The following is a 60,948-nucleotide window of genomic DNA, read 5'->3' as shown; positions in this document are numbered from 1 at the left end:
GCAGACGCTCCCTATATCATACCTGTCAACAGGCACGCACACCAGAGAGCCTCAGACTCGCCGAGTTTCGGCAAGGGAAGAGCGCGTAACATGAGAATGGAGGAAAACAGGACTGTCTCAGGCAGAGACAAAAGCTCTTAAGCTTGCAGCAGGCTCTGTAACCGGCCTGGGGGGTGATGGGCAAACCCGTATCAGTGTCACACTCATAAAGGGCAGTATTAAATTGAACTGCTCTTTTGGTCAAAAGTAGCCATTAATCAGCATCACATTGCAACGGCAGTTAGAACTTGCTTGGATTCAGGTGTCTGACTGCACTGACTGCCTAACTTTTAACTTTTAGGGGAGAATAAATGTTAATCGTTCTGCATATTAAATTTACATGGTGACTTTAAACAAGGAATATGCAAGAAAGAGGTAGACTACAAGGTAACCTTCCAAACTTAGTCATATTTTGTGTTCTCTGTGCTGATGGTCGGTTAAAAATATGTAGAGACAAATGTGTCCCCAAAATTGGATCAGTTGGCACATATTTCAACTTTCACAGCAGCACAAAAATATCGCAAATTCCATCACAAATTAAATGCAAAATAAGTAAAAACAATGCACCACTACATGTTCTGAGATACAAATATTATATATCGGCATATCTTACTCTAACTTTGGCCAACTTTGCTGAATAGGATTCAATATTAAAATGCATTCATTCCTTCTTTAGAAAAGGCTTTTTGAATAAGATGAGCTTTACGGTAATGAGTGAAACCTGTACCACAGCAATGGTGACATCACTATGTTTAATCCAGTAATAGCAAATTCTGACGTAATGGGAATATCTGTATTAAACATTTAATAAGTATTATACTTAATGAAAAATGAATTAATCTACATGAAACACAAATCAATAAATCTGCATACAGTCACATCTCATAAACCAGGCATATGTCAGGCAATCACAGACATCTTAATATTTTGTTTGTTTCTTCCCCCTGAACCGTGTTCCGACAGCGACCTCTAGAGGAAATAGATGCATTTCCTTTTTGCACAGAGCTTATCCTCAAAGTGTATTATTATGGAATATCAGACACATGAAAGCTTCACTTATTCTTCACTTATTAGTTTACTTTTTTAACCAAGCCACCCGCTCATACACATATGTGTGTGTCTTAACTAATTCTTTTGCACAGAGCTGCCATGTTCAAGTAACTGAATTAAGTATTAAAAATCGTAAATAAAAGTAAAAAATCTCGGGTTGTGGAATTTTTTTTTTGTGGGGCTGATAACAAAACTGCATACGCTCATATGGTCTTTTTTGTTTTTCAGACCTAAAAAAGTACTTATCCTCAAAGTGTATTATTGTAGAATAGCAGATACATGAAATTATTCTTCACTTATTAGTTTACTTATTTTTACCAAGCCACCCACTCACACACATATGTGTGTCTTAACTACATGTATTTTTTAAAACAGATACTCAGACTCCAGGATTCATTCATTTTGTAGAAATGTAAGTGTTTAACTGGCTTTTATACCACTCTTTATTATGTCCTAAAACATTGCTTATCTTCTTCCATAAAGTCAACACTGTGTTGTGCAAACTGATTTGGGATTACGTGTGTGGTTTCACAAGCATCTGTCTACACATCTGCCAATGACTTGAAGATATTCCAAAATGGGTGGTTTACAATGGATGATGTGTGTAGTTTTAAACTGTTCAGACATTTATTTTTGCAAACATTTCTAGAACTTCCAAGTTTGTTCGTTGAATGTAAAAGTGCAGATTATATTTTGGCTATTAATGCAGTTGAGATTAATACCTGTCTAATTCGCTTTAAAAATGCATGACACATTATAAGTAATTTATACTAAGCATTGTGGAACAGGTTTGGCTAAAACCTTCCGGTTTTACCCAGACTTGTTTTACCACATTTCAGCAGTTGCTTTGAAACACTGACAAACTGATTTAAAATGCCAAGGTGGACAGTCGTCTTGTTGGACTTTTTTCTCATCTGAAAGAACAAGATCTTCAATCTAGATTTTTTTTTCATCATTGTCTTCAGGACATTAGACAGCTTCATTATGTCTGTGAATTTGAGCAAAAATGGCAAGGAGCTTGCTGCTGCCTACTCAGAGGTCGTTGATGGTAGAACAAGTACAAACTGGTAAGAGACAGGGAAGCTTCTAAACTGTAATTACTATTGTCTAGGATGTCTCTTAACACTTTTACATGCTTCAGTAACCTAATATGTTCTACAAAATTAACATTAATTATATTTTCTTCTCAACATTATATGATTTCAACCAGAGAGAATTTGTCAGACATAATGAATATAATACAACAAATGTATTATTTCCGATAAATAATACTTTTACAGCATTTATCAGACGCCCTCATAGAGAGTGACTTACAATCAGTAGTTACAGGGACAGTCCCCCACTAGATATATTATATATTTTTTGTTTGTTTTTTTAATATAGGGCCCTGTTCACATATGAAGGAAACACCAATGACATTCAGGTGGCTGGGAAAGGAGGTGAGTCCTTGACCTGTAAGGATTTTCAATAATGTGCATTATAGTATCGCAGGCTCCACCCGTTTTACGGACAATCACTCATCTAAAATTCAGATGGAGGATTGGAGGAAATGGTGGATGAACTCAGCAGTGGGAAGGTGATGTATGCCTTCTGCAAAATTCAGGATCCCAGCTCAGGCGTGCAAAAATATGTCCTAATCAACTGGGTGAGTCCTTTATTTCCTGGTGTGAACGTTTTTTAAATCCTTCAGATATCAGGCGGACATTGATGTGTTTCATTATGGCTGATCATTTTTACCCAAGACAGGTGAGAGTGTCAAGGAAGTTCGAAAAGGCACATGTGCCAATCACGTTCATGCAATGGCCAATTTTCTAAGGGTGAGGCTTAATGGCTGAATGCTGAAATGAATCATTTGCAGAAACAACATTCCATCGGATTTGTCAGGTCTGCCATCTGTATTCACTTTCAGGGCGCTCATGTGACCATAAATGCACGTTCAGAGGACGATGTTGACCCAGAGGCCATCATGCAGAAGGTTTCCAAGGGTGCTGGTGTGAACTACAACTTCCATCAAGAATCTAACAACCAATTCATTGACACTAGCCCACAAGGTCCAGTGGTAAGATGTAGTTAAACAAAACAAAGACAGAGGAAATATGGATCTGATGAACATAAGATGATCGATTAAAGACAAAAACTGAGAGAAACTATAGTCCATGTATAATATTGTCAGAAACACATAGTCACGAACTGTTCAATCAGCAGTGTGCTGAAATCCTTCTTCTTCACAGCAATCAGTTTACCAAAAGACCAGTGCCATAGATGAAATAAAAAATACCAAGAAGGATCATTTCTGGGCACAAGCAGAGGTGAGAGCATCCTGTCCAATTGTTTGAATTTTGTAACAAAGCCTCTTCCTGTCACCATGGTTCTTTTATCTTGTTCTTGTGTTGTGCACCTGCATTAGCAAGATGAGAAGAAACGCAGACAAGAGGAGCGCAGGAAAATCCATGAAGAACAACAGCGACTGGAGATAGAGAGGAAGGAGCAGGACTTAAAGGAGGCAAATGACAGGGAGAGGCAGCAGAAGAAAAGATCAAGTCAGATTGATGAACAAAGGTACAAAGACTCAGTTGTAATAAAAATAAAAGTACAGGAGATTGCTTGCATTTACTGTATTCTGAAAAATGCATTAAACCGATCACTGTGATCTGCAGACTTTTTCAAAAGAAACAGGAAACTGAAGCCAGAGCTCAGGAGCAGCAACAACAGGTGATTAGGACTTCTCACTCACGTTAAATTTATTTCTGACAACGTTTGGCCTCCGAGTTTCATTGATGTAATGAGAGGTCTGTGTGGCAAACAGTGAATGACCATAAATATTTCAATTCGGTGGGGCTTTCATCTTAATTGACAAATCTTGAGGTTTCAGTTCCAAAATTCTCATTGAATCTGTTACACATAATTGAGAGTATACTGCAGTTAGTATACTCTATATGGGGGATTTATTGAAACCAGTCTGAATGGTAAAGTTTGTTTAATTGTTCTTAGGAGAAGCAAAAACAGGAGGTCCAAGGCACCCCGAAAGCAGGAATAGGCAGATCTGCATCAGTTCAGAAAGCTCATGTGAGTCAAGTAGAGAACTGATAATGAGACAGACATAAGGGATGCTCATGGACCATGGGTTAATCATAATTTCTTTGTTTAGGAAGCAGCCTCCATTATTTCCCAGCGTTCTGTCAACCCCTTCGATATTTTCAAACAGAAAGAGAAGAGTTCAGCAGTCAGTAATGGAGGCTCAGGAACAGCCTCCCGGCCTGGTGAGTTCAGTGCAGCTGATTTCATTCATACATTATGTTCACAACAGGGGTGTAACAAACCACAAATAGAGTGGACATGAAATAAAATGTTCTAGAAAAAATAGACCACAATAAATCATTTTTAAACTTTTTAATACCTATAATGAGACCTATAACTAACATTTGATCTAATTACAATCTTTTTGAGTTCACACCAATAATTAATTGAAGACACTCTGATTAACAGAAAATAAAGATAAACTGCCCTAGTAGGATCATCCTGACATTCACATAATTTCAGTTTTAAGAGCTGATTCTTGTATAGTTTGGCTCTGCATTGTGAAAAGAAAATTGATTCTTGGAATCATTTCTGTAGAAGCTTTCATTTCTTTTTCAGAAGAGAAAATGAAAAATCTGCAATAGTCTGCAATAGTCTCTGTGACCACAGTGCGACCTGCATGGTGGCACACCGGCCTATCACACATACACCTCCATGCCTGAGTGCCACTGAGAGCATGTAATCAGGTGGAAATGCGTCAACATCTGAGCCGTGTAAAGATTTAAAGAGGCTTTACTAAGACGGCTTTTTTATATCACTGAAGCAGTGCAAACTGCTCAAACTAAGGCAAATATCGATTCTTCCTTTATTCTTTTATATCACCCCATTGGCAGGGGTGAGTTGCCTATAACCCCCTTTGCAAGACAATGAGTCCCCAAAGCAGGACTTGAAATACTCTGTCTTGTTCATTAATTCGTTTTTTCTTGTTTAGGGCGTTTGCACAGCCTATTCCTTCCAGACCAGCACAGTGGGAGCAAACTCATAAAAGAGCCTCTTAACCCACAGTCTCCAAAAACAGCCACCCCAGCCGCGTATGTCCAACACACAGGTATGGTGACATCAACATTTTCTAGAATGATGCAGCGGTCTAGCAGTAGCCCGGGATGCACTTTCCTTTCAGAATGAAGTTTGTTACACAACTGCAAAAAAACTAGGAGTCTAGGAAGACCCATTTTCTAGTAACTAATTTCTAGTCACTCATTCTCTGATCAATCAATGAATGTGCATCAATCAAGTAATTTTAACTCATTTTAAACTGATGAAATGTTTGTTAATTTGTACTTTTTCAGAGCCACCTACTCAGGATCAATTTGGATCTAATGAGGTGGAAGAATCAGATGATGAATGGCAAGGTATTTTCTTAAATTAAATCTAAAAATGTCTAGCAATGTCTTTGTAAATAACTAAAACAAAGATAACATAGTATTGCTTTGCAGATTCTGAATCAGAGGGTGAAGCAGACCTGTACAATGTCAGCAACCAGACAAGTGGAGAAGTGCTTTATGAAACTGTAAGTTTCAGGACCGAATGGAGTGGTTCTATAAAATCAATTTAACTGGAGATATTTATGTGTTAATCTGAGAAGACTTTTGCCATCCAAAGTAACACTGCACATTCTATTAAATGCACAAATGATTGATGTGAATAAGCTTTGAATTATTCTCTTTTATCAGGTAGAAGACATACAGTCGCATTTTGAAGAGGAACCTGCTGCTAACATCTGTGCCAGGGCCCTGTATGACTACCAGGCATGTGAGTGAGAATCGTTTTTTTTTTGCTTCATTTGCTATTCCTTTTCATCCAGTGACAAAAAAACGTTCACTGAACACTGTGTATAGGGGCAGTGGTGGCCTAATGGTTAAGGAAGCGGCCCCCGTAATCACACTGCTCCCTGGGTGCCTGTCATGGCTGCCCACTGCTCAACAAGGGTGATGGTTAAAAGCAGAGGACACATTTTGTTTAGTCACCGTGTGCTGTGCTGCAGTGTTTCAAAATGACAATCACTTCACTTTCACTTTTATTTATCTTTCTGGCATCTGTGAAGGTTTTGTTTCTTCTTTCCTGACAGCGGATGATACCGAGATCACCTTTGATCCTGGCGATATCATAACTGGTGTTGAAATGACTGACGAAGGCTGGTGGCGAGGATTTGGCCCAGATGGACATTATGGAATGTTTCCAGCCAATTATGTAGAGTTAGTGTAAAACAACTATGCTTTTACATTGATTCCTTTCACTTGCTGGAGTGTCTTTGTGTGCCAATGGGAATATTTAAAATGTACATTATAATAACATAAAAGATTTGAAACAGACATGTGCCTTCTTTTTAACTACTACTTGACCATTTACATTTCTCAGACGCCCTTATCCAGAGCCACTTACAATCAGTAGTTACAGGGACAGTCCCCCCCCTGGAGCAATTTAGGGTTAAGTGTCTTGCTCAGGGACACAATGGTAGTAAGTGGGATTCGAACCTGGTGTTCTGGTTCATAGACCAGTGTATTACCCACTAGGCTACTACCACACCTAGTACTTTGTTGACTTTTCATAAACAAGTCAGTCAATTTTATTAAAATAAAATTTGGTCATGGCACTGATGACGGCTGTGTGGTGAGTGGTCGGCCAGAGACATTTCAAAGGAATTGGGCGACGTGGGCCACGTGACGTCACATTCCTGGGACGGCCGGGCGATATATTGACGTCATCGAGCGGCACGCTCCATACGTTGAGGCGGAAGACATGGCTGCAAGGTTACTTCTCAAGGCTGCTGCGCGGGCCGCGACGACATGCCGGGCGTCCCCTGCCGTCGCCCTGAGCCGAGGCATGGCGGCCGGAGGTAAGGCGACTCGTTCCGGCCGCGGCGTGTGCTCCGCGAAGCGGCTGGCATCTTCTCGGGCATCGGCTTTGAACTCTTGCCAAGGGCAGTCAATGGCATTCCGTCGAGCGAGCTCCACTGTGATGCTAACGACGCTAGCCTCACGGTGGAATACATCGCGGCCTTATTTCCCTTCTTTTTCGTGATTTCACTTCACGTCACCGCAATAACGTGTTAAGCGTGTGTTTAAAATCTGTTTTTTAAAAAAAGGGAATACATCGCCTCGGAAGGTCGTTCGCTGAAATTGTTAGGCTAAGTCGCTTCTGTCGGTATTTTATTATATATATATATATACCGATTCTAAGTGAAGTTCTGGTCCGAAATCTTTGTAGCGAATTAATTCTTTGTTTTTTGTTTGTTTTAGGCATTCCAACCGATGAGGAACAGGCCACGGGTCTTGAGAAAAAAATAATGAAAGCAGTGAATGAAGGCGCGGTACGTTTTAACAACCGGTGTTTACTTAGCTTGAACGCTTTATGCATTTTCATATATATATTTTTTTACGTAATTTTAATATTTGACAAGTGCCATATGTTGACTGTGTTACGGCCACTGCAAAGACTTCTGTTCTTTTCATTTAAATTTTTTGTATTTATAGCTCTAGTTTTGCAATTTTTTTTTTTTATTAATTTTTTTCCCCCAGGATCCCTACAGCATGTTTAAACCCAAAGAATATGCTGGTTCAAAACAAGATCCCCATCTTGTCCCATCTATCACAAATAAGAGGATTGTTGGTTGCGTCTGTGAGTGATTTAAAAAATTTTGTTTATAATAATGTGAATTTTGGTCAATTTTTAATTTATTGATATATATATATTTTTTTTTATAGGTGAGGAAGACAACACTGCAGTCGTATGGTTTTGGCTTCATCAGGGTGAAGCCCAGCGCTGTCCATCTTGTGGTGCCCACTACAAGCTGGTTCCCCACGAGCTCCCCCATTAAATCAGGCTTCAGTGTGTTAACTTATTTGGTTTGCCTTATGGACTGAGGCTCTCATGACTGTCCACATGCACTGGGATGCAATAAGAAGCTGGCACTGTGGGTGCATAAATGTGTGGTCTTGATTCTCCATAAAATTAAAATATTTTAAAGCGTTTATGAGTACTGAATTATTTGTATTTTTAATATATATATATATATATTTTCTTGATAAGTTAAATAATTTCCAAGTTTAAGATGCTGCTGCATCCAGCCAGTAGAGGTCAGTCTTTTAAAACATTAGAATATATAGACCCCTGTACACTGCAAAACGCTGTTCATAAATCATTTAAAGATTTTCCATTTTAATCTAAAGGTTGTACAAACCAGGTATTTTTCATGTTGGTATAGTGTTTTTTTTTTTTTTTTCCCTGTCGTTCAAGTGCATGCAAATGTGGTGCTTTGGTGGCTTGAGTTGTCCCCAGGTGTAAGGGAACAGTGCAGGGCTGCATTTCTGGGGTACTGACATGGGTGCAAAATATCAGGTTCTCTCGGTGACTTGACGCTCGATCTGAAAGGTACAGTTTTTACTCTCAACCAATAAGCAATCAGAAAAAGCAGGAGCCGTCCTTGGAGCAATAACTAGAGTAGGAATTGTCCTTATTAATTTTTTCAATTACTGAACCCGGAATAGCCTGGTGAGGAGGGAAGTGTATGTTCCTTAGCCAATCTGTCAGTAATCCACATTACTTCTGGGTTCACGAACGTATCACCGCATAATCACAATACCAGACCATGGAATTACATGTATGCAAAATGATGCAGTACATATTTACATTTACCAGACGCCCTTATCCAGAGCGACTTACAATCAGTAGTTACAGGGACAGTCCCCCTGGAGCAACTTAGGGTTAAGTGTCTTGCTCAGGGACACAATGGTAGTAAGTGGGATTCGAACCCGGGTCTTCTGGTTCCTAGGCGAGTGTGTTACCCACTAGGCTACTACCACCCTATATATTATGTGTACTTGGACTGAAGCGGCAATATGTCATTCTCTTGAAGTTTACCAACTGACTAAACTGACACCGGCTGCTCAGTCTGGAGTCAGGAACTCAGGGTAGAGATTAATTGATTTCTATCATTTCAGTCGGGTCAATGTCTCGCAGTAAATAAGCGGCCTTTAGTAACTATCCTTTCCATATCATTCAATGCTTGTACATTTGTAAATAAATGTATTAAATGTTAATTTGATTTGGAAATCTCGGCCACGTTGTCAGGTGATTGTATCCCATATATAAAACTCCTGTTCTTACGTGGCAGGTGGCGAGTAAAATAGATACAGGGTATTTATTATTGCAGGTGGTTTATTACTTTTCACATGGTTTTACCCAAACACCACAGCTCATTTTTCGTTTTCCGTTCAAGGCCACACCCACCACATTAAAGCATCCCGCACATTCATATGTGTGACATCACAATGACAGCCCAGGTGGAAATGGCTATGGTGTCAGGTGATCAATGAAATAAGAAACTGAAAGGATTGCAGTCGCCGCTTTGTGGCTTGCTGCAGTACAGATAATAATAGTCTGTTAACATTGACAAAGGCTAAAAAAATAACAGATATTTGGAAATAAAGTTAATAATATCATTTAAGATAAAGCACGATAAAATATCATTCAGATTATCAATAATGATGATCAGGGTTATACTAAAGAAGTTATGTGTTAAAAGTGTTGCATACATATTTATTTTACTTGCTTAAAATACAGGCGTTATATGAGAATTTTATATTAAAACTTATAATACCCAGTGAGCTAGGGATCCACCTTCATTGAATTTAGTCTATCACTAATGATTCAAGCAAATGTCCAGATAACATTTTTTATATCCCTTCACTTCAGGCAACAGTTTGACTAGCCAAAATGTAAACTTGTAAACTTCAAAAGTACTATATTTACTCCAACACCTATTCATGGCATTGTTCTTTTAATATAGAACATCAGAACATTGTTTATTTAAAATCTTGAATTCCACATATTGTTCTTGTCCTTTACGTAATGATATGTCTTTGGAATTCCCTGCCTTAAGCTGACATGTGAATGTCCCCATTGGATTGGACAGACTACAGTTACCTTTGCTCCATTGAATACTTTACATTTACATCAGGCACTGGATTAAATAATGCTTTCAGTTTCCCCCTTTTACAATATTCTTCTGCGAAATGTATTGTCAGTATGTCTGAAATCCATTTTTATTAGCAATACTGAAGCCAGAAACAAACTGAAGGACCATGCTGCACAGTGTGTATGCATGTCCCATAATGCAGATACTGAATGTAAATGACTTGTTCTCTAAAGCAAAGAGTGAGAAGGGAGAAGCATTGTACTTTTAATTATGGCTAGATTTAGTTTTGCCAGCCGCAGGCAAAAACAATTTTTCTCCTGAAACGGAAATGATTTTTTTTCCACATATTTTAGTTTTATCAGCAGGATATTACATTTTATTTGTACAAAGTGCATACAATACCTGATGCATTCAAGCATTTTCAGATTTTGTCATGTCAAACATGAACTACAAACTCCAATAAATAAAAAAGGCATGGAATATCCTGTTATTTCAAAAGCACTAACATCGGGTGGTAGTAGCCTAGTGGGTTGCATATGATAAATGCTATAAATGTTAATGTAATGCATCACCCCAGACTTGCATTCAGATTTATTGGGGGTTCATGGTTTTCTGTGCTGTGATCGCACTAATCTCCATTGTCAGACATGGCGTTAGAATTGTAAAGTATTGAGTCACATATGCAGAGGATTCAAGATATTATTGCAGCATAATGAATTTGACCTGTGAGGTGTAATATCAACATTTCTGAGTTGTTTAGAATTTTGATTCTTGGTTACTAATTATTAGACATCTTGTGCATTCCACTGATTTAGAGGGTAACACATTTTTATGCTGCTTCTGTCTTAAACCAACCTGGGGTCTAAATAATCTTGAAATATATTTCAAGCACCTTATCAGCAATTGGGTCTGTCTTCAACGTCTGTCCTCTCTTCAGTTAACATGACCATTTATTAATGTGCCAGTTGCTCAGGTCTTGTGTCCATGACGAGCAGTAAAAAGTAAGAGGGTGGAGTAATAGTGTCGAGATTTGTCATGGCTTTTACATGGCAATCCACATTTGATCTCCATGTATATCTAAGGCAAAAGAAATAATGGTTTAGAAGTTGGTCCCCAAGCCTGTCTATGGTCCTGCAGTGGCTAGAAGTGTAAAGAGTGTTTTGGCCATTCTGGAATGTTGCCCGTTATGTTGTCATAAGGTTACCTCCCATTTCTCATGCTTTGCCCACCCAGAGAATGCCCGCTCACTGCTATAAGCCACTCTCCTCCTTGTCCCGCCTCTCTCATCCTCATTAGCATTTAATGGTACAGATGCAAAATTTTGGAAAGAGACTTCAAATACAGTATTCGGTGACCACTAAGACCTACATAAAAGCAGAACAAAATTTTGTATCATGGGACCTTTAAGACGTAAGTGTTGGTGATGTCAATTTCACCAACTAAACGCTTTCAAATCTATTTCCATGTATCAAGATGATTTCAAATATCATTACTTGTTGCCCCTTAAGTCCTTAAGAATAGCTTCAGAAGTCGCAGTTCTCCTTCTACAGTGTTTTACAGACACAGAGATAATGATGCAATCTAACCCACTTCTGCTGATGCTCTATCCCTAACTGTACTAGTGTGAAGAAGGAACATTTTATTGCTTCTTTAATTGGTGTAACTTTCTTCAGTTGTATTAAGATCATTAGTTTTTCTAATAATCAATGAAACTTTGAAAGTGACACACTTGGGTTAATGAACACAGCATTCCATTGGAACTCAAGACTTTTCAATCAGATATTGTCGGTTACAGCCATTTTCAGCTACCAGAGTCATTTACAACATGAATAATGTCTTAGTGCATTGTTTATAACATTGATTACCTGTTTACAGTGTGTAAGAATCAGGACGAGATGAGAGTGACTTTGACGAGGGGTGTGATGCCAGATCATTGGTCAGAGCCTCTCTTCAATGGTCTTGTATGGCATATAAAGTATATACATGTGTAGTATAGATAATGTCATTAATTCTATCTCAAAATGTATTTCTTGTTTATTACTGTGTTAATGTGAATATTTACAGTAACTATCTAGCCAGTTTTAGCCTTCTTAATGAACCAAGGTGCTTAAGCACAGATGTACTAAGATAAATAAATTACTGTTGCCTTATTTCTTTATAAAGGGTAACACAATACAACAGGGAACAATGCTGTATGATTATCACACATCTTATCGACTGCCACTACCACCATTATGGAGCAGCAGGGACTTGGTCTCCATGACAACCAGTCTACCCCAACTCCAGACCACAGTTGTGTTTGAAATTCACAGGGATTTTTCGTTCACTACTCTGCAGCACCAGACCAAGAGAGGGCATGGTGCAGACTATGTATGTGATCGAGTGATGTATTGATCTGAGGCAAAAGTTTGTAAGTGAAATCCTCATTTTGCAAGATCATTTAGTTGTCAAGGTAACACCTGGGGATCTCTAACTGATGTATAAGAGACATTTCCTTTTTGGCTCACAAATACTTGAGCACATGGGTTTATATATGTTATGTCAAAGGATTTACAAAGAGCTGTCAAAACTCAGCACAGTGAACCTGCATGTGGCTGAATCAACACTAATTTAATGCGAGGAAGGAAAAATTCACAGCCCACCTCTCCTCACTGATGCTGCGCCGCGGTCTTGAACAGGTTCGAGGAAAGGCTGGGACTGCAAGCATTAAGATGAAAAGGTACGATCACAGAGGGAGATAAGACCCAGGAGAGTTAGAGTCTAAGAATAAATGTTGGTTAATTCCCGTTTTTGTTAGACACAAAGGAAAGAGCAAAAGATGAAAACATTTACCAAGCAAGCGTTGCACCAAAAAGAGAGAAAAATGTTTGATCTCAGCATGAATGCAAGTCATTTGAGATTCAGCTGAGTACTCCCTGTTTCAATTATCGGACAGTATATGCATCCTGTATTTAGTTATCTTTTTTTATTCTCAGGGGCTTTTCAAAGAAAACACTTTCTTAATGAAATAGAAACTCTCCATTGTGGCAATTTAAGGTGTGTGGACAGATGGTATTTTATATTATGATGTAACATATAAGTATTAAATATATAAAATATGTAAGTATTATATGTCATGTATTGAGTAGAAGAAATGTATTTGTCGAAAAAAAAATAAAACTGAGTGTGGCTTGGTGCAGCCCTTAAGTAACCTGGTGATGTGACATCACCACCTGGCATCTGGTAGAGTATGGCCTGGATGATGCTTTCATTGAGCTCTTTCTGAAGCTGCGGATGAGACCACCGGAGACGGATACCCTCCCACTCCTCTGGCAACCTGCTCTCCATCATTTCTAGCCATCTGGTCATTGATTAGAGCAGAGCAGTTATTCTTTTTTATTGCATTGCCTTTGCAATAATTTCGTTTTTTTTTTTTCTCTAGATTGCTTCAGATCATTTTTTAGGGTTAGACTGGATCAGGGCTGTTTTATAATGCTGACATTATAAAACTATTATAAAATACATTATGTCATTAGAATATAAACTGGTAACATTTCTTAATAAAAATTGGTGGACTGAAATCTTGGCTCTAGGTTTTCGTATTCCCAGTAACTGCTCAGAATGTTTGATGGTTGTAATTCCTTTGCTAAGGAAACAAAAAAGAAATACTTTCATCTTCTCTGAGGCCAATTTCTCTTTATCTACTTCTGTTTACCTCAGTTTAAGTGATAGCTGCAATTCAGTGTGTATAAAATTGTATGAGTGAAAATAGACAGCAATTTTACCTTGGGCAGACATTTAAAAAACTGTGCACCACACAGTACACAAAAGAACATGAAATTTAATTTTCTGAAGAAGGAATACATGCAGGGGAGACTGATTCCAACATGAAATTTGGTTTACTACAGATTATGCCAAAAGGAAAACAATGCATTTCATACAGTGAATAATCCTCAGTAGTATTAAAGGAAAGACAACTTAAGAAAATCCCTGATTCAAAATGATTAATCAGAGCATTGCAAAGGGTGCTGCATGAACAGTATTTCATGGAAAGAGAGATGAAGTACCCTTATGGTATCATCAAAAAATTATAAGCAGGCTGCAGTGGGTGGGAAGACTGAGCAGGTCTCTAATTTTTTTGTAGTTGTTTTATTCTCTTAGCCCTTGCACAGCCCTGTCCTCATATGTTGCTGTATTGCAAAATACATGAGTAAGTGAAACCTAGTACACACTTTTAGGCATAATGAAAATAGATGAATGGAACGGGTGATGGATAAATTCTACTGCAGAAACAATTTATCCCTGCAATGTGAACAAGGAATTAAAGATTTGGTTTCTGTACAGAAGGTGAAATAAGAACACTTTCAGGTCAAACCAAGGTTGCGGCTTTAAGTCTCTTCAATCATTGGGCTGTGCGGTGCTGCCAGTGCTCTCCATTTCTCCAAGGTGAGTTCAAGAGATCAAGCTCACAAATACCCCCCAGACTGAGTTTGTGACTGATTGAAAACTGAATGAAAAAGTGCCTGCTGTGTGTATACCCAAGGAATAATAGAAAATTCACGATAACAACAGCTCGAATGCAGAAACATGTGATTCAGACCAGACATCTCGGTACACACAGGGGCCTTAAAACGCATGATGATGATCCTTGCCATCTGTCTTTGAGTGCTTTAGGGGCAAGACATAAATTATTAACGTTAAGGTCTTAGTTTGTAATCTGCTTGGATAAAAGGGAGGTAGAGAGTAGAGTGCGGATCTTAAATGTCCCAAAAACAAGAGTTTGGGTGCTGAGGACATTTTGCCTCATTTGATCCTCTATATTTAACATTTACAGCATTTGGCAGATACTATTATACACAGCAACTTACCTAAAAATATCTAGCAATTAAATCCCTCATTTGCTTCACTAGGACGTAAGAGTATGTAAGAGTTTTTTTTAGTCCAAATATTTTTTAAACAGGAAGGTTTTTAGATTCTGCTTGAAGATATTTATTGACTTGACTGTTCAGACATCTAGTGGATGTTCATTCCACCACCTCGGAGCCAAGACAGAGAAGAGTTTAGATAAATACTAATACTTTGAGAGATGGTGGTACCAGTCAAGCAGTGGTGTAGGATCAGAGAGATCAAGGTCAGAGTGATGAGAGATCTTTCCTTGGCATAGTAGGCAAGCATTGCTATTTTGAATCTGTTACGGGCAGCTACAGGACGCCTGTGCAGATAATCAGTATCAGTGGAGGGGAGTGTAAATGTAGCAGTGGAGTGTTGGAGAATTTGGGAAGGTTGACAAACAGTCACGCTGCAGTGTTCTGGATCAGCTGGAGAGGTAGAGTAGAGTGCTGGGAGGAAGACCAGCCAGGAGTGAGTTACAGTTTGGAGCTGACAACTGGAGACTAGTTGGTCTAGTTTGGAGATGACAAGAGATTGAACCAGTATCTGGGTAGCCCGTGTTAATATAAAAAGACAAATCTTTCTAATGTTGTAGTGAAGGAAGAGCGAGAGAGATTGGAAATATCAGACGATTACAAGATGGCTACCCCAAGGTTGAATTCAGTGATGAAAGGGGAGATTGGAGAATCACCCAGGGAGATTTTAAGGTACTGTTGTGGGGAGGAATCAGGGGACATGAATAGCAGTTTGGTTTTGCTGGGGTTGAGTTTCAGAGATGTCAACCCCACAATGAGATGTCAGACAAGCAAACAGAAATTTTGGGGGACACATTTACATCTGATGGTGGAAAATAAAGAGTTGGGAGTGAAAAGAAAAAAAGAACTGAAAGTGAAGTGAAGCACAAAACAAAATGTGTCCTCTGCTTTTAACACATCACCCTTAGTGAGCAGTGAGCAGCTCGGGATTGGCAACCTTCCGATTATAGGACCGCTTCCTTACCCGATAGGCCACCACTGCATAGCAGTGATAGGATAACCCATGAGAAGATTTGACCTCACAAAGAGATTTTAGAATAAGAGAGAGCCAAGTACTGAGCCCTGAGGGACAGAAGTACTTAGCTTGTGAGAAGCAGATGTGGACATCTTCCAATATCACTTGTTAAGGTCTATCCTCCAATTAGAAAGCTATCCACTGGGGCAGTGGTGGCCTAGCCGTTTAGGAAGCGGCCCCGTAATCAGAAGGTACGTCTGAGGTGCCACTGAGCAAGGATGGTCAGGAGAGTCTTTTGGTTGATGTTGTCAAATGCTGCTAAAAGGTCCAGAAAGATTAGCACTGATGACAATTTTATTGATCTTCCAGCATGTAGTTTCTTTGAAACGGTCAGGAAAGCAGTCCCTATGGAGTGGGCAGTTTTGAAACAAGACTGATTTGGGTCCTGAAGGTTATTCTGGGTAAGGTAGTGAGAAAGCTGAATATAGATGCCATGTTCTTAGATTTTAGAAAGGAAATGTAGTGGAGAGACTAGTGTATAATTATAAATAACTGAGGGATTAGCAGTGGATTTCTCAAGAGAAAAATAGGTGTAATATAGCAGTAAAGTAGGAGACAGAAAATTAGCATTTGTGTTGATTGTAGACATCCTATTGTATTAATTAATTTGTTCCCATCATCTGCATTATGTTTCCAATATTAGAAAGTGTAGATTTTCTGTAGTAAAGTCAAAAGTCTTCTTTATTGTCATCTCACCAAGTACACAGAGAGACAAGATTGCAAAACTTCTGGAATTCACAGCGTGCAAATAAACAGTGCAAATTTACATTTACAGCATTTATCAGACGCCCTTATCCAGAGCGACTTACAATCAGTAGTTACAGGGACAGTCCCCCTTGGAGCAATTTAGGGTTAAGTGTCTTGCTCAGGGACACAATGGTAGTAAGTGGGATTTGAACCTGGGTCTTCTGGTTCACAGGCGAGTGTGTTATCCACTAGGCTACTACCACCTGATATGGAAATGGGAATAAATGGAAATAAAATTGAAGTGGAAGTGCTGTAATCTTGTTGACTTTGTAATGTGCAGTTTGCAAAAAAAAAAGTTCTGTAGATGATTTAAGGCTTCAGGTGAGCTGATGTGGATGATCCTGGTGGCAACATATCTTTAATTCCTTGATGCTGCAGTACCTTCTTCACGAGAGCAGGAGTGTGGAAAGTCCACGTGAGGTGTGTGAAGGGTCCTGCAGGATGGTGCAGGCCTTGTGGATGCTGTGTTTGTGAAATGTGTCTAGTGGTCGGGGAGAGAGGCATCCCGGTGATGTTCTCAGCGGTCTTTAATTATGATGCTTTCACTTCACAATGACATTTTCTGTCATTTATACTATTTATAGAGCAATTTAAATGCTTCTTATATTTCAGTGTTGTGATTAAAAAAAGGAAGAGACAAAGAAAGAAAGGTTTCGTGAATAAAGACATTAGGAAGATCATCAGTTGCAAGGTTGTGGTGCAGACCTGACACAAAGGCAGCTGAGAAGCAGAAAAGATCGATTAAATTCAGCGATCTGATTTATCAGCTCACAATCTCAGCATCATCTACCTCCGAACAGACCTTTTAAAACGTCAAAAGCCAAAACCAAGAGAGACGTGTAGTGGCTGTCGTTGCTTTTTTTTTTTTTTTTTTGGTAGTTTAATCCGCATGCTTTTTATTCATCTTGCAGGATTAAGCTCCAGCCTCCTCCGTTTCCTGCCGCCGTCTGCACGGGAAGTTTTCCTCTCCCGCCGCTCCACCCTGCGTCCCCTCAGCAGCCAGACGTCCTCCCGACGTCCGACGGAAGCCGCCAGCAGCCGCCAGGTGACATTGGGGCTCGTTCGCGCGCTTGTTTGTTTGTTTACGTCCGGTCGCGACCCTCGTGGCGTCCCTCGGCCGCGCCGCGTCCGTGGTCGCCGCGTCCTTCGCCGACGTGGAATCTCACGGGAGCCGCCAGCGCAGACGGCGGGCGGGCGCGCGGCCGGCTCCCTCCCGCGCGCGCGACCGACGCCACGGGCGCGCGCCGCCCGGACCCGCGTTAATTGCGGCGCGCGAGAAGTGCGCAGCAGACGTTCCGCGCGACGCCGAGGACGCCGCGACGCAGGTGAGTCGAGTGGTTCCCGAAGTTCGTTCGTGTCGAGTGACGCGGGGGGTTCGGCGGGACTCTCGGGGTGTCTGTTGCGGTGACAAGAACCCGGGCGCGAGTTTAAGACGCCGGTGAGGAACTCCAACCCCGTGAAGCGGGACGCGTGAGAGTTTTGCCTGAAAATGGCCTCATGTCATTTGCAGACTGTTTTTTTTTATCATATATATATAAAACATGTTCTTTGGATGATGCACTTTATGTCGCCAGCCAGCTTCACAGCTCGGGCGTGAGGTCGGTTCCTTCGGGTGTGTCTGCCGAGTGCGATAGGTCCTCCGACCTAATCTCTCCACGAGAAGGAGAGGGTGCTCGGGACTACCGTGTCCTGCCCACCAGACACCCTTGCCCCAAACAATGAGGTAATCTGAGATGGGAATCTCTTCTTTTATCAGGCGAGACAGCCCCGAGGATCAAGAGCCTCTTTAATTACGGTGCGGCTCCAGGCACGGACGTACGCAGATTCACAGATGTCAGGAGCCATCAAAACAGAGCTTTCAGAAGCGGACTCTACTTAATAATTCATTGCTAAGACTCTTGGTCAAGCGAGTGAGTGTGTGTGTGTGTGTGTGTGTGTGTGTGTTTTTAAGAGTCAACGGGGCTTCGCAACTTCATTCCTTATGAGACCATGCCCTTTTTTTGTGCTCTAACACACCAGATTATTAACTAGTTGCCTGCCTGTAATAGCTGTCTGTGAGATGAATCAGAGCCACAGATCTCCAGGATCTGGAAGCTGCGTTGGAATGTAACGTGTGTGTCTGTAATGGAGAGAGAGAGAGAGAGAGAGAGAGAGAGCGAGAGGGCGAAATCCCTCTTTTCTAATCTCGATATCCCGCCCTGACATTCCGAAATTACATAAAGTTCCCGACGATGGACGTAACGCTGCACGGTGGTGTGTCAGACCGCATCAGTCCCCTGGGCGTCAGCTGTCTGGGAAAAGCAGCGCTGCCCTGTGAATTCGTGCCGCCCACGAACAAAACGCTCGGGTGTCTTGTGTGAGCGAGAGGCCACCCGCTCGTCCACAAGGAAAAAAGGTGACACTTCAGAGCCACTCTTTGGGGACTCCTCGCGAAGATGGCGTAGAGGCGGCGGAGCTGGGTTGCTTGGCACATCGCATCGAGAAGCGCCCCCCAGCAGCCATTTTGACATTTTCAGAAATAATACTGTGACATGTCCTCGTTTTTTGGTGACTTGACGGCCGAGGACAGAGGGACCGTCCAGCAGGGAAGGCAAAACAACACACATACACAAACACACACCTGGTGAATACGTTCTGCAACGTTACGCGGTAGAAGGGAAGACAGCTTCTTCCCCGTTTCATTTTATTGCAATAATACTTGCATATTTGTTATAATCCACCCCCCTTCTACATAAATGTGTCCCCCGTCACTTCCATTTTTTTTTGGCCACTGCTCGGGGACGCTCAAGCACATTACAGTGTGACCGTGGGCTTATGATTCCTTTGTTGCCGATGGCCATCCAGCAACCTACAGGGAGGCATATTCTCAGAGGAGGGACCACTGTGCTATATTGCAGTCCCTCGTCCCTTCCCGCGGCATCAGACGGGAGTCTTCGCCTCCTCTCCCCGGGGGGTGCCGGGGCTGTGCACCTCCGCTCGGGAGACTGTTTGCCGCCCCTGCCATATTCATGCCGTCATGCCACTGCATGTCTCATTACGGATGGGAGGGAAGGAACGCGCGCTCTTCGGGGACGAGGGTCTGGGAATGGCTTTTTTTTTTTTTTTTTTTTTGTTCTTTTCCTCTAAAATGAGCCCCGGGAAATGCTGCCTGTCGGGCAGAAATCACTTCTTGAAGGGGGGCATTGGAAAATGTATTCAGAGTCTCTTTAGCAAAACTTGCAGCACGATAAGAGCACTGTAATTTCGAGATAATGCGACTATTTCGGGGGGCTGCAAATGTTGGGAACCGAACGATGACTCATTCCGTGCCAGTACGGGGTCAGACAGGCACGTTTTCCATTGTCACGCACACTTGCTGCCTGATTATAAGAGCCATGCTAACAAACGCAGGCAGTGGAGATTAGATGGTGGGGAAAATGACATGGAAAAGCCACAGAGGAGGAAAGGTCACGGCCCATCATACTTTAGTGCGAGATCATCAGCGAGGGTGAAAAAAAGGAAAGTGCATCAATCAGCACCAAGAGTGCGGGCACATCAGGGCCGTTTGTGCGTGCGGATCGCAGCATAAATTCACAGGCCAGTTCCCAGCTTTCATGCTGCTGTTAATGCACGTGCGCGGCTTGCGTGGCGCGGAGAGGCGAGCTACAGCTGCAGGGGGCAGGGTCCTAACCAGCAAGCGCAAATTAACAAGGCAAAGCAAGCAGGCGGCACCATGCTGGGGCAGGCAGACCTCGCCACAAGGGGCTAAGGACTAATGGCAAGAGAATATATATATGTGTGTGTGTGTGTGTGGACCGTTGTAAATGAATAAACAGACATTTCAGACAACGATGGATTTACACGACATTTTAATCTCCCCTGAAGTGACATTTTGCTGAGAGACAGTCTGCATCTCCTTTACACAGAGAATCAAAGCGAGCTGATTCATAGGAATTGGTAACCTGGAGGAGGCTGTTGTGTAACACTTGGCACTCGCAGGAATCTCTGACGACCGTGTGATGTAAGCGTTCACGTACTCCATTCATACCAGCCGCAGTCGCTTCATGTGGGCTTATTGAAAAAGGCTGGCAGATAAAAATAGGAGTGGCCCCTTTGAAAAATGTTCTAAATTACTGATTCAGTGCGAGGGGGAGTGCATTTGCATTTAAACACCAGCATGGTGTCTTGTTTGGCTGCCTCATTTAGATTGGATTCAACCCGCGGTCCTCAGGAGTGCTGCTGCACAGAAGCAGCTGGGACTGAGAATATTTATTTTGGGTTTGCTGGTTTTAATTTGGTTGATATTGAGTAAAGCAGATCTCGTTTTCTTGAATAATACCGAGAACCTAGAGAAGGTACCGATTGGAAACTTGATGAAATGAACTTTACTGAATGCTGGAAGTGCATATTAACATAGTTGTTGATATATTATTGATCATTATATAATTGAAATATAACATGTTTTTGTTGTTCTGCTGAAAATGTATAGATAATTTTGAAATTGTGGAAATGAAGATACATAAGACAGGAAGTGAGAAAATGTGGGGTGATATGACAGAGAAATGACATTTTTACCATTACTTTCAGCTGTACTGGCTAACATCAGCCACATTGACTGTCGTCAGTCAGGAATACACTATACATTAGACAAACATTGGTATCAAATGATCTCTACATTTATGACTGCCATCAGGTTGTTGACGGTGGTCGCTGTCAGTGGCTCAATGTTGTGTTGCTTAATTGCCTAGAATGGATAACAGTAATGCAAAATAGTGGGTACTGGAGAGCAAAGGGTAATGAGGATCAAACAGCTTTACTTGCAATCTGTTCATGTTCAAAATTTTAGATGAAAGAATTTCATTGAAAACTAGGCAAACACTGACAGCAAAATTCTCGACTGATACTATTTTCAAAAATTCTTTCACATGTGCACAGGCATACAAAAAGGTATGTATAAAAAAGCAAGTGTGTTAAGTGCGCTATTGTTATTTTGTGCGACAATTGAATTCAATGAAAAATCCACAATTTGGCCCAAACACAAAATTTGTCTGAAACTTTTGTACCAAGTGTTAATTCTTAATATTAAAAAGGGTGAAAGGATAATCTTATATTCACGGTCATTTTATATTGGTGCCAATACGGTAACTTTTGTTAGTAGCAGTGTGTACCGAACAATAGCCTTCCAGACCAGAATGTCGAAAAAGGCGGTAATTTCAGGCGGTGACTCTCGGGGGAGGTCTCCATCTGTCAGACTAAAGAAGATGGTGACCCTTATGTTGTCTAGTGGGAACATATCCACAGGCTTTTTAATGTGGAGGACAGATGATGTAATTTTTCATTGCCGTGTAAATCCAACACTTCAGTCACGTCTTTCAGTATTTGTCTTGTAGATGCTATGATGAGCAAATACGAAGAGGGGGGATGATCCCGCAGTCGGCTCTCTAATTGCTATTCATGTTGCTCACATTTTTTATTTAATTAGGGGGAGCTTATGTTCTATGGAATGACAAAGCATAACCTATGCCGAGGAGTCAACATTTGTATGTCATCTCTGGTTACTCACTGCTTCTCTAACTGTCACATATAATAAATATCATCAGACTGACCTGGTCATTTTCTTCTAGGTGCAGCATCCGACCAGCAACACAATCTCACTCTGGCAGACCATGGGCCAATGATGAACCAGAATTGTATTTCATCATAAGTAGAACAACATCCACATCGTTGAACCGTGTTACGAAACCTTGCAGTCTACAGTGATAGCTCAGCTATGCTCAACAACAGCAGTGCTTCGGGAAAATGGAGTGAAGTGCCATGGGCCGACGGCAACCTGTGCCCGCCATCCTTGAGCGGCACTACCTTTCTGATTGTGGCTTACAGCACAGTCATTGCAGTTGGCTTAGTGGGCAACGTCTGCCTTGTCTTTATCATCTCTCGGCAAAAGGAAATGCGCAACGTGACCAATATCCTGATAGCCAACCTCTCCTGTTCGGACATCCTGATGTGCCTGGTCTGCCTTCCCGTCACTGTAATTTACACGCTGATGGATCGCTGGATTCTTGGAGAGGCTCTGTGCAAGGTCACACCGTTTGTCCAGTGCATGTCTGTCACGGTTTCCATCTTTTCTCTTGTGCTAATTGCCCTAGAGCGTCACCAACTCATCATCCACCCCACGGGCTGGACGCCAGCAGCCGGCCACTCTTATTTGGCAGTGGCCGTAACCTGGATGGTTGCCTGCTTTATTTCGCTGCCCTTTCTCTCCTTCAACATTCTCACCAACTCTCCATTCCAGAACCTCAGCATCCCTTTCAACCCTTTCAGCGACCACGTTATCTGCATGGAGCTATGGCCTTCTGAGCGCAACCGGCTGGCCTACACCACATCCCTGCTGCTGTTCCAGTACTGCCTGCCCCTGCTGCTCATCCTCCTCTGCTACCTTCGTATTTTCCTGCGTCTGCGCAGGAGGAAGGACATGTTGGAGCAGGCCAGCGAGATCCGACAGAGGAAGGCTAGGGGGGCCCAGCGCATCAACGCCATGCTGGCCTCCATCGTGGTGGCTTTTGCCCTGTGCTGGCTCCCGCTCAACATCTTCAACACACTCTTTGACTGGTACCACCAGGCACTACCTTCCTGCCAGCACGACATCATCTTCTCGGCTTGCCATCTCACTGCTATGGCCTCCACCTGTGTCAACCCTGTAGTGTACGGCTTCCTCAACAGCAACTTTCAGAAGGAGCTGAAGAACACGCTGCATCGCTGCCGCTGCTGGGGGACGCCAGAGAGCTATGAGAGCTTCCCTCTATCAACAGTGGGTATGGATGTCACTAAGATGTCCTCCATGCACAGAGGATCTTTTGCTACAATAGCAGAGCACGGCATCCACAGTTAGAAAACGCCTAGTTGGAAGGAAGAAAGGAAAAAGCAAGACCTTATCTTGCACTGTTTCCATGGAGATGCAAGTATCTTATGTGGTATATGTCTGGTCGAGCATTTTTAACAAAGAATGCTTGCCATGACCGAGTGAATTGAAATACTGGATTCAAGGCAACTGAGCAAAAGCAGCCTCCGTGTGCTTTGGTCTGGGTTCTGAGGCACAAGGTCGAATGCTGCTCATCCTAACACTAATGCCAGCACTGTACTGTACAGAATGACCTTGAGTTTATTATTGTGAGTATATACATTTGAACTGTCAGCATTTAGAAATGGAATGTGAGAGTATATCATTAAAAAAAAAAAAAAAAGACACTTCTGTCATGAATTTATGTTCCATCTTTTAGTATAGTTGCTAAGCAGCATAATTCTGTCAACAGTCAGGTAGATGACAGATGCTTGTCATGGTACCTTGCAAGCAACTAAGCAAAGTAAATCGAGTAGAGATATAAAGTCATATTGGAATACTCAAATTTATTCAAACTTTTGAACTACGCTCAAGACCTGGTGATGTTGTATGTCAGATAAAATAAAACGTAAAAAAAAATCAACCCCACATATTATGTTTTGCTGCAATCACAGACACATTTCTGCAACAGCTTTTCGAGGTATGCATCTACCAGCTTTTCAGACTGTTCAGCATATTTGTTGTGCATTTTTATAGGTTGAAAGAAGCTTGCGGCATCCTCAGATTATAGTAGGATGAAGAGCAGGACTCGAATGCAGTCTTATGCCTTTTATACATTCATTCTCTTGCTGTGAAAATTAGTACAATTGATAAATTTGATTTAAAAATGAATCCTATAAATTGTCTTGATTTCAGTCTTAACAGCAATAAAATCTGAAATTTATATTATTGTGTGCTGACTGTAAATGTTAATTTTGGACTTTGTAGTATTGTGGAAACATTAAACAACATTTTGATTGTGCCTCTTTGATGTATGAAGGTGTGCTGTTTATAGTGTTAGATGTTAGTGGTCTCTTAAATATCAATACTATTTTGTTATTACAGATGGTAAAACTTTACAAAACACGTTTCTTTTCCCAAACACATGTTTGTGTAAATCAGTATTGCCTTATGAAATGTAGCTTAGACATGTCAAATATGTAAATAAAATGAGACAAGGTGTGAACTTTATTTGTTAAATGTCATTGATTTGTATTCTACATAATGTATAACTCATTGCAAGTATATTTTACCATATATGAAATACAGTGTGATTTATATGTATGGGGTTTTCATTTCTTTTTGGAACCGTCTATAAATATTATCATGTGGTTGTACAATAAAATGTTTTAAGCAGAGTTGGGAAGTAACAAAGTACAAATTCTTTGTAATTCTGTTTTTTTGGGTTTCTTTAATTTTCTGTCTATTCTACTAGTCACATTTAAAAAAAGGCCATTACTCTAGTGTAAATTAATGTGAGTGCTGTTATCAATTATAAGGCCATGTTTAGCCTAATTGCTGTGTAATGATTGAGGCTTGTACAGTACATGTGTTATTCAGTAAAAAAAAGAAAGAAAAACAGATAAATAGACATGTTTAAAGGGCAAGACAGTAGGGAGGTAGATGTATAGAGACATCTGCTTTTTACCCAGACAGCATAAACAAAATGTACTAGAGTAAAAACCATACAACATACAATAAAAAAAACAAAGACCTTTTAACTGAGGTTGACACATGACCAGTTTCTTTGTGATGGGCCAGGTCTGACATCAGTGCGCATGCGGTGACCTTTTGAAAGGTAAGGCCATAGCCTGCGTGAGTGTATAGGCAGATAGTACAGCATTCAGAATAAGCTGGCTGACAGACCACAGGCCTTTTCAGACCACAGACTTTCATGGGATACCAGGGTGGTAGTAGCCTAGTGGGTAACGCACTCGCCTGTGAACCAGAAGACTCGGGTTCGAATCCCACTTACTACCATTGTGTCCCTGAGCAAGACACTTAACCCTAAATTGCTCCAGGGAGACTGTCCCTGTAACACTGATTGTAAGTCGCTCTGGATAAGGGCGTCTGATAAATGCTGAGCCTTGTTTTTTTTTATCTAAAAACTAAACTTTACATACTGTAAAATGGTTTTGAATAGGATCAATGAACTATCAAAATATCAAAAACTGCTTGGATTGGATCTATGTAATATAGCACCAAAGCTAAATTGATTTCCCCTGAGTTTATCTACTGCATTTACCATTTGTGTATGGTTTTGCATCAGGCAGAGTGGGATTCAAACAACAGCAATTATTGGGTTTTGGTGTAAAGACCCGAATCACATTCAACACAAGCATTATACAGCTTTAAAGCTGATGGCAACAGTAGCACTGAAGTTTGTCACATAGGAAGCAGACTGAACTGAGGTGCAAAACACCAATGGAAGATAAATAAAGGTAACTTTGAACCAACAAAGTATAGAGTATCAACGTATAGGGAACGTCTATGCATGAATTCAGTATGGAACTTTTTTGTAATTGTGTATTCCACAAGCCTTGTGGATGCACCAGCTCCAACCTTCATTCGACCTTTATATGCATAAGAGGGTTTATAATGGAATTTGCATTGTGTGCAGGGATACAAACAATTCTAAAAAGAATTCACAACATTTTTACTACTCATTCTTTTGACCACAACACATGCTATTTTTATGCCATCTTTACTAAGGAAATGTGTTCTTCTTTAGCGTTTTACTGAACATTCTAAATGATGGTTTAACAACTGAACAAAGTTTGACCAAACACATATGAAAGTATTAAAAATGCATGCATGTTCTTCAAACCAATACCTATAAATATTAGATTTGTGGGGGTTATTAAGATGCCACCTCTTTCTATCAAAATAAACTGTGGGCTCCTACAGATAGGTCAACTTTATTTTCTCTGTCCATATTAGGCAGGCTTGCAGTGGGCCCTATAGTTGATTTTGATTTAGAATTTTTAAGAAAAAAACTTACATAACGCAGACTCTCCATCAGCACTTTATACAAGTGCAGGCAGAATCCTCTGGGGTTCAACCATGATGGAGAGGAGTTTGGGATTATAAAAGATGGATAATCGTTTGTCCATAGGGATTGCTATTTCACCTCATGGCTTTACTCTACTTAAATGTCCTTCCCTACTTTATGTGAGTAGCTTGCTCAGTTGAGTGTTATGCATTGCTACTCCTCTTTTTGAGCAGAAGGGCTCTGAATATGGCGCTTTTTTGCAGCAGGGCACATTTTGACAGACTTTAGTTTAGCTGCAGAGCCTGCAGGACTAATCTGCATATTATACTGTAAGAATTACAATGCCTCTCCATGACTTTTCTCATCCATGGCCTCAATGGCTTGCACACACACACACACACACACACACACACACATATATATGTATGTATGTGTGTTGTATAAATACACTGGGTACAGAAAGTATTCAGACCCCCGTTCAATTTTTTTACTCTTTGTAATATTGCAGCTCAAGTTAATTTTTCCTCATTAATGTACACACAGCACCCCATATTGACAGAAAAACACAGAATTGTTAACATTTTTGCAGATTTATAAACAAAGAAAAACTGAAATATCACATAGTCCTAAGTTTTTGGACCCTTTGCAGGGTGCTGTCCACCCTAACTCAGGTTCTGTCCATTTCTTCTGATCATTCTTGAGATGGTTCTACGCCTTCATTTGACTCCAGCTGTGTTTTATTACACAGATTGGACTTGATTAGGAAAGCCACACCCCTGTCTATATAAGACCTTTCAGCTCACAATGTATGTCAGAGCAAATGAGAATCATGAAGTCAAAGGAACTGCCTGAAGAACTCAGAGACAGAATTGTGCCAAGGCACAGTGGCCTCCATAATCTTTAAATGGAAGATGTTTGGAATGACCAGAACCCTTCCTAGAGCTTGCTGTCTGGTCAAACTGAGCTATCAGGGGGAGAAGAGCCCAATGATCACTGTGGCTGAGCTCCAGAGATGCGGTCGGGAGATGGAAGAAAGTTGTAGAAAGTCAACCATCACTGCAGCACTCCACCAATCGGGGCTTTATGGCAGAGTGGCCTCTCCTCAGTGCAATACACTTACATTTACATTTACATTTACGGCATTTGGCAGACGCCCTTATCCAGAGCGACTTACAACGTGCTTTCAAGTTACCATCGATGAAGAGATCAATTCCGGTTCACTAGGACCCCAACTATGAATACATCTATTTAATTCACTCTGTTGTAGATTCTGTACACAAAGTTCGACAACAAGAAAATTACAATTTAATCTAAATATTCTCTAAAGAGGAAGGTCTTGAGCTGTCGTTTGAAGGTGCTCAGTGACTGAGCTGTTCTGACCTCGAGGGGAAGTTCATTCCACCACCGAGGGGCCAAGATGGAGAAGAGTCTAGATGAATGTTTTCCTTTTACCTTCAGAGATGGAGGGACCAGGCGAGCAGTACTGGAGGCTCGGAGTAAACGAGGTGCAGTGCGAGGTGTAATAAGAGCTGTGAGGTAGGATGGTGCTGCTCCATGTTTGGCTTTGTAGGCCAGCATCAGTATTTTGAACCTGATGCGTGCAGCTACTGGGAGCCAGTGAAGGGAACGTAGCAGAGGGGTGGTATGGGAGAATTTGGGAAGGTTGAAGATCAGTCGTGCTGCTGCATTTTGTATGAGTTGAAGAGGTCGGATGGTACATAGGAAAGCCACATGGAATTTGGGGGAAAAAAAAACAAAAAAAACACCTGAAGGACTCCAAGATGGTGAGAAATAAGACTCTCTGGACTGATGAGAGCAAGATAAAACTTTTTGGCCTTAATTCTAAGGAACATTTGTGGATAAAACCAGGCACTGCTCATCACCTGTCCAATACAGTCCCATCCGTGAAGCATAGCGGTGGCAGCATCATGCTGTGGGGTGTGTTGCAGCTGCAGGGACAGGATGACTGTTTTCAATCAAGGGAAAGATGAATGCGGCCAAGTACATGGATATCCTGGACAAAAACCCTCTCCAGAGTGCTCAGGACCTCAGACTGACCCTAAGCACACAGCTAAAATAACGAAGGAGTGGCTTCACAACAACTCTGTGACTGTTCTTGAATGGCCCAGCCATCATCTCTGGAGAGACCTAAAATTGGCTGTCCAGCAATGTTTACTATCCAACCTGCCAGAAATGGAGATGATATGCAAGGGCCCCAAATCCAGGTGTGAAAAACATGTTGGCTGTATTAGATCAAAAGGGAGCTTCTAAAATACTGACCCTGAACCCTGAGATCAGCATAGCTTCTGGTATGTATTATCAATTAAGATAAATTATTAGTAATACTGCTTTGTGAAGTAACCCCCTGCTGAACTTCGTAGTAAACATACTAAAGATGCACTGAAGAACAAAGAGGTTAATAAATCCCACAACTTTATTAATTCACATTTGAAATAAAACATCCACAAATTTACAATCATATTTTTTTTTTTTTTTATAACAATCAATATCTTTTGACTAAATAAAATACCTCTGTGATTTTGAAAGCCATAGCTTTACAGTAGAAACAGGAAGGAGTTGCCATAGACACCTGCCTTTATTCATTCCCACTGTCCTCATTTTCATCTTCACTTTGGGCATCAGAGTTGGCTTCACGCTCTGGGTAATTCAGGATGTGGCGGTTGGCTTGAATGAGGTACTGCTGTTGCTTGAAATACACCTTAAGCACCCCTTTGATCACAACAAATGCAATACCTCCCTGTCAAAAGTAAACATTACTTCATTAACTTTAGTTTATTCTCTTAACCACAGCTTAATAAATTCAATAAGTTAAAAGAGACATATCACATTACAATAGGCTACAGAACGGCGCGCAAAAAAAAAAAAAAAAGTCCTCACCAGAATGGTTCGCTGCAAGTTTGAGGTCACCCTACGAAACATCAGCCTCCCCACTAGGTTGGCAATTGATGGGAAAATCAATGCACCACATAGAGTGCGGGACACCGAGAGATGGTCACCTCCAAAACCGCCATCAGATGGAATTCGTGGCAGAGGGCGCCCAATGCCTACACAATAAAGACATACAATACAAAACACAAAGTAATTAGGGGTGGCAAATGAATCATGTCAAAGATATGCCTGCCTACATACTATACTACTACGCATGTGTAATATTTTCAGGCTGAATATTTATATGTGAATATTTCCATGGAACCCAGTCACCATGTTAAAAATCAAACAATTATAAATCAACCTAGCAAAGTTAGATTCTCAGTATGAAATTATTCAGATATGTTACAGGGATTTTGAACTGGGGGGAGAAAAAAAAAAAATTAAAATGTTATTTTGATCTAAACTAGAGAATAAAACAGATTTCAGTCAAATGAAGAATCAGTTATCCTATGTGCAAAAATGAAAACAATGGATTCAAACCATACTTCTGCTCATGATGCAGACCTTAAATGACAGACACACATTCTAATCCCCAGTCTATGTGGTCTCACCAGGGACAATGCCACTAAGCATTTGCAGCTTAGCCGAATGTCTTTGCCACAGCCGCACTACATAGTCTTCCCAACGGATCATCTTCCCCAGTACCAGCATGACTGGGATGGTGGGCAAGCCCATGAGCAAGAAGAGGGGATCTGCACGCTCCATTACATCCAAACCCTTCTTATGGCCTACTACCTGAAATACAAGTTTAAACAAACAAACACGTACGTAAATGCTCAGGTAAGAGAAAACTACGGCAAGGCACAAACACTAAGGAAATAATGTGTGATTTCCCTCTTTGTGACCGCCTGAGTAGTAACCAGTAAAGCATGCACCTGCATGACTGTGACCGCTCCGTAGGTGACTGCTGACCAATAGACTGTGCCGACCACCACTCCAGCAGCTGCAAATGGACTGGCCCTGGACAGCGCTTTGTCCACTTGCTGCAGGAAGTACACAAGGGGACCTAGTGCAGGAACAGTATAGAAACTCCCCGCTTACGGAAATGCTTTATAAACAGTTTACGGAACACACAGCCCTTTTACCAGGGCAGTTTGTGTCTTACCCATCTTGGGAAACACAATGCGGTACTCTGTGCCGCACTGTGGGCAACTGACTGCCCCGCCACTGTTGCCCTTCTGTTTCTCATCGAGCCAACGCTGGAGACAGGCCTGGTGGATCCATTTGGTGCACCCTTTACAACGGCACGGGCTCACCCACTCAGCTACACGGTCCTCCCTCTCTGTTGCAAAGCACACCCAGCAGTGCCTGTATACACACACACACACACACACACTGACTTAATAGAGGAAACTACATTTGTTGAAAAAAAATATTTACTTATTCTCAAATTAAACCCAAATTTGATTTGAGATTGCCCACAATATCCTGATACATTTAAGAAAATGTTTAATAGCAGTCTATTGTAACAGCGAGTACAACACTGAACGTGCATCAATTAGAAAAAGATTGTGAGGAAAGCGAACAAACTTCTCTGGAGACTCATCAGCACAGGCCATATTGTCAGGTTAGGTCCCTGGATCCTACCATGGGTCTGCCAGTCAGGAGCCTTGTTGACCGCGGAGAAACGAAAGAAAAATAAGAGCACGATCCCACAAAGTCCACACCGAAGCCTGACAAGCGGAAACTAGTACAAAGTTAACATGCCAAGTGACAAAACGAAACTACGATAGCTGAGGAGAACTGCTAAATGTTGGCTAAATTGGGCGTTTCTGCGTTTAACATAAGTACAATAAGCCCACTTTTTGAGATATGGTGTCATTAACGGTGACAACCAAACTGCTCATTTTCCATTGCTCAGCTTGGCTACGGGATTAGCATACGGCTAAGGGCTAACAACACTGTCAGCTGGCAAGTTCGGACGGGCGGCTGACGTTCACTGTGAAACAGACGAAAGAGTGAAATTACCGAGACAGCGGAGAGCTGATACCATCCAACAACAACCCGAACAAGTCCCTTTTTAACGCCTCTGAGGCTCTCTCGTTCTCGAAGCGCTGATACAAGCGCCCCTACCCGGACTAAAAGCAGCCTGTGAAGCAACACACGACGCTGACACAGCGGCGGCCAGCGTCTATAAGTGGGCCTGGCTCCGCCCCCTTTTTACACACTAAAAGTCCCCAGTCTTCAAAATACGTAAACAGCAGGCGACTGGAATGTTTAAAAAGTAATGTGCAACACGTACATATTTTGTCTGATTTCTTTGGTGTCATTTCAAAATATATTAATTTTGTCATTCGGCATCACATAAGAATGCGTCGTGATGACTTGCCATTTCGATTTATTAACCTATCCATCCATGATTGAAGTTATTATTTTGTTAATAAATTGCATTTTAAATGCACACGATTTAAAATAATATACATTTGTATGGAGCAATGATTAAAGACATGAACATAACATAAAAATACTTTATTTTGTTCAACGAGATTCACTCATCGCGCATTGTTTTTATGTTCGTTTTAGGCCATATTGTTATAGAATCAGTGTACTAAATATATAACTTATAATATATATAATGTAGATAATTTATAATAAATATATAATAATTTACGTAATACAAATAAATTACGTTTATACAAAAATATGTACATCTAGCATAACTTTGGGTATTTTGAAGCACTCCGTTCAGTTCAGTAAATTATCCGAAGCCAGCAATATACATCTGCATGCTTGCATCAATCACAATATGGATGTGTCGTAAGAGACCCCACCCCGACGACTGTTATAAAATAATGCAATGGGTACGTATACACATGTTCATCATGCAAACGCACACTGTTGTGCAGAATTAAAACAATCAGGTGAGCTCGTCCTAAATCACAGAGAGCCATGGGTGTCTATGGCAGAGAGCACTTTTATGTTTGTTCTTATTCGCTTCACTGTCTGTCAATCAACTAGGGTCCGCGCATGCGCGTTGCGGCAACACGTTAGGTTGACTCCGCGCCTCCGCCGCTGCCCGCTAGCAAGAGCCTCAGCGTCGGTTGTATTTACATGAATAAAACTGTAACACGGGCAAAGGCTACAGCGTTCTCCGAAGAAACCGCCAACCAGCCGGAGCACCATGGAGTCGTATGACATTATAGCTAACCAGCCGGTTGTGATCGATAATGTAAGTATGATGTCATCATCCACACCCAAACCAAGGCTTCCAGGTCGGTCCCTCTAAATGTCCAGCGCATTGTGTGCGCGTTCGGCGTCTTCTTGGTTAAACCCCCATCTGGATATCTGCACACCAGCTGGACAAAAATGTAGCTGGCGTCTAAAACCAGCAAGGCCAAGAGAATAGGTTGCGCGCATTTGTTCCCCCCGCTGCTCCCCGGCGAGCCAGCTATCCGGTTAGCAAGCGGAACCGGCTGACAGGCGTTCCTCTGCGGACGAGCCGATTAGCTTGTGGGCCCCTTTTCCCGCGATTATCCAAACCCCGTCCGGACGCGCCGCTCAGTACAAGGCGCCGGGCATGTTCACCATTAAAACGGGGTTCGCAGCCCCGTCGTTGGGCTCCCCGTATATTGTTTTTGTTGCTAGCCAAGATGGCTGGCTCCTTACAAGTCACTGTTCCCCACCCCGTCGTGCCAGCTACACCGTGGGCTGCTTCCGATAACCAGATTTCTTCAAATGCATTAGGCAGATCTAAATAACCCACAGCACCGTTTAGCATCGAATAGTAGCTTTTAAAGCCGGGTAAACGTCACCATAGCTGTAGCAATTGTGTAAATGAAATGGCCGATTGCTTTAATATTTCTTTTACCCAATAGGCGCGATGTAAGGCGATTTTAGCACTCATATATAATAATATAATATAAAACAGTTCTATTGCAGCAGAACTGGAGGTAGGATGTAGCTCCCCGCCCTCAAGCAGTATCTCATGACTGGAGCAGGACAAGAGAAGTTTTCATGGCCACAGTAGTAAAATAGCAGAAAGACCCCAGTGTAAGGCTGGCTTACACAACCGAGACATTTTTAATATTCATTCATTCTAGACTCCGTATCTTCACTTTTTATTAACCTGCATAGCCTGTCGACGTGGTATAACGAACAAACACATTGCATTTCATTATTGTTATTTTCTCCTTTGTTATGAATATTCCAGGGTTCTGGTGTTATCAAAGCTGGCTTTGCAGGAGACCAGATTCCGAAATACTGTTTCCCCAACTAGTAAGTCAAGTCTTGCATCACATGGTGTGCAAGATGTTCTAATAGCATAGAACTGTGGGATTTATAAGGGATAATCTTATCTTCATCTTAAAAGTTAAGCAGCATAATAATTCAGTGTGTTTGGTTAGTGTTGGGCGTCCCAAGCATGTCAGGGTGATGGCTGGCGCCCTGGAAGGAGACCTTTTTATTGGACCTAAAGCTGAGGTAATTTTTTTTTTCGCCCCATTATACTTAAACAAGCTTTTGGTGATGATGATTGAAGGAATTCCCATTCTAAATCATATAGGAGCATCGTGGTTTACTGTCTGTGCGTTATCCAATGGAGCACGGCATTGTGAAGGATTGGAACGACATGGAACGCATCTGGCAGTACGTGTATTCTAAGGAGCAGCTGCAGACCTTCTCTGAAGAGGTACATTTCTACAGTTCTGACAATCCACAGGAAATCATGTAGTCCCATGTACTGAAACGTGGGTGGTAGTAGCCCAGGTTCAAATCCTACTTCCATTGTGTCCCTGAGCAAGACACTTTACCCTAAGCTGCTCCAGGGGGACTGTCCCTGTAACTACTGATTGTAAGTCGGTCTGGATAAGGGTGTCTGATAAATGCTGTAAATGAAACAGGACTTATTTCTGAGGAATTTTTCTTCATTAACGTTTGATTCCTGATCCTCAGCATCCTGTCCTGCTTACTGAGGCACCTTTGAACCCGAGCAAAAACCGTGAGCGGGCAGCTGAGGTGTTCTTTGAGACCTTCAATGTGCCAGCACTGTTCATCTCCATGCAGGCGGTCCTCAGTTTGTGAGTGTCTCTCCCTCCTCCAGTTTGCCACTTCTCCTGTTTGTTCCTGTCTGTTATAAATTATTATTTTTATTTTTTAGGTATGCTACAGGTCGAACAACTGGTGTGGTTTTGGATGCAGGTGATGGAGTGACACATGCTGTGCCCATCTATGAAGGATTTGCCATCCCTCACTCCATTATGAGGGTGGACGTTGCTGGGCGTGATGTGTCTCGCTACCTGCGCCTGCTCCTGCGCAAGGAGGGTTATGACTTCCATACCTCCGCTGAGTTTGAAGTGGTGCGCACTATCAAAGAGGTACGAAACATCCTAGAGTTTTATTCCATATGCTGCAGTCCAGTCGGGAACTACATCTTGATGCCAGTTATGAATATTGCTGTGTGTTTCTGTTTTCAGAGAGCTTGCTACCTGTCCTTGAATCCCCAGAAGGATGAAACGATTGAAACTGAGAAAGCGCAGTATACTCTTCCAGATGGAAGCACTTTGGATGTGAGGATGGCTTTATGAAATCATGTTTTGCAGTTTAATCACTTTTAGAATAATGTATGTTATAAAATGTATATTTTACAGTGCTTTGAGTCCATCACTAAGTGACCTTCTTTATTTAGATTGGTCCAGCAAGGTTCCGTGCCCCAGAGCTCCTGTTTAGACCAGATCTGATTGGAGATGAGAGTGAGGGTATCCATGAAGTACTGGCTTTTGCCATCCAGAAGTCAGATATGGACTTGAGACGCACCCTCTTCTCCAATATTGTCCTGTCTGGAGGCTCAACACTTCTCAAAGGTGTGCATGATGCTGCTTTTGTTTTGAATGTAACTGAAATAGTATTGAATAGTTATTGACAAACCCAAACTTGTTTTTAAGGCTTTGGGGACAGATTGTTAAGCGAAGTGAAAAAGCTTGCACCCAAAGATGTTAAAATTAAGGTATGTTTTAATATTTATTAAATCTCTTTGGAATTATCTGTTTTTTTCCCCTTAAGTTTTCTAAATCCAGTTCCACTTTATTGATGTTTGCTTTGAATAATTAGCATTTTTTTCCCTGATTACTTTCTTTTTGTTTAAGATCTCAGCGCCACAGGAACGACTGTACTCCACATGGATAGGGTAAGTGCTTGTAGCATAATTTGACTTAACCATAACTTTTATGTAGTAAGCTGATATTCCCAAGATGCTGTAATCCTTGGATAACATTGATATTATATTTCCTATATTAGCACAAGCTGAAATAATGTAACTCTTTAAAACATTTAACTATTTTGTTTTATTTGCAGGGGGTCAATCCTGGCTTCACTGGACACCTTCAAGAAGATGTGGGTCTCTAAAAAGGAGTATGAGGAAGACCGAGCCCGTGCCATTCACAGGAAGACCTTTTAGTGGGGCGAAGCGCACAGAATCCAAATCCCCACACCTTCCAGTTTCACCCTCCCTTCCATCCTAGCTTTGCCCCAACTCCCTTTGTCTTTGTCCTTGGGACAGGGAGTTTCCTGGACCCCCACTTGCAGCTAGGCATGCCTTCTGCTGCCCCTGACCCTTCTCATTGGGACACCTGCCAGGACTGGTAAAGAGTGTGGGCAGGCATTCTCAGACAGGTCTGCACCCCATCTGTGGCCATCAAATACAAACCAAAAGGCTTTTGAGGGCATCCGTCATTCTTTCAGTTAAATTTTTTTGTTATTTCAAGAGAGCTTGTACGCTACGCAGAAGTATTTATTACACTATGTACCGTTCCCTATATGATACAATATCATATCATCTATTCTAACGAAGATAAGGTGTTTAAATTTTACTCTTGATCAGAAATTCATTCCATATGGGAGGACACCTGTATTTTCTTTTATGTTTAGATCATCATTAGATGACACCCTGTTGTTATTGATAGTAGAAGTCCATGCTTTGTCACATTTGTTTGTCAAATACTTGCTGTCTAAGAGCTATGAAAAGTCCACAAAGTTCACTGTAAAGGACACTAATGTATTTTGGTGAATGTGTCCTATTTGCCTGTCTCAGTACTTAAACCATTTGCAATGAAAAATGTAAAAGATTGAGACAAAGAAACTGCACAATTCATAATTGGTTAAAATGTTGCTTTGTTTCTGCCTGAAACACTTGTAAGTGACAGTAACACAGACTTCTTCAAATTCATTTTGATGTACTGTTGATTCATGGTCAAAGTCTCCAGTCCCCCCCCCCCCCCCCCCCCCCCTCCAGAAACATTGGCAAGTTTTGAGATTAAGACCATCAACCAACCACCTTTCACCTCATTGGAATTAACTTTATATATTATTGTCAAAAAAATGAAAGATATGTCAAGTGAAAGACCAGTCAAGCTTCTTTTATCTATTAAAACACACCTTTTCTTGACAAGCCGCAGATTTGAGACATTTTAAAATGCTCTTACTGTACTTTGAGACTTCTTTTTTTAATGTGCAGATCATTTAAACACAGATGAAGACATGTTTGAAGTTGTGACCTGCTGTTAACCTACAGGCAACGATAGAAGAACGTGGTTGAGGGCGGCAATTACATTTTGACACCAGATGCCCCATCTGGCACTGGAACATGTCCCATGTTTGGTGACAGGGGGGGTGCTTTCTTTTGGGGTGCTGTGCAAGATTATGTCCAAGTCCATTGTGTCCACATGTAGATTCGCCTTATTCCAGTGTCAGCATTGGAAAGTCTAAAATTGCTTGGTTGTTTTTTAAAAGGTAAACAGTTCATCAGCCTTGTGTACAGTGGATTGCTATTCAAAAAATAAATCACAAAAGGACAAATGTACAATACTGTTTCTTCAAATGTTGCTTTTATTTTTCATTTTGTAAATTCAGTATAATAAATAAATTAATGACTGCCGTCTCAAATGCTTGCTTCTGGTAATGACAGGTAGATTAGATGGGAGAGTTGGACAGGCACTAGCTGCATGCAATCTTAATTATGATGTTAGATTTATAACAGAGTGAAATATGAGTAAATTACCAGTTGGCCATCTTTTGTTTTGGTCATGGTGCTTTTGCAATATCGATATCGTTTGCCAAGTAATTTAGGCAAAGTAATGAATTAAATGGCATGTTGACTATTTAACTACTCAAGAAAAAACATTAATTCAGCAAACAACTGACTGGACAATTTTTGAGACATTCGTATTGTGCACTCACAAGGTTTCTCGTAGGATAGATACATATTTACATTTACAGCATTTCACAGACGCCCTTATCCAGAGCAACTTACAATCAGTAGTTACAGGGACAGTCCCCCCTGGAGCAATTTAGGGTTAAGTGTCTTGCTCAGGGACACAATGGTATTAAGTGGGATTTGAACCTGGGTCTTCTGGGTCATAGGCGAGTGTGTTACCCACTAGGCTACTACCACAATACGAAATTCTATTTTGTCACGTTATAATTATGAGCAATGACGCAATTTAATATGCTAGGTGAGAAGCAGTGAGTTCTGAACTTACGACTTTTGCTTATTTGATTCCAGTTTTGCCCTGAAAGTCCAGATCCGTTGGCGCCGTCTGCGTGAACACGTCCAAGGTGGGCACGAAACAACGATACAGATCCGGGCAGAAAAAAAAAAACGCTCCTTTTAAAATTAAAACTACGTACAGTTCGTGGAGGTACACGGCGGACCCGTGCGTCTTCACCTAGTGTTCCACGGTGGGTGGACCAACAAAGACCCACAATACACGCAGACAGCCGTGTGTACCAGGAGACGAAGGACGCAGCGCCGACCCCCGCGAACATGCCCCCGCTCCATCGCTCTCGCTGATTGGACAGTAACGCAGACGCCTTTGTTGTTGCTGCAGCCGAATGTGGCATCATGGAGGCAGTTTAAAGGCACAAACGTTGACCGATCGTGCGAACTTTTTCTTTCTTCTTTCATGTGTGCGTGAAATGACGCTTGCGTAGGATATATGAACCTAGTTGATGCCGATAGTCCGCACGTGATGAGGAGAGTAACGCTGTTTGTAAACGGAACGACCCGCAACGGCAAGGTGCGTACCGTCATATTTCCTGGTTCTAATGTCCGCCAGATCAGTCCGCGCTTCCAGATGTTTGTGGTTTTTACTTCACGACTGCGAGGTCACCTCTTCCGCCCCCACGTTTTAAAAAGTCAACATCTGTCGCTTGTAGGTGGTCGCGGTGTATGGGACCCTAGGTGACCTCCTGTCTGTGGCCAGCACTAAACTGGGAATTAAAGCCTCAAACGTTTACAATGGGAAAGGAGGCCTGATTGACGACATAGCCCTCATTAGGTAAAGTCAAGTAGACTTTTAACAACAGCAAGACTGTGTATTAATCAGCCAGTTAATTTCTCATTTATTCCCCAGGGACGACGACGTGCTCTACATCTCAGAAGGGGACGGTTTTGTCGGTAAGAATGGGATGGAAGGTGAACATCCTGGATGTGTCCGTGTTCAGGCAGGTGAAGAATTGAAGCTTGTCTACTTGCAGAGCCGCAGGAGGACGGCGAGGACGACGGCCAGTTTCCGGTACAGGCTCACACCGACTGGCTCACCCTGAATGTCGGAGGCCGCTGCTTCACCACCACGAGGTGAAGACATGTGGACTTGTCCCAACGCTTCCGACATTCTAGACGCTTTGCCTCTGAAGTGGAAATGTGGTGTTTCGGGCGGGTCTAGGAATGCGTTGATCCTCTTTTTTTTTTTCAGGAGCACTTTGGTCAGGAAAGAGCCGGAGAGCATGCTGGCACACATGTTCCGGGAGAAAGGTTAAAAAAAAAATCCACCCTGATGTGATAAAACTATACAGCGTCTTGTTTTTTTTTCTGTATAACGCCTTTTTCTTTAAAAAAAAATGTGCTTGTAATAGATGTGTGGGGAAACAAACGGGACGATTGCGGTGCATACCTGATAGACCGCAGTCCAGATTACTTTGAGCCCATCCTTAACTATCTCAGACACGGCCAACTGATAGTCAATGAAGGGATAAATCTTTTAGGTGGGTGTGACCGCATAAAACGTGTTACCATTCATATCCATTCATAATTACGAAACGTAAGAGACTGATGGGCCATTAGGTGTGTTGGAGGAGGCGCGCTTTTTTGGAATAGAACGACTCGCAGAACAGCTGGAGGTTTTAATAAAGGCAAGGCAACTCATCATCATCTTATTTTTATGAACCCTTTATTTTGTGGACGTGAACATTCTCTCAGTTGTTGCCCCGTACTTCACTCTTCCCAGAATTCCCAGCCACCTGATGACCACTCACCTCTGTCGCGGAAAGAGTTTGTGCGATTCCTTCTGGCCACACCCACCAAGTCTGAGCTGCGCTGTCAGGTACAGAGGCTTTCATTTTATACACGACGTGTAGGTCATGTCAGAAACTTTTGTCACAAGAATCACTTTTACAATTTTATGTAGCTTATTTGTATGGTAATGCGTTGTTGGATAATGCTTCATATTATAATAGTACTGTTTTTTTTTGCTGCAGGGTTTGAATTTCGGTGGAGCCGACCTCTCACGCCTGGATCTACGCTATATCAACTTTAAGATGGCCAACCTCAGCCGCTGCAACCTTACTCATGCCAACCTTTGTGGTGCCAACCTGGAGCGAGCTGACTTGTCCAGTTCCAACTTAGATGTTAGCGTCTTGTTCTTTAAAATTTTTTTAAAGATTTTTAAACAATGATCTTGGTTAAAACCCGATTCTGATTGGTTAAGGCACAGGTAGTGCCAGTCATTTTTAATCGGTGCTTTAAGTTAATATGCTAAACATTTGTTAAGAATCCAATGCATGGAACTATAACAATGTGCTGAAATAAGTCACTTCCTTCATGTTTAAATTTGTTTGCTGCTATACATATTTGATTTCTGCCATGTGAAGTGGATCGTTACCACTGTATCTGTTAAAATTTCAGGGTGCCAATTTACAAGGTGTGAAAATGCTGTGCACCAATGCAGAAGGTGCATCACTCAAGGGATGCAACTTTGAGGATCCTGCTGGACTCAAAGCGAACCTGGAAGGTTTGTATGTTTTTTGTGGATTTATTCCCCTATTTTGCCACGCTGACACATGCTTCCAAACAGGAGCCAATCTCAAAGGTGTTGATATGGAGGGCAGCCAGATGACTGGCATTAACCTCCGTGTGGCCACTCTGAAGAATGCCAAGCTGAAGAATTGTAACTTGCGGGGTGCCACCCTAGCAGGAACAGATCTCGAGGTGAGTAGGTTATATGTGGTTAATTTGTTGACAATTTTGGGCATATTACTGTGTACTTGGAAAAACACGCACACACACAAATACACCAGGTTTTTATTTTTAATCAGAAGCTTTCATCAAAGTTTATTGTTTGTGTACCTCCTAATGAAACATAATAATACAAAAGCTTATTCTTCATGAAAAGTTTTATTTACACTGTTATAGTATTCTTTTTTCTTAAATGACAATCAACATTATGAAAAAATGAATTAGATTCATTTAAATATATTGTATATTACAATGTAAATATATCCGTGCAAATACAAATTCTAGATATTTTGATGTAGAATCTTTGTATAAATTTCTGTATAGTGGAGAGCAGGCAATAAATTGAGAATTATCACAAAAATTATAGTCTTTTGGTAACTATACTTACCATTTGCTAGAATGTGTATAATGTGTGATCTCTCTTTTTCTCTTTCTTCAGAACTGTGACTTGTCTGGCTGTGACCTTCAGGAAGCCAATCTGCGGGGGTCTAATGTGAAAGGGGCCATTTTTGAGGAGATGCTCACACCACTCCACATGTCTCAGAGTGTCAGATAATGTGTCATGCTATTTCTTCACGGTGACAAGCTCAGCTTGTCTCCCTTTTCATCTTACCTCTCATGGTGTTGAATCCTGATCACACCGCTGCTGATTCCTCAGGAGCAAAGTGTTCATGATATACATGCTATGAAATACATCTAATCTAAACCTGAATTTAATATATCAGGAAAAGGATTTACAGGCCAAGAGTAATCTTGTGGAATGTTTAATTCAGGGCAAAAACAAGCCCCTGTTTCTTCTCTGAACCGTATGGGGGGAAACAAATTTTATGGATCACATATTTGAGTAACTATCCATTAACACATGGATGTAATGACCTTTCCCCAAAGACTTTTGTGATGTGAATAGTCACCAGCATGCTTGATTTTAGCATGTTACTCTCTGGCGTCCTCTACTGTTCTTGCCATTAACAGTTCGTTCCTGTTAAATTTCAATGTTACGTGGCAATAGAGATGGTGTGTGCTTTACTATGAAAATAAAATTAGGCAATTGGAAAAATAGTAACGTGTACCATTCTTTGCCACCAGGGGGCAGCAGTGTTATTGGCTATCGGCTACACAGGCTTTGTACGTTCATACTACTAGTAGAAAACAGTTTGCCCACTTGCTTATGGACTGTAGGCTTTACTCGCTGGTTGTAGATTTAGCTGTAAGCTGAGCTGTAATAGGTCATGTTGGAGCTGTGCGGGGCAGCACTCTCTCAGGTTTAAATGATCCCTCGCTGCGGCACGCGTCATCTAAAAAGCAGATGTTGTCCACACCTTATGCGTAAAGCCTGTCAGAGACATCCGGGTCAGCAGTTCAGTGTCATCGGTAACTGCTGTACCAGACTGTGGGCTCTTGTTTGTCAGGATGTGCTGCCAAGGTGATTGATTGGCCAGGCTGCATGTGAAAGAGATCTGGAGAGGCAGGTGAAGACTAAGAAATGGGACCTGAGTCTTTTGTCAAAAATGTCCTCGTGTGCGTCAAAATAATTTTGAAGCATCTTTGTCTGCACGCGAGCAATGTGCTGCAAATTATTTTAATTGTCAAAAAAAGGTGATGATCATTACACGCTGGCCTACATTTGTATTAACTTTTATTGACTGTATATTTTAATTGAACACCTCCCCCTTTGCTTCTGTTTGTTCTCTTACTACAGCTGCCACTACAATGATGTTTCTTTACACACAGTCCATGCCTGTAAAGAAACTGTACTGAGTATTGTTGAGGGCTTGCATCTCAAATTGGAGATTTGCTCCCCAGTTAACATCAGCAGGACAAAGCAGGCCAGGACAGCAACACAATTTCAGGTGTTGGTGACATGTGAGGTGTTAACTTGCAGTGACACTTTTGATAAGATTATGTATTTATGGCTTTTTTTTTTTTATTAAAACTGGTCTAAAATGCAACAATGTAGTTGCAGTATGTCTTCATGTGACATATTTCCAAATGTTTTATACAAAAACTCAGGACCTTTCGCAAAAGTGTTTCATGTGAGTTATGACAAATTTTATGTAAAATTTGATGTGTGCCATTAAATGAAACAATTCTTCTCACTCACTATCCAAAATCCCGTACTCCACTTTCTGGAGTGGAGCACCAGCTTACTGCACAGCACACACATGCTCACACCAATTTAGGCAAATTTAGAGTTGCTAATTCACTTGGTGGGAAGGCTTTTGGGCAGTGGAAGAAAACCCACGCCAGCAAGGGGCGAGCATGCTATCACCAAGCACACATTGTCGGGACCCACAACCTTGGAGGAGTTTGGCCGCAGTGCTGAGACCTCAGAGCTTGAAAATATTCCTGTTAACATACACACTTCTTCCCACTTTCACTCATTTCCGAAAAAACCTTTGAGTCATCGTCGCGTGTGCAGCTGTCTCCGTGCGTGGCGAGCCTCCCGTTTTATGACCACACCCACACATTACCAACACATGGCCCTCCTCCCAGCCCCTCTTCCTCCACCCACGGCTCCGCCAACGTCCGGCCTGGGGACACTCCGCTCCAAGCGCACCCCACTCCTTTCCTGTGAAACTTGGTCTGGCCGACCGCAATGTTATTAGACCTTATGGCCATCTGGGCCTTATTAAAACGCTGTATGGTTTGTGGAGGCAGTGGGGAGAGGGCGCTCCTCCTGTGAAGTGGAGAGCGGAGCCCACCGTGTTCGTTTTTAGATCAAATCAGAACAGAACAGAGAGAACTCAAAACTGGTGCTGCAAAGTAAAAAAAAAAAAAACGTTCTGCTTTCTTTACACGTGTGCATTTTTGGGAAATGTGTTAAAGACAAAGGGAAATATTTTTGCAAGGGTTTCATACATTAGCCTTATGAACAGACCGACGGCACAAATGACTGGGGCAGTGGTGGCCTAGCGGTTAAGGAAGCGGCCCCGTAATCAGAAGGTTGCCGGTTCGAATCCCAATATGCCAAGGTGCCACTGAGCAAAACAACGTCCCCACACACTGCTCCCCGGGCACCTGTCATGGCTGCCCACTGCTCACCAAGGGTGATGGTTAAAAGCAGATTTCGTTGTGTCACCGTGTGCTGTGCTGCAGTGTTTCACAATGACAATCACTTCACTTCCACTTTTTCACTTTCAGCAACAGAGACCTCTGGGTTGCTCATAAATCCTTTTATAAGATTTTATTTTCTGAACATGCAATTGACTGGAATTGTTTTGATATACAACAAGAAAAACCTTCCCAGATGCTTTAGCCATTATAGCTTGTGATCCATTTTGGTAAAAGCAAAGATGCATGTTTTCACCTACAGAAACCTACTGAATAATTCTGCACAATAAATGGAATCAGTGTCCCACAATACAGCTGAGCTGGAAAACCACCATAAGACAAAAAAATCACAGACAGGGCAGAATCTATGCAGAGGTGGAGAGGTGAATGTGACAGAGATTTGTGAAGCACTTGGTAATCTTACTCAGAAAAAGTGCAACTTATTTGCTAAACAACAAAATCTGATCAAGTATTACTGTGTAATAGAGCCAAAATAAAAAAATGGCACAAACTAAGCAACCCAATTAAACTGTGCTAGAAACATCTGCGTGGATGGTTTTCAACCAAATGCATCAGTGTTGCTCAGCTCTGTAAATTTCAGTAAGTCCCATGGCTTAAAATGTTTTACCATCTGTCCATAAATAAAATATTTGTGCTGTTCATGCTTTTTCCATGCTTTTTTAACATTTTATGCAAATATTGAAACTGCTGGGCCAACACACCATGAACCCACCCTTACGTCATTTTGCTAAATTTAACCCGTGTCGTTTTTTTTATTCCAGACTAATAAATCATCATGAGTAAAAAGCATTAGCTGAGGACAGTCAGCAGACTTTTCCGGAAACGGGAGTCTGCTTTGCCAGCTTATAGTCTACATTATGTAATGCAGTGCATTCATTTTATTAATCTTTACACTGATAGTAAGTCATTGATAGTTATACAACAGAGAGAGAGACAGGTTACTTCCCAGTTGTGTCTCAGGGTTCTGGTAGTTTGGAGATTATGAGGCATGTTGGCATTAATCCTGGTGGTTCTCTGACCACATGAAGCCTCGGGGTGGTGGTGGGAGAAACCGACACACATCTGGGTTCACCACAGCAGCCTGCAAAGACAGCTTGGTGGGGGGCAAACCGACAGCTGGAAAACACCAACGTTTTATTACAACAAAACTTTTTTTTGTGTTGTAATGTGTGTTGTTCTAACAAGACACCAATTCCTTGTCTTTGGAATGAAGCAATGTTGCCTGTCCTATGACACTGTTGCTTTGTGGTTGGTGCAGGGGACATGACTTGTGTTAATTTAGCTTCTGACTGATAAATGACATGAAAGAAGATGACAAGAGATACAGACGATATAAACTTTGGTATCAGGGAGCGAGTTGAAAAATAGCCTTTGAGCAGAATCACAGCAGGCAAGCCATGAGTCCGAAATACAGATTGTTGACATTTGAAAAAAAAAATTGTGGCTCCGGAAGACTTCCTGTCACCCCATGAAAGGAGTAGGGTGGTGTTTATGCCCGGGCAGGACTGTGGTGTGTTTGTTTGTTGGTTTCGGCTCCCTCCTTGAAAAATAAACATTGCTGATTACCTATAATGCCCAGGGCCCCGGTACCCATATCTGCCCACATCCCCACCGGGGCTCAGTCCAAGGGTAACTGTGCTTGTTTGTGTTAGAAAGGTGGTCCCTGAAAATCCCACGCCATTGGCCCACTAGAGCACAAGAGATCCATTTGATTTTGAATCAGGAAATGGAATGTTCTGTAAAAGACCATTGTATTTATGTATGTTTATGTCTAGGCCCAGACACACGTGATTTAAATGTGGACATTTGCTATAAACACAAAGCTCCGCCTGTGACATTAGCAACATGTCTCCAAGCCTGTTCTTCTGCAGGCCTTGCAGTGTTCTGAAGAAAAGCTTTGTCCATTTTATATTATTATTTAGAAAAAAAACTTCTCCCCACTTCTCAGCAGTTGTTAGGTACCAAATAAGAGACCATTTAAAAACACTGAAACATGGACAGCTTTCTCACAAACAGTCCACCGGCTGTGTCTTAAGCAGCGTGCATTCAAAACCACAGACCCAGTCCAGAGTCACGTCTGAACCAGTGGGTAACATATCATTTAATAGGGATGGAGTGCAATTAATCCAGCCACTGGTGACACATGTGACCGAGCGTTTCTTGGTGCCAGCCAGTGGAATAAAATTTTGGCCAATTTAATTGTGCGACACCCTAACAGGAGCAGCCAAAGAAGAGATGAAAAGAGATGAAAGACGAATAGCAAACTTGGAGTCATTCTCTCTGCCCTTTACACTCTTAATTTTGTTAATTGCTGAACCATTTACATTTACATTTTACGGCATTTATCAGACGCTCTTATCCAGAGTGACTTACAATCAGTAGTTACAGGGACAGTCCCCCTGGAGCAACTTAGGGTTAAGTGTCTTGCTCAGGGACACAATGGTAGTAAGTGGGATTTGAACCTGTGACTCTGTAGTCTTCTGGTTCATAGGCAAGTGTGTTACCCACTAAGCTACTACCATCCCACAAGGGATTATGAATATACAATAAAATCCAAAGGGAAGCGTGTTTTTTAAGATTTATAACCCAGTGACTGAGACTGAGCGGAGACTTGAACCTCATTCAAAGGAAGGCCTTAAAATGGTGGTGAATGGTTCACACAAAAGCCATCTTCACAGTCACCCTGACCAGGATGTGCTTGGTTGGAGAGTCATCTATGTCACATTAAAAAAGGAGAGGAGTCAAGGCAGTTGGTGATTGTCCTCATTTATTTGGTTGTGGAGCAGCAGTGCCACGGCATCAACACATCATCTAATTCATATCTGTTCGGTTTGAGTTAACTCAGTTTATTTGTATGCTGACCTTATGACCTCAAATATAGCAGCAAATTACATCCAGTCCATCCAGTTCCAAAGGTAGTTGTTTGTTCCCTTGGATATTTTATTACTGATTGACTAATTCTCCTTTCATAGTAATAAATAAAACTTTTTAAAAGCTCATACTATATCCATAATGGGTATGATGCATATGGGTAGGATGCATATGGCTTATTTATGTATATTTTTTGCATAGTGTCCATGCATTACAGACAGATTACTTATATTGAACTGAAGCAAGTGTGAAGAAGTATTTACTAAAAGTACAACTACAGGGGAATAGTATTACAGGGGTATATCAATCCCCAACTCATTTTGAGTTAATCTGTTTAAAAACAGGTTTGAGACCAAAAGACCAGAAATGCTGGTGCCATTTCATCTGGCAGACTTTTTTTGGACAGAGAAGAATGTTCTTACAGTCTTAAAAACCCACATCCTTCACAAGGAGTGACAGTTATGTCTCATCTGGACATGGCGCAGCTCAAAATTAGAAGATAATTTCTGAGCATAAGTATGAAGCTAATAAACTATCCTTGCTTTACCAAAATAAAGTTTCATTTAAGCCTGTCTAGACTGAAACAATAGTGTTAAAGTAAGGCTTCTGTTTTACGAATTCTGAAAACCACACGTAAACTGGCACCCAAAACTAGAAATGTTTGTCTCCAGTCTCCTGATTGTTTCTGTAAGGGGAAAGCAGATTTGAATTGATGCTTGCATGCCCTTTATGATTAAATGACATGAAGACATTTTCTTTTCCATTTTTATTAATATCTTCACTTCATACAACATCCATTAAAGCTCAATAAACACTTGGTAATTGTCAGTAATGTTTTTCAGCCTGCCCAGACATGTCTAGTGAAGAAAACTAACAGTTATATTTGCTAACTAACTAACCAATATTATATAAAAGGGTTGAGAAATAAAAAAGACAGAGGAGGGGCATATGGAAAGGCAAGTAACTGCTCACACATACAGTGTTTCTTGCCATTGCAGATTCCAACGGCGACTCAGGGACAGTTTAATAACTAACGTTCCCTACTGTAGAAGAGGAATGGATTGTAAACACTGGAAACAAGGATATATGCAGTCATGACTTCATTTCTGTTATCATAAATCTTCATTGCATCTCTAGATGCGTCCTCACTGTGAAAAATGTCCACTGCCATGTCTGGTGCAGAAACACCACAAATGCTGAAATGCTTAGACAAAGACGTAATTGATAGGACACTGTAATCTACTTCAGCAAAACAAGAGAGCTGGAGACCCGTAACTGTAGACCTTCATTGTGGTCTTGATTGCACACCTTGCCTTGGGTGTAAATGCAGGATTACAGCCTAAAATTGTTTGTGTGTCAAGAGGCCTCGTCTGATTTTTTTCCCACAGTAAGAGGGTTTACACTGGCCAATTCTACAACACAAAAATTGGAAACGGAACATGGACTACACTTTCGCTATGTTTATCCAATTATCCAGGGGGAAAAAATCCATTAATCTCACACAGTTCTCCATCTGCTATACTTCTGAACCAGGTCTTTTTTAGGTATTCCAAAAAAATTGGATACCTCGTTTCCTATTCCCTACTTTTCTTCACAAAATGGCTCATCTCCCTTCATGTTCATTTGCCAGAGTTGTCGTTAAGGATTATAGAAACAGAACATAGGCCTACTGTATTTGTTATGGACCATTCATAATACAAGAGCATAAGAAGTGGCATTTGAGGTAAACATCCAGCAATTTGTGAGGAGCTACAATGATTTACTGTATGTTGAGCTCCACTGGAACAGAGCTGTGATATGTGGGCCGTGTGGGAGATCCTTCAACAAAATCTGTTTCTACTCTTCTCTGTGCTGCAGACAGACAGAACACAGGCACCTAATGGATTCATGGGAAATGACAGAGCTCAGAGGATCTGTCATTCACAGACACTTCAGTGTCCACACAGGGTCATGAGACTTTTACTTATTTGTTCAGAAAAGAATCATGTCAATTAAAATTCTGCATTATGTCAACAAATACACATCTGTAATAAAATATGCTTATGCTTTGATACAGTCTCTCTCTCCCTCTATCATCGTTGTATCCCTTTGGCTGTTCCTGTACACACATCTCCCGCAAATGCACTGAACATGGTGCTCCTGGTGTAAAATTATATGCTGTATAGAATTAAATTTATATTATCCTCAAACACTGTCTGTGGATAGATATTACAATGCATGTGCAATTACCACTACCAGAGTAAATTATTCCACCCTGGATTATCCCTTGTAATCTTCACATTACTCTTTCTCACCACAATGGGATTTCAATACACAAACACCAGGTTCAGAAACAAAACTCAACAAAACCTGAGCCAGGCATGTGTGGGGGTTCAATGCCCCACCAATTGCTCCAACTACCCAGATAATAAAAAATTGAGTGCTGGATTTGTATGTTGCTAACCTGAAATGTCCAACTTTTTCAAAGACTAAGAAATGCTGTTTAGTATCATACGGGTTTCATACTGTTTAGCACATTTCATCTATGGCTGGAACTTATTTGTAAATACTTGTGTCTTCATTTGCAGCCTATGAACACATCATGTCCTAGGACTTCATGTATCAGAACCTCCTGATTGACCTTTATTACTTGGTTTAAATGTTCATATTGTAAATGTTTCATGCTGTTTTTGCTTATAATGTAAACTAGAAAAGTGAACAGTGGTAAAACTTACACAGGGACCTACAGGGAGTGCAGAATTATTAGGCAAATGAGTATTTTGTCCACATCATCCTCTTCATGCATGTTGTCTTACTCCAAGCTGTATAGGCTTGAAAGCCTACTACCATTTAAGCAAATTAGGTGATGTGCATCTCTGTAAAAAGAAGGGGTGTGGTCTAATGACATCAACACCCTATATCAGGTGTGCATAATTATTAGGCAACTTCCTTTCCTTTGGCAAAATCGGTCAAAAGAAGGACTTGACAGGCTCAGAAAAGTAAAAAATAGTGAGATATCTTGCAGAGGGATGCAGCACTCTTAAAATTGCAAAGCTTCTGAAGCGTGATCATCCAACAATCAAGCATTTCATTCAAAATAGTCAACAGGGTCGCAAGAAGCGTGTGGAAAAACCAAGGCGCAAAATAACTGCCCATGAACTGAGAAAAGTCAAGCGTGCTGCTGCCAAGATGCCACTTGCCACCAGTTTGGCCATATTTCAGAGCTGCAACATCACTGGAGTGCCCAAAAGCACAAGGTGTGCAATACTCAGAGACATGGCCAAGGTAAGAAAGGCTGAAAGACGACCACCACTGAACAAGACACACAAGCTGAAACGTCAAGACTGATTTTTCTAAGGTTTTATGGACTGATGAAATGAGAGTGAGTCTTGATGGGCCAGATGGATGGGCCCATGGCTGAATTGGTAAAGGGCAGAGAGCTCCAGTCCGACTCAGACGCCAGCAAGGTGGAGGTGGAGTACTGGTTTGGGCTGGTATCATCAAAGATGAGCTTGTGGGGCCTTTTCGGGTTGAGGATGGAGTCAAGCTCAACTCCCAGTCCTACTGCCAGTTTCTGGAAGACACCTTCTTCAAGCAGTGGTACAGGAAGAAGTCTGCATCCTTCAAGAAAAACATGATTTTCATGCAGGACAATGCTCCATCACACGCGTCCAAGTACTCCACAGCATGGCTGGCAAGAAAGGGTATAAAAGAAGAAAAACTAATGACATGGCCTCCTTGTTCACCTGATCTGAACCCCATTGAGAACCTGTGGTCCATCATCAAATGTGAGATTTACAAGGAGGGAAAACAGTACACCTCTCTGAACAGTGTCTGGGAGGCTGTGGTTGCTGCTGCACGCAAAGTTGATGGTGAACAGATCAAAACACTGACAGAATCCATGGATGGCAGGCTTTTGAGTGTCCTTGCAAAGAAAGGTGGCTATATTGGTCGCTGATTTGTTTTTGTTTTGTTTTTGAATGTCAGAAATGTATATTTGTGAATGTGGAGATGTTATATTGGTTTCACTGGTAAAAATAAATAATTGAAATGGGTATATATTTGTTTTTTGTTAAGTTGCCTAATAATTATGCACAGTAATAGTCACCTGCACACACAGATATCCCCCTAAAATAGCTAAAAATAAAAACAAACTAAAAACTACTTCCAAAAACATTCAGCTTTGATATTAATGAGTTTTTTGGGTTCATTGAGAACATGGTTGTTGTTCAATAAAAAAATACAACTTGCCTAATAATTCTGCACTCCCTGTAATGTAGAAATGACCCTTCCACAAGTTGCACTGTGGTCTGGGGTGAAGGCCGCATGATAATGCCACCACACCCTGACACTAAAGAAGACCAGAACAGCAGTGAAACCAGTGCTGAGGGAAAAACAATCCTGCCAACCAATAGCCACTGAAACAACAGTGTCTGCCCCAAAGCAAAGAGGCTCCTTGCTCTTAGACTGGTATGTAAAATCACACTATGGAAGGGTATTGTGCTCTTCCTGGGAGATACTTTGGGGCATGCTTCTATTTCAGAAAGTCAGGCTGCTCTGCCTGTCTTTAGTTTCAGACCATAATTTGAAACCTTTCTTTTACAACTAGAACATTTATTAACAAAATAATAAAACATTTCTGACCGCATGTGAGTAGAGCTAATTTGAGAGATCTTATTTGTTAAAGAGAGCTTATTTGATGGCTATATCATGCACAACCAGCATGGATTTCATCTCACTCACTGGGAATGTACGCGTTTACAGGTGAGCACATCCCCTCACGTTGGGAACCACCCAGTAAATGACATTGTTCTTTAGTGTCTGCAATGCTGTATGATGGGAACATGTCAAGACAAAATACTTTGGTTACAGGAATTATTGATTTGATGATTCAAGAAATTTACGTAGAAAGAACACATTTAAGCAGAGGACCTTTTACAGTCACCATAGGTCTGTATTTAGTTTAAAATATGCAGTCTACAATAACATTTAATAAATGTGCACAGTCATTTTAAAGGTGCAAATGGTATAGAATAGTACAGTATTGTGCTGCTTGCAACCAAATGTGATGTTTTAAATACAGAGATACCACAACCATATCGTAAGCTTTATCGTTAAAATACAATTGATGGAGCTCCACATTCACCATCTAATGAAGCACTTGTTAAAAATAAAAATGATGAGGAGGAATGATGAGGAATTCGACTGGGGGATGTACTAGTGGCTCAGTATGTTGACTGAGGGCTCTTAGTTTTTGCGTATTAATTGCTGGTGTCTTCTGCTTGTAAGTCGCTTTGGACAAACGTGTCTGCCATGTAAAGTAAATTAAAGTACATTAAGTAAATGTCAGCCAGGAATCCTTTCAATGTCTGTATCATTAACACAAGCTCACACCATGGGGCAGTAAACCAATACCTCTCATAACTATAGCAAAGCTGCTCCACAGATGTTTAATGCAAACTAGGAGGCTTTGCCACCAAAGTTGTTTAAATAAAGACAGGTGGCTTTTTCCTGAGTGATTAAAATTGTGTATGGAGATTAATTTACCATATATGCATTATGTAAGTTATATATGACCTTGCTATATATATAATACTTGTGTTGAAGTGTCACAAGCTCTTTTTATTATTAAATAATCAGTGTAAATTGAGTTTAAATCCTTGATGCTTGCCTACAGGGCTGTAAATGGAAGTGCACCCTCTTATATCAACACTATTAGTTAGCTACACTCCTGCACGCCCTTTCAGATCTGCAAACGAAATAGGCCTAAAAATTCCCTCTTCATGGGTTCTCCGATCCCAATCGAATCTATTCTCCTTTGTTGTCCCTGGCTGGTGGAACAACTTGCCCTGCTCCATTTGAGTAGCTGAGACTACTACCACCTTTAAGAAACATTTGAAAACCCTCTAACACATGCACACACTCTCAAAAAATCGTCTAGCACTTAACAATTCCCTAGCATGTTCTATTCTTGACAAGTTAGACCTCATTCTTTGAATGAGAATCGCTGGTGTCTTCTCCTTTGGACAAAAGCGTCTGCCAAGTAAATTAAATTAACGTTAAGTAAAGTAAGTAAATGTCGGCCAGGGATCCTTTCAATGTCTGTATCATTAACACAAGCTCACACCATGGGGCAATAAACTAATACCTCTCATAACTATAGCAAAGCTGCTCCACAGATGTTTAATGCAAACTAGCAGGTTTTACCACCAAAGTTGTTCAAATAAAGACAGGTGGCTTTTTCCTATGTGATTAAAATTTTGTATGAGATTAATTTACCATATATGCGTTATGTAAGTTATGTATGACCTTGCTATATATAATACTTGTGTTGAAGTGTCACACAAGTATTTTTTATTATTATTAAATAATCAGTAGAATTTCTGTTTGTTGGGTGATTGCACTGCAAAGACTGCAAAAACTGATGTGCAACACAATACCTGGTAAAAGCAGTCTGATTAATAAAACCAAAAATTGAAGACTGGAGGGAGTAGTTTAGGTAAACACTCATAATATAAGCACTTAGGTTATGTGCTGCATAAAGGATATTGATGAATACTGGGCAATGTTCATTATAATTTATGTATTACACATTATCTTTAATGTACCCTTCATTGCTTTTTGCAGTTCATAATTTTAACCAATACAATTGGGTGTTTCATTGTAATAGCAAATAATTGCATAGGCAGAGGATAAAGAATTTAGTTTTTTACTTTTAGTAAACTAATTCACGCTGTAATTCCTGAAAGCATTCATGAAGATCATTGTTATGTGTAAAGTGTAGTGCATCAATATTGTAGGAGTTTTTCCCGAACACTCACTAAAATGTTTGAATGAGAAATTCCCTCATAGGACAGCAAAGAACATACAGTTGCCTAATTCATTACAAGACAAAGCTCCCCAAGAGCTCCCTAAGCACTGTAACTGTTCCAAATTACTTCATTAGGCAGTGTATGTCCACAAGAGAGGTCACTCAGAATATTTAAATTAAATTGTTTTAATGGTTTTAATGAGGCTTACACAAATCAATCAAATCAATTAAAACAGCAGTATGATTAACACTATTAAATTTTTAAATATGCAAGGATCATTCACTGTATTATACCTACTGACAGTAGAAGTGTATGATACTATCTCATTACAGTTTATAGTTTAGATTGTATGCGAGTAGTCAATCTGATGTTAGCTGTAAAAATTAGCAAAAATAAGCATAAGGTATCCAATCAAAAAGAAGAGCTACTAAAACCCAAACTGCAGAAAAATTCATGCTATTAAAGATAGTAAGTTGCCAGAACACATAGTGCATGACATTTTACCATTTTTTATGCCACAATCCTGATATGTCCCTTGTTTTCATCTGTTGTTATTAGTATAATTGTATTCTTTCTGTGTTTTCATTTGCCTTTTACCTTTGTTTCATGTCTTGTGTCAGCATGGGTCCCCAGTGCCATGTTGATAGGTTATTAAATTCCCCTGTTCATGGCTCGTCTTTCCATTCCTTCCCACAATGCGTCCCTGACAATAGGGCACCAATCACAGGGACAGCACTTGGCCTTTTTCACAGCTATAAGCACCAAAAGGTTGGCCCATTAGTGTCACAACTTGACAGTGGAAGAAAGTGTCTTGGTTTAAAGAATCGTATTTTCTCATGTGGATGGCTAAATGTGGATGTACCATCAGTACACCAGAGGTCCTTCCAGAAGTGTCATAAGGCAAAATCTAAAATAACAATGGTATCCCTGGTTCTGATTTGGCTTGCAAATTCCACTTATATCCACCTAATGAAGCAGTGAGGTCCAGTATCATACCTGTTAAAGTGATAAATGTGACAATGCAGACACACACAGCACCCTGCATTTAACCCATTCCTGAAGAAGCAATGGGCAGCCATGAACGGTGCCCGGGGAACAGTGTGTGGGGGTGGTAGCTCTTTGGCTGGACCAGTCTAGACTGGTCTCAGGGCTTGTGGTAGCTAAATAGGGGGTCACACAATATGCTTTTTGTGCAGTTCACTTGTAATTGTTGTGCGCATTTAGATTGCATGGATTATGTTTGGTGCATAAAATAAATTTCTGTGCTGTTGCAAATGGGAGGAATCTTCTGGTAACAGCTCCAGTGTGGGTTAGAATGATGGTTTATAGGTTTAGGTGTCTGAACCAGCCCGGCGTTCCGGAAGTGCTGGCCTGAAACCGTCAATACGCAAGTCTGTAAAGATCCGAGCAGCGATCCGAGCAACGCAGCTCTGCAGCGAGTGGAACACGAGCAGCACCACCTTAAAAGCAGCATACAGCAGCAGCAATAATAATAACTTTGCGCCAAAAAAGTGTTTCGATTGTGTATGGAAACATCGCGCCGAAGGACAATAAAGTGACGACGTGCAGCAATAAAGTGACGACGTCATGTGTTTGCTTGCATGGCCAATGCGACAACTCCCGCCAGCACGACTTCACACAGTCGACTGCCTGTCATTTCCCCCCCTCGTAACACCGAGACGCGTTTTAAGACGTCTGTACAGTGTAGCGTGTTTAGTGAAGTGATTGTGATACACAGCAGCACAGCACACGGTGCACACAGTGAAATTTGTCCTCTGCATTTAACCCATCACCCTGACTGAGCAGTGGGCAGCCCAGGACAGGCGCCCAGGGAGCAGTGTGTGGGGACGGTGCTTTGCTCAATGGCACCTCAGTGGCACCTTGGCGGATCGGGATTCGAACCGGCAACCTTCTGATTACGGGGCCGCATCCTTAACCGCTAGACCACCACCGCCCCTTTATGCGTGAGTTGAATCAGCAGCACAGGGCGCAAGGCTCACTGACACTTCAATATCCCGTCAAGCTGCAATGTTTGATATATTTTCTCATTCAGCTGCGTTATTAACTATTATCTTCTTTAGCTGTTCCGAACACAGTCAGCACAGTTAAAGAGATGTGCTTTCGACAGATAAAGAATTAAGTTTTCTTTTTCCCCTGTATGTGATTTTTTTATTAACATTTTTTCTCATGTGGCCTGTACAGGGTTTTGCATCCCAGCTTTTGGGGGCTGACTAAGTAGCCACGTAACAAAAAAAATACTTGGGGTCGATTCAGAAAGAGAATGATGAGTAGAAACAAGAAGGGAGGTTTCTGGTTTGTATATTTGCCTGCATATTCTGTTACGTCAATGCAGACACCTGGATGTAGGGTGTAATGTTTCATATTCAGATCTTTCCAGCAAGAGGGATCTTGTATGTAAAGCCTAGTTTTTTGTTTTAAATGTGACCTCTTCATCTCTAATAAGTCTTTCTACAACTATGCACTGTTTCCATGGCAACAATGAACTCAAATTCAAAAGGCACTAAACTTTTGGACACATCTATCCCTTTATGGGTCTTGCATTTTTTTACATTATAGAACAAGACTGAAGATGCAGAACTATGAAATAACACACACAAGGTTGTGTAATAAACTAATGTTTTTGCTGTGAATGCAGCATTTCTCACTCTTGGCTTCCCTCTACCACCTTAAGTTTTCATCATTCACTCATGTTAATGAGCATTACGTTCCTTTTATTAAATACTGAATATTGGATTGGATTTTTCAAAATGGCCTTTCTAAAACACCACAGAATAGGTCAAAGTAAATAAGTACATTTACATTTACAGCATTTATCGGAAGCCCTTATCCAGAGCGACTTACAATCAGTAGTTACCGGGACAGTCACCCTGGAGCAATTTTAGGGTTAAGTGTCTTGCTCAGGGACACAATGGTAGTAAGTGGGATTTGAACCCAGGTCTTCTGGTTCATAGGCGAGTGTCTAACCCACTAGGCTACACTCTAAAAACTGCTGGGTTAAAAACAACCCAATTTGGGTTATTTTGGTAACCCAGCGCTGGGTCAAAAAGGGACCAACCCAACGCTGGGTTATTTTGACCCAACAAGTTGGGTTACACGTTTAACCCAGCATGCTGGGTTGTGATTATTAACCCAACTATTAGTTAAAAATGACTACGCTGCTGGGTTGAATGGAACCCAAAATGGGTCAGAAATTTAATATAGAAACTTGTGATTAAAATTACTAAAATAAAAACAATTATACAGCAATACATATTTCAATAATGGAATTTTATTAATGACAAAACATGTAAAAAATGTGTCCATATGAACTTTTTTTTTCCATCTCCACCTCAACATTAAGACAATTTTTATGAAAATGTATCAAACTGTAGTCACAGTGTTTCTGGAATAAAGTCAGATTGAAGCCAAATTAACTTTAGAAAAACACAATTTGACATGTAAATGTAATGAAAAAAAGTTTTCTTATCATGCATAAACTAAGATATAAGAGTCATCTGTAAGAAACACACAACAAAGCAGGCATTAAGAACATCTATGCAGTAAGGATCAGATTTGGTCAAAATAAACTTGCAACTTTCCTAAAATGTGCACTCTGTAAAAAAAAAATAATAATACAATACTAGACACATCAAGCACAAGAAGAATCAGATACAAAATGAACAACTGCAAGTCTATTTGCTCTAATCACTGCAAAGTAATTGTACAACAATCAGGCATGAAGAGCTGTGCTATAAGCATAATTGGGTCTTACCCTGCTAGCTCATTCTTCAGCTTCTGAACCTTTGGAGGTAGCTCACTTCTACCTTAATTTCACATTGCCTGCTGAATGAAGGTAAACGTGTTTTCAAGCGCTTTGGGTGCTGCAGGTGAAGTGCGTAGGTTAAGCCAAACAAGAAGCACATTGCTTGAGGTAGGTTGGTGAGTGCTTCCCTTGCCCTCTCGGTTGATGCCCAGTCTTGAGGGGTTGAGTTATGGCAATGCTGGGCTTGCTGAACTGTTGTCCTCATAATAGAGGATTCCCACAGGGATGTCCATGGAGTCTCCATAGACTCTACATAGTGCAAGAAACATGACAAAAAGAGAATATGCAGGTTAACAGCAATTTGTCTACAATCAACTGTATAGAATTATCTAATATTATAGATTTTGTAATTCAATGTGATTTTATGTTAGGCACTGTAAACAATCTATTTTGTGTGTTTATATATAGGCGTCTTTCATGTTGTGACAGTAGGTGGTATATTACACAATTTGATATTTGAATGGTACAAATGGAGAAAGGGTTTACTCACTGAACTGCTCTTGAAGAACATAGATCTCCAAGAATTATTGGAAGTCCTCTCAGGACAAGGCATCTAATGGCTGTTGGCTCTGTGCTCTGCAAAGTGGTATAAAACACACTTGAATGTAGAACAAAGGAAATAAATCTTATATCAGTTTATTTGTCCATATAGAGAAATACCACAAGAGAACAGTTTATGTATTGAACTAACCATCAATATCATTATGAGAAGAAAAGAGAAATATCAACCCACCGTTGTGTTGTAGCAGGTCAGCTAATTGCTTTTCTATCCGACCTGTCTTCCTCTTGAAATTTCCATCAAAATTGGACACAACCCATCAAGAACACCAAAGAACTCTTCTTTAAAATTTCTACCAACAATCCTGTTAAACTCCAGGTAAACCTGAAAAATATTAAATATGCTCAGTTTTGATATTCAGGCAGAGTTATTTATAACACAAATAAACCTCTCTGAACATCATATATGTAAAACAAATAAGAAAAAAAATACATTAAACGACACATCCACAAACCTGGTTTTCAGTCAAAAAAGCACTGGCCAGCGTTGGATCATCTGGTTGATGTCAGGTTCATCCTTTACAACCTCCTCTCGTCTAAGAACAAACATGATTCCTGATGCAAGCAAGGAAAGGGCTTAGTTCCTTCTTGCATAAGTTCCATATTTTAGCCTGTAACGTTTAAAAAACTGTGCTCTTCTCGCAGATAGTACTTGCATTTCCAAAGCATATTAAAGTGGCTTTAAACAAAACTAGTAGTGCAAAAAAAAAAAACTGGCATATGTTGAAAGTGGGTGTTTACTTTTTCAAACCTACATTGAAATAATTTGAATTCTACAAAACTGTATGTAGATAAGTAGAGAGCTACTCTAAAAACACATTGCTGCAAGTATCAAATGCTCACTGTTCCCTTAAGATGACCTCATAATTACATGCATGTTTCAAACTACAAATGTTCCAGCAGTTTCTAATTTGAATAGAGAAAACAACTCACCTTGATCATCCACAAAATGGTTCTCGTTGCAGCAAGCAAAACTCCTTTTAAAATAAAAAGTCCAAACTTGAGAGAAACAGACAAATGTAGACAGAAAGGTATACTTCTAAAATACAACATTGTATATGCAAAATAAAGCTTACCTATCTCCGTGTGAGTGAGTACACACAAATTGCTGGCCCCAATGCAGTCGCAAGATATTAAGCATTGTTAGCATAGCAAGTGTTAGTTAGCAAGAAAAAAAATTCTCCTCTGTCCTTCTACCCGCAGCTTTTGCCTCAGAATTTTTTTCCGCCCGTCTCCTAACCCCGCGGCTTTCGCTCATAAAATAATTTTTTCGCCCTTCAGAAAATTTTTTTTTCGCCCCTCAGAAACTAAAGACGGTGCAAAGACAATGGCGGTTCCTCTCGCTGATGTCCCAGGTAGTTGACGTGACGTGCGTGCTCTCTTTCAGGTCCGCGTTCCCAACCCAGCACCGCTGGGTTACAGATCGAGACCGATTTTCAACCCAAATTGGGTTAAATCAACCCAACAACAGACTCAACCCAGCATTTGGGTTGAAAAAACAACCCAGCGTTTTTTAGAGTGTACTACCACCACATACAGTGTGTCTCAATGGGCTTTGACAGGCCCTACAGTTGACACCATCCACACTTGCATCCAAACTTTTGACTGATAGTGTACAACAATGAATAATGCATGATCTTGGATTCAAATTTACATGCCATGGTGGGGTGAAAATAGCGAGGTGCAAATGCTCGACATTTCAGCCAAAAAGTGAAGTTTAATAAAAGAAAAAAGAACAAGGCACACTGGTGAACACCTACAAAAAAAAACAGAAACACAACAATAAACAATGTAGGACACCTATGTGTCCTGCTGATACACCAACAAAGGATCCTAGTAATCCTAATAATCAGGTTAACAGGAGCCCAGTGGCACCTGAGCATCACACAAGTCTTCTACATTAAATGTTGGTTCATTCATAGAGCACACATGATTTTAAACAGTATCACAAATACCCGAACTAATAATACTATCATTGTGTTCAAATAAATGGTGCTGAGATTTTGTTTAGTAATAAGATGCTGTTTATCTCTGGCAGGTGAACTTTTGGCCCATAGCTCATCTGCAGCTGCTTCATGGCCTCCATCTGAATGCTCCTGGTCCTGGGGGCAGCCGTACGGGTTCTGGTTCAGGTTCAGTGTATGCCACTGACCAAAGTGAGTGCAATACAAGTGATTCCTGTTCTGTATTCTGGAATAATTTAGTAGATTTTCTCTTCCAATTGCCCTTTTTAGTTTGTTTTTCTTTTATAATGCTTCAATTCCAGTTCAAACAGCTGCAAGGCTATCAGAACATTTCAGTTGTTGTAGGAAGGGCTTTGGGTTGAGAATCTTTGGAAGCGATTGAACCACCTTGTGATTACTTTTGAATCCCAGAAGACAATACGCGGGGGTCTTTGTTCGTATAATTGAAGTTAAAAATGGGAGGAGGTTGTAACATTATTAAAAATGCATCCAACTTCCTCCTTCTAGAATCAGAATATCTTCATTGAAATTGTAATAAGTACAACGAAATTAGGTGCAGTACCTGAGCCAGAGATGTATCGTAAATACTGTGTGTAGGGAGAAAAAGTTAGCTTAAAAATAGGGCTGAAACCATTATTCGAATAACTCGAATGATTCGATTACAAAAAAATAGTGAAGGAAAATTATTTGACTCGAGGCTTCGTTTGATTCGTCACCAAAGTCCATCTATTATCGGGGCTACGCAGTGCTGAGCTGTGCATCATTATTTTACACAGACTGTTTTAACTGAGGCGCATTTCAAAGATTTAAGGAGGTGAGATTTATTGGCAGAAAATGAAGATACCGGTGTGCGTAAAAGGCATAAAATGTCTGAAGTGTTGGGACCATTTTATGCTGCATGGACAACGTAGTGTAGTGTATACACTGTAAAACGGACCTAGCTTACCATAAAAGTACTTCGTCAAAACTACAGCACCTGAACCGAAACAATCTCCAAGCGAACTCGGAGCTTCTACAAGGTATTGTATTTTTATGATTGCTAACTAACATTAGCGCTTCTTAGAACGTACATTATTTGTAATTATTTGTGTTATG

At 41.0% G+C, this 60,948-nt stretch overlaps 6 protein-coding genes across 7 annotated transcripts; 5 read left to right on the top strand and 1 right to left on the bottom strand.

Moving 5' to 3' along the window:
• The first annotated feature begins 1,936 nt into the window (after positions 1–1,936).
• dbnla (drebrin-like a) lies at positions 1,937–6,477 on the top strand. Its single transcript, XM_028973691.1, has 15 exons — positions 1,937–2,156; positions 2,473–2,528; positions 2,622–2,734; positions 2,832–2,906; positions 2,999–3,148; positions 3,321–3,398; positions 3,497–3,648; positions 3,747–3,801; positions 4,081–4,155; positions 4,238–4,349; positions 5,099–5,215; positions 5,457–5,519; positions 5,604–5,677; positions 5,841–5,919; positions 6,236–6,477. Exons 1-15 carry the CDS (start codon positions 2,074–2,076, stop codon positions 6,370–6,372), a joined length of 1,419 nt encoding a protein of 472 aa, XP_028829524.1. The 5' UTR covers positions 1,937–2,073; the 3' UTR covers positions 6,373–6,477.
• A 379-nt stretch (positions 6,478–6,856) lies between these two features.
• On the top strand, positions 6,857–8,138 carry cox5ba (cytochrome c oxidase subunit 5Ba). The gene is made up of 4 exons (XM_028973800.1): positions 6,857–7,003; positions 7,407–7,477; positions 7,686–7,785; positions 7,872–8,138. Exons 1-4 carry the CDS (start codon positions 6,907–6,909, stop codon positions 7,982–7,984), a joined length of 381 nt encoding a protein of 126 aa, XP_028829633.1. The 5' UTR covers positions 6,857–6,906; the 3' UTR covers positions 7,985–8,138.
• A 9,548-nt stretch (positions 8,139–17,686) lies between these two features.
• On the top strand, positions 17,687–24,049 carry npy8ar (neuropeptide Y receptor Y8a). Of its 2 annotated transcripts, none has more exons than XM_028973315.1 (2): positions 17,687–17,795; positions 22,354–24,049. In XM_028973315.1, the coding sequence occupies exon 2, from the start codon at positions 22,500–22,502 to the stop codon at positions 23,616–23,618; it is 1,119 nt and encodes a 372-aa protein (XP_028829148.1). In that variant the 5' UTR covers positions 17,687–17,795; positions 22,354–22,499; the 3' UTR covers positions 23,619–24,049. The 2 variants fall into 2 exon arrangements, with proteins under 2 accessions (XP_028829148.1, XP_028829147.1); XM_028973314.1 differs by lacking the exon at positions 17,687–17,795 and adding an exon at positions 17,855–18,075.
• A 4,965-nt stretch (positions 24,050–29,014) lies between these two features.
• marchf5l (membrane-associated ring finger (C3HC4) 5, like) lies at positions 29,015–31,695 on the bottom strand. Its single transcript, XM_028973666.1, has 7 exons — positions 31,519–31,695; positions 31,081–31,159; positions 30,656–30,858; positions 30,426–30,556; positions 30,102–30,285; positions 29,497–29,663; positions 29,015–29,356 (listed from the first exon to the last, which is right to left on the bottom strand). The coding sequence occupies exons 2-7, from the start codon at positions 31,107–31,109 to the stop codon at positions 29,195–29,197; spliced, it is 876 nt and encodes a 291-aa protein (XP_028829499.1). The 5' UTR covers positions 31,110–31,159; positions 31,519–31,695; the 3' UTR covers positions 29,015–29,194.
• An 818-nt stretch (positions 31,696–32,513) lies between these two features.
• On the top strand, positions 32,514–37,413 carry actr1b (actin related protein 1B). The gene is made up of 11 exons (XM_028973665.1): positions 32,514–32,719; positions 33,701–33,765; positions 33,894–33,969; positions 34,052–34,177; positions 34,441–34,565; positions 34,646–34,862; positions 34,962–35,054; positions 35,174–35,348; positions 35,430–35,491; positions 35,631–35,671; positions 35,839–37,413. Exons 1-11 carry the CDS (start codon positions 32,672–32,674, stop codon positions 35,939–35,941), a joined length of 1,131 nt encoding a protein of 376 aa, XP_028829498.1. The 5' UTR covers positions 32,514–32,671; the 3' UTR covers positions 35,942–37,413.
• Positions 37,414–38,336: 923 nt separating this feature from the next.
• On the top strand, positions 38,337–41,833 carry kctd9b (potassium channel tetramerization domain containing 9b). The gene is made up of 12 exons (XM_028973190.1): positions 38,337–38,558; positions 38,698–38,819; positions 38,895–38,938; positions 39,019–39,118; positions 39,237–39,295; positions 39,397–39,525; positions 39,605–39,672; positions 39,768–39,863; positions 40,018–40,167; positions 40,445–40,550; positions 40,614–40,747; positions 41,214–41,833. The coding sequence occupies exons 1-12, from the start codon at positions 38,478–38,480 to the stop codon at positions 41,328–41,330; spliced, it is 1,206 nt and encodes a 401-aa protein (XP_028829023.1). The 5' UTR covers positions 38,337–38,477; the 3' UTR covers positions 41,331–41,833.
• The last annotated feature ends 19,115 nt before the right edge of the window (positions 41,834–60,948 follow it).

This window comes from Denticeps clupeoides, chromosome 3 (genome assembly GCF_900700375.1).
Source record: "Denticeps clupeoides chromosome 3, fDenClu1.1, whole genome shotgun sequence".
NCBI lineage: Eukaryota > Metazoa > Chordata > Actinopteri > Clupeiformes > Denticipitidae > Denticeps > Denticeps clupeoides.
The sequence above is the reverse complement of the archived record's forward strand: the minus strand, read 5'-3'. Positions and strand labels throughout refer to the sequence as shown.

Bases quoted from the DNA above. Each gene is read 5' to 3' on its own strand.
- npy8ar (XM_028973315.1), top strand. From the start codon at position 22,500: ATGCTCAACAACAGCAGTGCTTCGGGAAAATGGAGTGAAGTGCCATGG.
- kctd9b (XM_028973190.1), top strand. From the start codon at position 38,478: ATGAACCTAGTTGATGCCGATAGTCCGCACGTGATGAGGAGAGTAACG. The intron at 38,939-39,018 runs GTAAGAATGGGA...GTCTACTTGCAG, and splicing joins AGAAGGGGACGGTTTTGTCG to AGCCGCAGGAGGACGGCGAG. The intron at 39,119-39,236 runs GTGAAGACATGT...TTTTTTTTTCAG, and splicing joins CGCTGCTTCACCACCACGAG to GAGCACTTTGGTCAGGAAAG.
- cox5ba (XM_028973800.1), top strand. From the start codon at position 6,907: ATGGCTGCAAGGTTACTTCTCAAGGCTGCTGCGCGGGCCGCGACGACA. The intron at 7,478-7,685 runs GTACGTTTTAAC...TTTTTCCCCCAG, and splicing joins AAGCAGTGAATGAAGGCGCG to GATCCCTACAGCATGTTTAA. The intron at 7,786-7,871 runs GTGAGTGATTTA...TTTTTTTTATAG, and splicing joins GAGGATTGTTGGTTGCGTCT to GTGAGGAAGACAACACTGCA.
- dbnla (XM_028973691.1), top strand. From the start codon at position 2,074: ATGTCTGTGAATTTGAGCAAAAATGGCAAGGAGCTTGCTGCTGCCTAC. The intron at 3,802-4,080 runs GTGATTAGGACT...AATTGTTCTTAG, and splicing joins CTCAGGAGCAGCAACAACAG to GAGAAGCAAAAACAGGAGGT. The intron at 4,350-5,098 runs GTGAGTTCAGTG...TTTCTTGTTTAG, and splicing joins AGGAACAGCCTCCCGGCCTG to GGCGTTTGCACAGCCTATTC.
- actr1b (XM_028973665.1), top strand. From the start codon at position 32,672: ATGGAGTCGTATGACATTATAGCTAACCAGCCGGTTGTGATCGATAAT. The intron at 34,863-34,961 runs GTACGAAACATC...TTCTGTTTTCAG, and splicing joins TGGTGCGCACTATCAAAGAG to AGAGCTTGCTACCTGTCCTT. The intron at 35,055-35,173 runs GTGAGGATGGCT...TTCTTTATTTAG, and splicing joins CAGATGGAAGCACTTTGGAT to ATTGGTCCAGCAAGGTTCCG.
- marchf5l (XM_028973666.1), bottom strand. From the start codon at position 31,109: ATGGCCTGTGCTGATGAGTCTCCAGAGAA. The intron at 30,859-31,080 runs GTTTGTTCGCTT...GTGTGTATACAG, and splicing joins GCTGATGAGTCTCCAGAGAA to GCACTGCTGGGTGTGCTTTG. The intron at 30,557-30,655 runs GTAAGACACAAA...TTCCTGCACTAG, and splicing joins CATTGTGTTTCCCAAGATGG to GTCCCCTTGTGTACTTCCTG.